Here is a 72,089-nt window from a genome sequence, read left to right on the forward strand (position 1 = left end):
TCAGGACCTGCCAGAATTTCCCCTCCATGCTGGGGACATAGCTGCAGAAACAGCTACAGATAGAACACTGAGTAGAGTGCTCTCATGGGTACACACAGGGTGGAGAACCTTGCAAGTCTGAAGGTACAAACATCCTGCCAGTACGTATAACTGCTTGATCCACTAGGACAGATCCTTCCTAAATTTCTTCCTCTGACCATTAATCCTCTCTTGCCTATTTCCTATATTTCCCCAAGGTCACCCACACATTCCATTATATGTTTAGGCCAAGGGCCACTGGATGAGTCTTCTGCTGGGGAAGAGAAATGACGAGTGTTATGTATTGGGCTCAAGTGTTACACCACGTGGTTAGCTGGAGCAGCTAACGGCTCTCCAGCAACCCAGACTCCAGGTCTCCAGTGCTGCTATTGGCTGCCCCTAGGCGGCAATGGGTTACTTTAAATCTATTGGCTGCCACCTAGGGGCCAGGCTATAAATTGCTGCAAGCTGCAGCCCAATTCTCAGTTCAGTTCCTGCAAGCAATAAACCATGAGCTTTGTTAAACTCAATCACCTCATCTTCTTTCCTGCGCGAAGAACTCACTACACAACAACGAGGCTGCCCAAATATGGGCCGGCACCCTGCTCAGTCAGGATCCCTCTCCATCTTTCTCTCGCTGCTTCTCTCTCTGCATTTTCTGGAGGCCCCTCAGCAAACTAAGGAGTCAGTAAAGATTGGGGAGAAGAAGGAGCCCACCCAACACTGGGTTTCCTTGCCAGGGCCTCATCAGCCATTAGAGAGCAATGAAAGTGGGTAAACTCCTCAAGTGGCTACTGGAAATCATTCAGATCTCTAAGGTACCTAAATGGTCCATCTGCCCTGCAGAGGTCACAGGCAGCAGTTGGCCTCATGCTTCTTCCACCACTTTTCCCTTATCCCAATTCTTTGCCAGAGGCATTGGAGCAGAAGCTGGGAAGTCTCACGGCTGGAAAGCTGAAGAATACTCTTGCATTAAGCAGCCACTGGGCTAGGCAACCACCCCCAACCTGGAGCTCTTGAGAGGATTTGGCACTACCATCCCCCTCACCCCTCCCTCCCCCTCCCCTGATCCATGAGGAATTCTAAGGATGAGAGGGACCATATTTGGGGATCACCACCTTGGAGTAAATCTGGTTTAATCACCTCCAGATCTCTTTCAGTGAGTTGATCCAAGGGGATGGCAAAACAAGAGCTATAAAAGATCAAAAGAGGCCCTAGTTAGAAACAATGACAATGGTTGCATTTTTGAGAGAGAAATAAGCTGAAAGTTCTTGGACTTCCTTCCAACCTCATGAGAAACAGATAATCTGAGGGGTGGAACCAACAAATGAGGCACAGGGCACTAAGTGGGCCATTTTGTAAACCCAGGGCAGGTGCAACCTGCAAAATCAGAATGAAGAAGCAGAATGTTACAAAATGTCACCTGTCTAAGATGGTATAGGTTTTCCTCCTTCAGGAGGGGGCTGGACTAGAAGACCTCCAAGGTCCCTTCCAGCTCTATTCTGTTCTAAAATCTGGGCAAGAGAAGGACACTAAGGGTCAACTGTGATGTTTGTGCATATATAGGTCCAGATTCTAAATCTATGCCTTTCCTAGGAGCTGACTGTCTTCCAAGTTAGGATTCTGTGGGTTTGCAATGATGTATCTTCCTTCCTCAGATCCATTCCATCTCCTTTGAGAGTGCTGAATTTGAGAGAAGGAATAATTTTGGAGCAACCCATTGGGTTGCTGGAGTCAAAAACTAAATCATCTAATCATTTATCTACCGGGACCCCGATGCATTTCCCTGGCATCACAACCTTGACCGTTTGCCCAGATTCATTCTGATTCCCTTGGCTATTGCCCCTTGGAAAGAGGGGTGGCCTCTTTTGTCAGAAGGAAAATGCAAAAAAAGTCAATTCTTTCCAGAGATGCCAACCTCTGCAGGACAGAAGAATAGATGAAGGAGCAGAAGGAGCCAAGGAAGCTTCGCTTGCCTTCATGAGGAGAGGCTGAAGGAGCAGGAAGCTACCAAAAGGAATGCACCAGGAATCCAAGAAGGAAGGAAGGCCAGTATGTGTGTGTGGGGGTGTGTGTGCGCGCGTGCACGCAAATAGAAGAACAGACCCCCATGGATGAAATGATATTTTCAGGAAGGGAGTCATAGCAACTGAACTACATAGTTCTAGCAAGAAATGGAGAAAGAATAGATCGCTTGGATCCTTTTGGCCATGGGGTGCTGAGCAGCACGTGGCTAATGAGAGACCTTCCCCCCCTTCAGTCCTCTCTTTCTGCTGTGGCAGCTGTAATGTATTGGGCCTTTCACTTGAACTGTTTTCACCTGTCTTTGAATGCTGCTTGAGATTGCTAATTAGGGTGTCTGTGTATGGTCGCTGGCTGCCCAGACATGCAGTCTCCAGAATGATCATTGGTCGGCTCTGGGGCGGGAATAGGTTCCTTTAAACCAGGCATGTCAAACTCGCGACGTCACATGACGTCACGCGACGTATCGGAGCTTTTTCCCCATTGCCGACAATGGGGTGGGCGCAGTTTTGTTGTGACACATCCGGCCCACGGGCCAGCAGTTTGACACCCCTGTTTTAAACCTATTGGCCGCCGGCTAGTGGCCAACTGTATAAGTAGCTGTGTAGAAGCCTCTGTTCTGAGTTCTGTTCCTGTTACTTCAATAAAGCAATGTTACTGTTTGAACCCTCTCGTCTCGCCTCCTGCTTCCAAAGAACTCACAACAGCAGCTTCTGGAAACCTTTGTTCTCCCTTTGCCTGTGGTGGGGAGGATAGGGGACAGAGACTGGGGGAGTTAGCTTTGCTGCATTTGAAGTCACAGCAGGCAGCCGATCCGCCCAGCCCTTCTGGACTTGCCAAAGACAAGGGAAGGGGCCATCCTTATGGAAGGAAGGGGAACGGGGGGGGGGGGGGAAATTGGGTGTGTGTTTTCACGTTGGCTCCCCATACCCAGGGACAGAGCTCTGCCCTTTATGCAGAGCTGGGAGACCAATCAGTTCGATGGTCCAGTTGCAGCAGATGTGGAAGAGATGTGCAAAATGACCCTGGCTTGGAGATGTTAAAGAAGAAATTGACAGTAAAAGTTCCCATCCCAGCACCCTTATACTGTTCCATGCTGCAATGGCTTCAGCAGACAATTACCTGGCCCAGGGTGAAGGCATCAGGCTGGGGACCAGGAGGCAGCTCTAGTCCCGCCTTAGGCGTGAAAGCCAACTGGGTGACTTTGGGCCAGTCCTTCTCTGAATTGTTGTTGTGGGGAAAATAGGAGGAGGAAGGAGCATTAGATATGGTCACTGCCTTGAATTATCTATACAAATAGTAAAGATAAGATAAAAACAAACAGAAAAAAATATTCTAGAACCAGCAAATTACCGAAAAACCAAATGATCAAGGGGCTGGAATTATTGTGAGGAAAGGCGAGAAAATTTGGAAAATTTTCCTTTCCAAAAAGGCGAGAAAGTGTATATGATAGGAAGAAATATAATGGGAATGTAAATAATACATGATAGAAAGTGGAGAAAAACTTTTTTCATAGTTGAGAGAAGCTGAATGATGGGAGATTCACGACAGATTGTTTTAATTAGTTGCTTTTAAAATGCTGATAAGTTGCTTTCCTGTGCTTTTGTGGTGCACGTTAGGATAATTTTTAATAGTCATTTATTCTTTGGGGAATAGGCAAAAACAAATATTTTAAAAGAAAAGAGAAAAAGAAAAGAGGCAGCATTTTCACATGCCATCTAGCTACATTTTACGCAATTGACTGTCATCGGGCAGTCTGAAAAGCACATTAGCCAAGATGGAGAGACGGGGCCCTTCCACCTCCTTGGGAACATTTGCTGGGCAGCAGAGGGGACACTGGCAACTTCTGACCCACCGTTGGCAGCTGGATGCCTCTCACCTTTGGGGTGATCCAGCAGGGCTCACCCCATATTTTCCTAGTCAGTAATATCAGCCATACAGTACATGCTTGAGAGAGAGTGGGCTCTGTCTGGTTTTTTTGTGCTGGTCAGAGCTGTTATTTAAAGGTGACACAAGTGGCCTATATAATTTGATCTAGGTGTATCAAACCAGATAAATCTTTGGATTTTGGCCTAATTCCTATTCAGAGGGAGATGTTTCTTGAATTGAGAGCAAGCCACAGATGAAGCCCTGGTTCCAGTCTGTATGACTCTGCCTGGGCTCCTGCCCCCAGGACCTGTCAGTCCAGCAAGGAAGTCCCCAGATCACATGACAAATTGTCCAGTGGGGGCATGCCCCTCCTGCTCCCCTTTGTGGACCCTATCTGCTTCTCTGTTGCATGTGCCCAGCCACTTGGGGTATTTGGGAAAGAAGCTCCTTACAAGAGGATGCCATATTTTATTACAGCTTTGCTGTACTTTTCAAGGCCACAGCATCTCCCTTATCATCAGAAGCTCCATAGTCAGGCTAGCTTCATACAGATATGGCCACGGAGACAGTTGAATCACCCCTCAGGTGGATCTGTTGGGAGGGAAGGAAATTGACAGTTCAGCATGGCAAGATTGAACTCATCAAGCCCTCAACATGTGGCTATTTGAGCCTGTTTGGCCCCATCTTCCTCCCTGTAACTCCTTGCATGTCTTCTTCTTGGGGTGCTTGATGAGCATAAACGGAAGAGGATGCTTTTAATTTCCGTACAGATTCCTCCAAATGCGAGCCGTTGCCCTCCTCTCCCTCTCCTGGTGCAAATTGGGAGAAACCTTGCAAGGGGATGTGCTGCTGAGTGGACCGGCTCTTTCTCTTGGAGGCTGCCATCTATCATACCGCTCACCCCCTTGGATTGATTCCTCCTTGCTCGAATTCCCGGGCTACCCACGGGCGCTGCTGTCCTTGGCACTGGCACGTCCCCCAAAGGGGGGTCCCGGAGGAAGGATGGGGGCAGAGTTCCCCTACTCGGCCGGGCTCCCTCCTTGCCCGCCTCGCTCTCCTTCCGCCTCCAATCAGCCAAGGCACACGCAGGGGAGCGTCTGCGGGGAGGGGAGGGCTCCGAGGCCCCGAGCGCTTCCTTCCTTGGCCTGCCAGGGGCCGTCGCCAGCCCGAAAGGCTCCCTGTCCCCTTCGCAGCCTGTCGCTCTCCGGCTCAGGATAACGAGGGAGGGGCCGACTGAAGACTCCCCCCCCTCCGTGCGTTCGACGCGCACATCTCCACGCCAGGCGAGGGCGGTGTGACTCGGCCGGGGATGGTGGGAGGAAGCCGGACTCAGCTTGGCGGGCAGGGCGGGGGCGCCGCGTTGTGGCCAGACTCCGGGGCTCCCCGCTTTACCCTCTCGCTCCGCTGAATGGAGCCGCCTGACTGATGGGCGAGGAGGCGGCACGTTTGCAGCTTGCAGAGACCCAGCGCCGCCGCCGACCTGCCGCCTCGCTCTAGATTTGCCTCGCCGGAGCCGAGCCGCCTCCCGCCGCTTCCCAGAAACTTTCCCCGGGCCCCGGGAGAAGCCCCCCGCCCGCTCCCCCCCGGCCTCCGGGGCCCCTCGCAGCTGCCGCCGCTCCTCGCCGGGAGCAGCCGGGGGAGCGAGGCGGCTGCTGCGGGAGCTCTCCGTGGTGCCGGAATGTCGGCGCGGGTTCTCGGCGGCTGGGCGGCCGGGGCGCGGGGCCGGCCGGCGTCGTTGTGATCGGCGGCGCCCCGGGCTCCCTCGGCTTCTCCCTCCCCATGCGGGGTCTGGACCTCCGGGGCTGAAGCGGCCCTCCTTTCCATGTGGCTGCACCATGGACTCGCGCCGGAGGAGGATGGCAGATCCGCTCCTCTACATCAACGCAGCCTTCCTGGCTTATTTCAGCTGTGCCAGCCTGTCCTGGGCAGATGCAGGTAAGAGGGCGCGGGTGGGGGAGCGGGTACCTGAGACCCCTGACAGGGAAGCGGGGTTGGCAATGGACAGCAGGTTTTGTTCTGTACTTGGTGCTTGAATTGCCCCGAACCTTCCTGACCTCTGGTGCTGCTCCACGTTTGAACATCAACTGCTTCGCTCGCTGGGGCACCATCTATCTGATAAGCTGAGTTGAGGAGAGTCAACAAAGAAGTATTTGTGGTAGTGGCATAGGACAACACGTTTCGTTTGTGGCACTCACTGCTGCATGTTTCTGGAACGACGAATAATACTCTATTGGGAGTGTACCATTTAGAGATGTTTTGTGAAAAGAAAACCCCATAAGAGTGCACAGATCCCAAGGAGACATTACTGACTGGCTGCTGATTGCTGTGAGATTTGGCCTCCTTACTGAATTCTATTTATTCAACTGGGCTTGAGAGAAAGGAGCCAATCAGTGGCCCGGGTGACTGTCCTTCAAGTCAGCCAAGTGATTCATTGAGAGATCATGTGATGCCGTCTCATGTGAAGACAATCAGCTAGCTCCCTTGCCTCTCTCAGGAAGGAATTGCCGCACACTGGACCTTAACTTGGCCCAGGGTGGTTCTTCTCATGTTGTCAGAAAGCCCCCAGTGCTGAACAGGATTCCTAAAATATGGGGAGAGATGTGTCCGATATCTGTTAACGGTGATTTCCTCAGAAGCAAACAACTTTGGACAGCAGGGTGGTCAAACCAGATATTAGTAGGCAAGTAGGCAACAGCAGCTGGAGTGAAATAAGTCCCTGGACAACATTAAGTGATTTTCCAGATTACTAGCAACACAGGTCTGTGGATGGAGATGCATCCCCCCTGCATCTTTCTCAATAATGTAGCTGTTTTAGGTGGGGAGGGGTTATGAAACCAATACAAACATGTAGGTCAGGGGTGTCAAACTCGCAACATCACATGACGTGTCACGATGTATGGCAGCTTTTTTGCCATTGCTGGCAATGGGGTGGGCACGGTTTTGCTATGATGGATCCGGCCCATGGGCTGGCAGTTTGACACCCCTGTTGTAGCTCTTCATAAGATAGGAGGGGCTCCAATTGTTTAAGGAAGTCCTGGGAAGATTGGAGGAGGGATAAAGACGAAAGAAAGAAAGAAAGAAAGAAAGAAAGAAAGAAAGAAAGAAAGAAAGAAGGAAGGAAGGAAGGAAGAAAGAAAGAAAGAAAGAAAGAAAGAAAGAAAGAAAGAAAGAAGAAAGGAGTTTTGACTCCTGGGCACACATTGTATGGGATGCTTCACAAGGTCACATTGGCCAAGGAGTCAGTGAAAATATGCAAAATGATCAAGCATAATGCTTATTCAAAAATCTGTTACAAGGAGTCACAGAATGTGCCAAGATATTTGTCAGGCTAAGAAAGTCTCTCAGAAAAATAGACTTTAAAAAACCATGAACACAGGGTCCCATTAAAATTATCAGGACCTCAGAACTCAGAAAGTAAATTAGTCCTCATTTTAAAAGCAGATCACTAAATATGAAGTTTAACAGACTGGAATTCCTAGAAAGAGAAATTAAAAATTGGGCGGGGGGGGGGAGGGAAACGAGGTGGATAGAAAAAAATCCAAGGAGGTTCTGATTTATCAGCACAGCCAGGAACAGACTTTCATTTGAGACACAGCGAAGCAGTCGGTGGCTCAGGCAGCAGATTCTGGAGTCATAGATAGAAATTTGTTAATTGTCAAACTTATTATACTATTCATTATTAAGATCTTTTGACAGTTATTGAAAAAAATATAGTCTTTAATCTAGTTTCAAAATAGAGCTACAAAATTAATGTGCTGATTTCAGTGGAATTTTTTAAAAGAACAACTGTCTGGATCCAATGTTTTGACACAACACACTCAATCCTAAACCTGAAAAGCCCAATTCTTTTCTCTATATAATCTCCAAACAAACAGTGAGATGACTTGCTTCATACAGTATGCTAATATTATGTTAGGCTTCCACAATAGGTCAAATCACAACCTGCCTAATCCCATGTTCAACTAGGCAGGGAGATGCAAAGTGTTTAGGGCCAGGCCTGCAGAGCAGGGCGGCATGAGAGAAGGTCATTCCTGAGGTCAACTGATTTCAAGCCAAGAAATTTCAACAAGGTAGAACCCTGAATGAAGCCTAGAAATAACAAAAATAATCTAGTTTCAGAGAAATCATTTGTTGCGTTGAAATGAAGAAAACACTGGGAAACACCTTACATCAGGGGTGTCAAACTGACGTGTCGTGACATATCATGACTTTTTTGCCATTGCAGACAATGGGGTGGGTGCGGTTTCGTCATGACGCATCCGGCCCACAGGCCAGCAGTCTGACACCCCTGCCTTACATCCTCAACATGCTTGGTCAATAATTCCTCACTAGCCAGATTCATCTCTTGAAAGATATGGACTGGATCCTGGTGGTCCTATCAAGTGAGCCCTATGGCTTCCTCTCCATTTCACTTAGATGTTGCTTTGCTTAAAGCCACAGCAAGATTGATTGTCTTCAAGTTGATTCTGCAGCCGTCATTTTGATTGCACATAAAAAGCTAATCCGTCTGTTCTGACAAGTAAGAGAGCCTCTCCTGCTCCCGAGTGTGTACGTGTTCGGACAATGCAAAGTGAGAATTCCAGGATTCTAGTCTAGCACAAGTCGAGAGCCTCAGGTTGGAGAAGGTTAGAGTCTGTCTTTTCAGTAGATACAAGAATGCCTATGTGTGGCAATAAACTGCAACCATGCCAGCTTCAGGTGACAGGGCTCAGGGCCAGAGACAAACAGTTGACCCTAGAGAGGCACCTAGAGAGGCACCTAGAGAGTTTCCAAACCTGGCCAAAGAGTCCAAAAATGTGACTTGCTCCGGCACTGACTGGAACTAGGATTCTAAGGTGAGCATGGGATTTGTAGGACTAGCTTTGTGAGGATGAGAGGAGAGACCCGAGCCTGCCCAGTACTCAAAAAAGACTGAGAAGGGTCCCCTGGCTCCTCAGAGGATCTGCTGCCTCTTTTCCAACTCTGAGAACCCTCAGTTAAGCCTTCTCTCTTCTTACAATTGGTACGAAGAATGCAGCCCACTTCCAGCTCAGCTGTCCTACAGACTCTCCTAGTGTGAACCTGCTGGTGCCTTTCCGTAGCCCTGAGCATGTTCACTCATGGAAGTTTTTCCCCAATGAAACCTGCTTCCATTTAGAGCAGGGCCATAAGCTGGCCTGGCTGCTTGTTTAACCTTTGTTCCATTTGCTCTGCAGTTAGCTCCTCTCCAGCAGTTTGGATGCAAAGCTCTCTCAGAGGCCCCTGGATCTCCAAGCCAATGGGGTTTCCTGCAAACTGGGGAAGTAGTGTCCACACATAACCATGAAACGTATTGAAGCTTTTGTTACTGCTGTGATTTCAGCCACAGAAATAGCATTCCAGAAAAGCTCTTCAGCAAAACGCTTCTTCCCGAAGACAGTTTAAATAGCTGGTGACTAACACGTATTTCAAGAGTTTGTTTCTTTTAAAGAATAGAATAGAATAGAATAGAATAGAATAGAATAGAATAGAATAGAATAGAATAGAATAGAATAGAATAGAATAGAATAGAATAGAATAGAATAGAATAGAATAGAATAGAATAGAATAGAATAGAGCTGGAAGGGACCTTGGAGGTCTTCTAGTCCAGCCCCCTGCTCAAGCAGGAGAACCTACACCATCTGAGACAAGTGACTGTCCAGTCTCTTCTTAAAACATCCAGTGATGGAGCGCCCAAGATTTCTGAAGGCAACTTCTGTTCCACTGGTTAACTGTCCTCACTGTTAGGAACTTTCTCCTTGCTTCTCTCTTTGATCAGTTTCCAACCATTGTTTCTTGTCCTGCCCTCTGGGGCTTTGGTGAATAACATGATCGCCTCTTCTTTGTGGCAGCCCCTCAGATACTGGAATAGTGCTATCATGTCATCCCTATTTCTTCTTTTCTTTAGACTAGCCAAACCCAAGTCCCGCAGCCGTTCTTTGTATGTTTTAGTCTCCAGGCCTTTGATCATCTTAGTTGCTCTTCTCTGAATTTTTTTTCCAAACTCTCAACATATTTTTTGTGATATGGTGACCAAAATTGGCTGCAGTAGTCCAGGTGTGGTCTCACTAGGGTTTTATAAAGCAGTACTAATACTTTGGCTGATCTTGATTCTATGCCTCTGTTTATACAACCCAGATTGTATTAGCTTTTTTGGCTGCTGCTGCACATTGGAGAGGGACTCCAAGGTCCCTCTCACAGTTACTGTTTTTAAACCAGGTCTTGCCTAATCTGTACTTCTACCTTTGGTTTTTCCTGCCTAAATGTAAAACTTTGCTTTTCTCCACATTGAAAATCGTTTTGTTGGATAGGGCCCATTGTTCAAGTCTGTCAAGATCTTTTGGGATCCTGAGTTTGTCTTCTGGGGTGTTGGTTACTCCTGCCAGTTTAGTGTCACTTCTAAGTCATTGATGAAGATATTGATGAGTCCTGGGCCTAAGACGAAGCCTTGTGGTACCCCGGTGCTTACTTCTCTCCATATGGATGTAGTGCCATTGAGGACTACTTGTTGAGTATGGTTTGTCAGCCCGCTACAGATCCATTTGGTGGTGACGGTGTCTGTCCCATCTTTTTCTACCTTACTAAGGAGTAAGTTATGGTCTACCTTATCAAATGCATTACTGAAGTCTAAGTATACTATGTCCACAGCTTTATCAGAGAATGAAATAAGATTGGTTTGGCATGTGTGAAGACTGATGCAAAGGATAAGTTAAGCAGGTTTGCTTTCTCCCTGTTGCCTGTTATTTCCTTGCCATCCTCTCTCTTTAGTGGACTTACAGTTTCCTTAAATTTTTTCTTGTTGTTAATATGTTGGAAGAAACTTTTTTATTATTATTATCCTTGAATTCTGTTGCAAGTCTTTGTTTGATCTGAGCCTTTGCTTTCCTGACTTCATCTTTGCACGTAATGGATGTCTGATGATAATCGGCCTAAGTTGTGTGTCCCTCTTTCCATTTTTTGTACTTGTCCTTTTTGTCTTTCAGTTTGTCTGAGAGATCTTTGTGCAGCCCTGCTGGTTTCTTCTTGACTTTCTTGTGCTTCTTTTTCAGTGGTATTGTGCTGAACTGGGTTTTTATGATAGCATTTTTCAGAGTTTCCCATGCTTCTTGAGTTGTTTTCCCCTTTAGGATTTTCATCCATGGAATCTTTCCTAGGTTCTCTCTGAGTTTGTTAAAATTGACTCTTTTGAAGTTTAAGACACTGATTGGATTGTTTACTATTGCTAGTGTTTGGATTATATTAAATTCCAGTATGACGTGGTCACTTTCCCCCAAGGTTCCAACAACTTCAACTCCCTCTATCACTTTTTCTCTATTAGTAAAAATTAGGTCCATTATAGCTTTACGTCTAGTTTCCTCCTCCACCTTTTGGATAACAAAGCTGTTGGCAAGGTTGGTTAGGAATCTGTTTGATCTGCTGCTCACTGCAGAGTTTGTCTCCCAGCTGATATCAGGATAGTTGAAGTCTCCCACTACTACTGTGGAATGCTTCCTGCATACATTTGTTAACTGGTTGGCAAAGAGTTCAGCTATTTCTTCTGGTTGGTTGGGTGTCACTTTTTTTTCTTTTATATTGACCCATATAGATTCTGGAGAGCTTTTATCTTTGATCATGTGCATTTCTGTAGATACGTAGTGTTCTCTTACATGTAATGCAACTCCCCCTCCTCTTTGTGTAGATCTGTTTCTTTTGAACAATTTGTATCCGTCCATCAGTCCATTTCATTCATAGGTTTCGTCCCATTGGGTTTCTGAAATGTCTACTATGTCATGCCCTCCCTCGTGTACTATTACTTCTAATTCACCCTGTTTGTTCCCCAAGCTTTGAGCATTAGTATATAAGCATTTAAGACTTTTATGTCTGTCCGTGGGTATGTTTCCTCCATCTCCTGATTGTTGTTTGAATTTTTTCTTTTTTCTCATCACTGCCTACCTCATTGTTTGATTTGTTTTGGGGGATTTATGATTGGTTTTGTGTTCTAGAGATTCTAAAGATTGGTCACCTTCCCCCTCAATTTTAGTTCAAAGCCCTCCTGATGAGTTGGGCCACTCTTTTCCCAAGTACATTTTTCATTCCATCCGTTACTTCTTGTCCTGCCTCCGGTGCTTTGGAGAATAATTTGACCCCCTCTTCTTTGTGGCAGCCTCTCAAATACTGGAATACTGCTATCATGTCTCCCCTGTTTCTTCTTTTCTTTACACTAGAAGTCCTGCAACCGTTCTTCATATGTTTTAGTCTCCAGGCATCGGATCATCTTAGTTGCTCTTCTCTGAGCTTTTTCCATTAGCATTGAATTAAATCCTGCTAAGAGAAAACATGACTGACTGCAGATTTCATTCATATTTTTAAAAGTTTCTAGACTTCATAGTCACACTGGAAATATCTGGATCAGGTTATGTTTTATAACTAAATATTTTGGTTAAGCAACATCACTGTAGGTAGAATTTGTTTTTCCAATCATATTCCAGATTTTTTCTGAAATAATAGGATTTGGGTTTTTTCAGTACAAGTGGGGATGGTCACAAAGAGATTTTAAATTGCATAGTTGCTGGGTTTTTTTTTAATTGCACAAATATTTTTATAGGAGAAGTATCTCCAAAGAGTTCTTTAGTAATGGAGATTAAACACACTGAAACATAGATTGGAGATAGTGAGCAAGAATTGGAAAAGGAGCCAGGCATACAAGCTCTCTAACACAGGAGTGTCAAGCTGCCGGCGGATGCGTCATGCCAAAACCGCACCCACCCCATTGCTGGCAATGGAAAAAAAGTCATGATACGTCACGACACGTCACGTGACGTTGCGAGTTTGACACCCCTGCTCTAATATATAGTTATCCGAATCAGAATATATTTGGTGGAGAAATGAGGACAGTACTCCAAAGACCATGGTCCCCTAAGTTGGGTAAACACTGTGCTCTTGGATGTGCTCCTTCCTCTACTAGATCTTCTCTCGGAAATTTGTTCTCAGCTATTCTTCTCTCTTAATATCCCAGTCAACATCCTTGTGTCTTAAACGTTTCTTTGACTTTGATAGTTTATGTTCCCAGGGAAAGGGAATTGGGAAAGGGAAACAGCAAGGGGGGGATTTTACTCACTGAAACTAACACAAACTATCAGCTTCATTTGTTGAGCTGATGGCTGTAGATAGGCAGCTAAAGCCTGGGGCTGCAGATGGGAAAGGTCTTGCTCTGTTTCTAGGGTCTGGCTGAAGTGACACCGAACTTTGCCACACAGTCCTTCACATGGGCCTTCTGAAAATAAAATAAGGCACATTATTATAACTAGCCGGTGCTCCTGCTAACTTAGCTTACATAATTCGCAATCCTGAGGTCTTGGATAGTCACATTACTACAAAGAAACAAGTAAACGCTCTATTGATAACAGAGGCAATGTGGTTTTCAGAAAAGGCAGACATCCCCCCTCCCCACCCACCCTAAGCTAAAAGCAGACCTCTTTCCCTGCTGATTGAGGCCCCCAGTTTAATGAGGCAACTTGTTCTGCCTCCCCAGGCACAGCCCATTTCTCTCCCATCTGCTCCATTTGTTCCTGCTTGCGTTAGGAGAGAAGTCAACAAACACACACACACACACACACACACACACACACACACACGGCACCATCACCAAGATTAAAGGTGCCCTTGCATTTCACACAACCGTCCTTGAGGATTCCGATGGTGGAACAATGTGGGACTCCGGAAGTGGCAGCGTCTGGGAGACACTGTGGAAGATTTATGAAGGTGCCTTTAATACACGCCAGCTCGAGGGAGGCAGAGGAGAGACAGGGTGCATGCTCATCTCACACACCAAAGGCGTTTCAGATCACCTGCCTGCCTTCTTTCCTGCTCTTTGTCTCCCCTTGTCCTCAGCTCACCCCGAATGCAGAAGAAATCATACAGAGAAGGAAGGGAGGGAGGGAGGGAGGAAGGAAGGAAGGGAGGGAGGGAGGGAGGGAGGAAGGAAGAAAGGAAGGAAGGAAGGAAGGGAGGGAGGGAGGGAGGGAGGGGAGGGTGGGTCTCTGCCTTGCCCTGGCTTTTTTTCTCCTCACATTCCTGGCCCCTTTTCCCCATGGGTTAGCCTTTCCTTTCTCCCCTTAGCCATCCTAGGTGTGAGAGATGGAAATGGAAATCCAGCCTCCTGGGGGAGGGCATCCTCTCGAGGGGGGGGTCATGAGCCTTATGGGATCAGGCCACACAAGAGAGTTCAGCAGCCAAAACGCAACACCTGGCAGGCATCTTCTCTGTGAAGTCCTTAGAAGGTTTACCTGCACAGACTTTTCCCAGCGCCACCCTCAGCCATGGCCCGGATCCTGCCTCCCTTCCCTACTCGGTAAGGCTCTTTCAAGATGCTCTGGGGGGGGGGAAAGAAAAGAGCTTCCACTTGGAAGAGGCAGAAAAGCTGCCACGGGATCCCCTGCCGGGAGTGAAAGCAGGAAGGCTCATGGAAGCTAGTCCCCTCCCTCTTCCCCTCTCAGGAGGTTCCCTTCCCACCCCATCTTGTAGTGAAGAGAAAGGCAAAAACAGGGCCGTCTCACCTCCCGCCGCAGCCTGGCGATTAAACGAATGGGCTGAGACAGGGAATTTGAGATGCTGTTTGCCAGCCTGCCTGCCCTGTTCTCACATGCATGAGAATAGCAGAAGAACAGAGTTGGAAGGGACCTGGGAGGCCTTCTAGTCCAGCCCCCTGCTCAAGCAGAAAGCCCTGTATCATTTCAGACAGATGGCTATCCAATCTCTTCGTGAAAACCTCCAGTGATGGAGCATCGACAACATCTGGAGGAAAGCTGTTCCACTGATTAATGGTTCTAACGGTTCAAGAAATTTCTCCTTATTTTGTACTCACAGGTAGAAAAGTGATGGGGTCTCCATCGCATGATGAGGGCTGCCATTTTTACTTTTTGGCCACTCCCCCTGGAAGCCTCGGCGGCACCCTCGGCTTTCCAAAGAAAGGGTAAAATGAATGTGGGGTCCCAAGAAAGACCAAAGGCCTCGACTGAGAGCACGAAAGGGGTCCCGCTAGGTTTCTTCTTTGGGGCCAGCTATAATTAGCTCCCCTGCGTTCTCTCAATAACCCTCATGAAAAGGGGGAGGTTGGAGACTGGATCAGGCCTCTCGAGGAAGGGAGGCATCCTGGCCTCTTTCAAGGCCTTAGGCACCCCCTCCTGGAACAAGGCACTGACCACCTCCCCGATCGGGCCAATCCCTGCCCCACAGAGAGAATAGGAGGAGCACAGATCTGGTTCCCAGAAGGCTGACCATGCCGAAGAACGCCCCTCAACTGGATCAGAGCAAAATGTCTCCCAGCGAATACAGAAAGTTGTAATTCCAATAACCACATTAGATCTGCCTGTAAGGAATCAAGTCTTTGGTAAATCTGTTGGCAAGATTCTGTGCCAAATGTTCACAGCAGCCAGGCATGGGTGGGACTTAGTTCTCACACTGTCAGTACAAGAATCCAAGAATTAGTGTGATAATTGCAAAAACAAAATGCAAATGGAAACTGGCCAGCCTTCTCCACTGTTTGGTGTGAGAAGGAAAAGGAAATGCAAGAGGCTTTGATGTTGTTCCTATAAATTGGGCTCCTTCTTGAACCGTTGCAGTGGCGAACACGCTTTTGGTTATGGCTGCCTCACATTTTCCATAAAGATCCCAAGTTCCCGAGTTTTCTTGTGAGCTCATTTTCAGTGACTCCCCTGCCACTCAGTGGGGTGAAGCCTGACAGTAAAGGACCTTTTTGCTCATTTCACCCCCGAAGGGAGTTTGGCTACTCTAAGCAAAGCGGCGACACGGGAAGGGGGGGGGTGAACTCCGAGCACTTGGCCTCTTTGGCTGCCACCCTTGGGGTCACATTTCATCTTCCACTCCAGATGTTGCTTCTGGATCTCAAGCAGCTGCCTTGGTTGGGTGGGTGAAAAGAGAGACGCTCCCCAGGAACAAGCACTTCAAAACCGAGATTATCCCCCCTTGCCAGGGTTAAGCAGACAATCAACAGAACTCAATGGGCCCCCCGTGAGAGTCCAGAGAATCCATACATCCTGGGTGGGCCATTTGTAGAGATCCTGGGTGGCTGTTCATCTCATCTGGACTAGAAAATGAACTGACCAATGGTAAAGGGCTACAAGAGATGCCTCCCATACCCAGATCACCACACAACTGCTCTGAAGTATAGATGAGCTCTAACCTGTGAAAACCACAGAGACCATTCTTTCACACCTGTCCCAACACATGACAACCTGGGCATGGGAACTGAAGTCACTCAGCTGGAAAACTGCCAGCTAGGCTGGAAGGAAAGATCAAGCTTGTGCCTCTTGCAACTGCACAAGGACTCTAAGCTAGGCCCTCTCTTGACCCCTCCTTCTAGCCTAGCTGGCGGTTTCCCAACAGCACCCTGAAGTAAGGGAACTCAGGCCTAGAACTCAGGCAGCTACTCCACCAGACAGCAGATCATCAAGTATGCAAACAGAAGGCCCACTTTGTCCCTACAGCTCAGCACTCAGCCACTCACACTTCCTCACCTGGAGAGCAGCCCATGTAGCCTGCACTCTCCTCCTAAGCAAAAGCACTTTGGAGACTTTCCATCTCACATCCAGAGAGCCAATCAATCCCACAAATTTTAGCTGACATGTCCTGAGCATAAATCCACTTGGAACCACCATGCATGATATCTTAAAGACCTGGGGAGGAGCATTTGTCGTCTGGGCTCCCCAGCAAAATGCGCAAGAGTCTGAAATCCTAATATACCTGCCCTCCCTCCTCCTGACTCCATCCCTGAATGTGCCTCTCCCTGGACCTCTTGGGACCAACCAAGGTAGAAAGGGAGCCAGAAGCCAGTGGTCACGTTAGTCCAAGGAAACCATTTCCTACCACCGCAGCTGCTCCTGACAACGACAAGCAATAAAAAGCTGATGAGGACTATATCTCCCACCTGCTAAACAAGGGATTTGCTTTAGGAGCTGGTGGAATCTCGACACCTTTCTTGGCTCCACTCCAGAAACCATTCTGTAGGGAAGCAAATTTAGGGTAGACCTCTGTGCTCTCTCCTGGGATACGTTGTTCGCTTTGGGCCTGCAGTACAGCAGTGTCTTGCTAATCACTTAAGCATCCTTCTGTCCTTCCTTCCCTTTATTCCTTCCTCAGCTTAGTGTTCTCCCTGTCTGATGGACTTCAGCTCTCTTAAGTTGGATTAAAACTTGTGGAACTGCAGGGCAACACATTTGTAGACCCCAGGCTGAAGAAGCCTGTAGCACAAGGATGCACTTTCCTTCCTGGATGGTTTCAACAATAAGGAATAATAAACAAGAGCACAGAAAAAGCAGCTCTCCACCCCACCCCGCCTTTCTCGGGGCTCATTTTGGTAAAGTGCAGTCAGCTAATTCGCTTTATTTACCTGCTTGAAAATGAAAGTAAAGGAGTGAAAGCAGCTCCTTTGGGTAGAGAGAAGAAGGAAGCAGGAAGGGAGGGGGGGTTTCATTGGGCAGCTGCTCCTCAGGCAATCAACGGGGGGGGGGCAATCAGTGCACTTGCAGGGATTGGGAAGGGAGTCCATTAGCAACTCCCTCCGCCATGCGCCACCTCTAATTTCCACTGCCACCTGCTCAAGGCAGTTGCCCACATCATCTTTTGGGCCTTTTCAGAGCCTGGAAATTGGATTTAGTTTTGCAGTGACACCAGCCCAAAGGCTTCAGTGACCACTCCCAGCCCTGTTCCCTGAGCTGCTATAGAGCTCTGATGGAATGGAGTGCATTACTCAAAGGTTAATAAAAGGGGAGAGTGAATTGTGCAGATTATTTTTAAAATTGCATGCTCTGGAGTCGCAAGGCACAAAATGGGACGCTGGGGTTCTGAGGGTGAGGATGTGGAAGAGCGACTTTCAAAGCCTCAGAGGTGGCCTCAGACCCCTTTCTCCCTGCTCTGGCCCCACCGAGGCTGAGAGAAGAGTCTTTACTGAAGTTGGGTCTTATGAGAGAGGCCTGAATTCCGGCTTGTTGTTTCCCACAGCCGAGCCGCGAAAGGGCCATTCAAGGGCTGCAGTGAAAGGGGCAGCCGCAGAAAGTTTCTCCTAAATTATTAGACTGTTTAAAAAATGGAATAATTCCCACACTATTAAACTGTTATTGAATATTTGGATAGAAAGGGAGCTCGTCAGATTTGCACATGATATGAAGCTGGGGGGAATAATCAACCCTCCAGAAGATAAACACGACATGCGGAAGGATCTGGACAGATCTGGCCTCTGTCCAAACAAATGCAATTCAGTGGCAAGGAAAGGAGGGTTTGCAGGAGGCCCGGTGGCACAGTGGTTGGAATGCAGAACTGCATCTGACTCTGTTCACTGTCAAGAGTTCGACTCAGCCTTCCATCTTTCTGAGGTCACTAAAACGAGGACTCAGATTGTTGGGGGCAACATGCTGACTCTGTAAACTGCTTAGAGGGCTGTAAAGCACTGTGAAGCAGAATATAAGTCTATTGGTATTTACACCTAGCTAGGCAAGAAAAACCAAACACACAGGTACAGAAGAGGAGGTGATACCTGGCTTAGCAGCAGTGAGCAGCAGATCCCTGTGAGACGGGTTCAGAGGTCACCAACTGGATGGAAAGGGAGGGGGAAGCACAGGGCCACAAGCATGCACGATGCAAGTGGGGCAGGGCTAGCGCTTGCCTGATACTTGCTAGTCCTGCCCTGTTCTCGTGCAGCATAGTGCCGTCTGCTTTTGCACCTGCAGCCTGGCGGCGGCATCCCATTTTCCTCTCGAGGTGCAGCGGCATCCTGTTTTCACACCCCATGATGCAGCGGCCCATTTTTGTGCCCCGCGGCATGGTGGCAGCCCATTTTCACGCAGCACAACCGCAGCGCTACTGTAAATGGGGGTGTGCACCCACATGTGCGCACACTGGCCAGCCTGTCCTGTGGCCAGCAGGCCATGGCCCACTACCGGGCTGTGGCCCACAGGTTGGGGACCCCTGTTCTAGTCGACAACCATTTAAGTATGAGCCAGCCGTGTCCTACAGCTGCCAGAAAAAGCCAATGCAGTCCTAGGCTGCATCAACTGAGGGACAGCATCAAGGCAATGAGAAGTGACAGTAACATTTTATAGCATGTTGGTGAGCCCACTCTTGGAATATAGTATCCAGTTCTGGTCACCTTGGTACAAAAAAGATGTTGAGACCCTGGAAAGTATGCAGAGAAGAGAATCAAAGATGATAAAGGATCTGGAGGCTAAATGGCATGACAAAGAGTGGAGAGAACTAGGTATGTCTAGCTTTTTAAAAAAGACTAGGGGTGACATAATAGCAGCATTCGAATATTTGAGGGGCTCCTGCAAAGACAAGGGGGCCAACCCATTTTCCAAAGCACTTGAAGGCAGGACAAGAAGCAACGGATGGAAACCAATCGAGACAAGCAACCTAGAACTAAGGAGAATTTTCCTGACAGTGAGAACAATTAATCAGTGGAACAACCTGCCTCCAGAAGCTGTGGGAGCTCCATCACTGGAAGTTTTTAAGAAGAGACTGGACAGCCATTTGTCTAGAATGGTATAGGGTCTCCTGCTTGGGCAGGGGGTTGGACTAGAAGACCTCCAAGGTCCCTTCCGAGTCTGTTATACTGTTACTGTTGCTAATTAATTAATCACTAAGGCATAAAAGCCAGCTGGGCAACTCTGGGCCCATCACCAGGAGGCAATGACTTCTACTCTCACCATAGGCCTGAAAATCGGGTGGTGACTCTGAGCCAATCACGAAGAGATGGTGAGTTCTAGTCCTGTCTGAAAATTGGCTGGGTGACTTTGGGCCAGTCATTCTCTCTCGGCCCAACTTACCTCACAGGGTTGTTGCAGGAAAAATAGGAGGATGAAGGGGGACGAAGCAAATGCTTCCATTGTTGAAAGCCTCACTGTTAGGAAGTTTCTCCTTAATTCCAGGTTGCTTCTCTCCTTGATGAGTTTCTATCTGTTACTTCGTGTTTTGCCTTCTGGTGCTTTGGAAAATAGGTTGGTAAATACTGTAGGTTGACCCCCACTCTTTGCAGCAGCCCCTCAGAATTGGAAGACTGCTATCATTATATATGATATGATGTGTTCAGGGGAGGAGAATTCAGATTCTGGCATGATGTCATGGTTCCGACTAACGAGACAGATCAAAGAACATTCCATGATTGTTTATTCTAAAAAGTCTATAATAATGAGAACGAAGCATCGGCACTCATGGATGGATGCCAGAATCTGAATTCTCCTCCCCTGAACACATCGTATCATACACAATTCCCTCCCTTAATTACACATCATGAATCACATTCTCCAATTAGTTTAACATTCAAAGTTTCACTTCCTTTCTATAGCAGCCATCCCTTATCTTATCAAAACATCCAGGTTAACATTCTCCCCCCCCCCTCCTTCAGTGATTCAAAGCAAAACGGTTTTAAGCAAAAGGCTGCCTCTTATATTGTCAGAGCAAAAACATCCAATGTTTGCAGATTTGCCCATTTGTGCTATAGCTAGAATTCTCCTAGCTGGAGAATTCTGTGACTTGAAGTCCACACATCTTAAAGTTGATCAAGTTGAGAAATCCTGCCTTAGATACACTTCAAAGGGGTTGTGTGCCCTCTCCCTGCCCCCCAAGGCTTGATATGATATACTGGATTCGACTGTCTTCCCAAGCCTAAACTACCTGCTCTGCTAAGGCTCAGTTCAAATATTTTTAGAAATCAAAGCTTCCCCATGACCTTCCTCCAAACAAAGCCAAAGCTGGTCCAATGCTAGTAGCTCCGAAGTGTCTTGTTGCTCAGTGATATGGGGTAGTCAGTGCATCGGAGTTATCTCCAGTTTACTAACCAACATTGAGGCTGAGTGAATGTGGCCTTAAGGACTTTAGTAAGGAGGTGGTTGAAACAACATGAGCTCCTTTAAAAAAAAACAACAGTGTTCCTCTCCAACCACAATATATTCAAAAATTAAATAAACACAATTATTTTGCATGTGGATAAAAAGTGGGCATGTGGCCATTTGTTTTCAGTTAGATAATAGAATACAGCATATAGAACAAGGGTGTCAAACTCAATTTCATTGAGGGCCGCATCAGCATTGTGGTTGCCCTCAAGGGGCCAGGTGGATATGGCCAGGGTGGGCGTGGCCTAGTGGGTGGGCGTGGCTAGAGTGCATATGGCCTACTGAGTAGGCGTGGCCAGCTCTCCATCGTTGGCATCAAGGGTGCCTATGGGGGGCTGGGCAGGAGTGGGACAGATCTGAGGGTCTCTGGCAGAAGGAGGGTCTCTGGGCCAGGGCCAAGGCAGTGGGGGCCGTTCCCTCACTGTTTCCAGGATGGCTTCGTGGGCCACATGAAACCACTTTGTGGGCTGAATCCGTCCCCTGGGCCTTGTGTTTGACATGTCTGATATAGAAAAACAGAATTGGAAGGGACCTTGGAGGTCTACAAGTCCAGCCCCTGCCTATGGCAAAAGACCTTATATCATTCTGGACAAATGGCTGTCCAATCTCTTCTTGAAAGCCTCCAGTGATGGAGCCCCCACAGTTCTGAAGGCAAGCTGGTCCACTGGTTTATTATTCTGCCAGGACATTTCTTCTTAGTTCTGGGTTGCTTCTCTCCTAGATTAGTTTCTATCCAGGGCTGCTTGCGAGCATGATGGGTCCTGCTCTGAGGTCTGTGCTTATGGAATAGGAAGAGCTTTCGGAGGGCAAAGGGGAGATGCAATGGGGTAGAAGCCATGGACTGCATGGCTACAGCTGGATCTGCTGTCACTAGCCAGGGTTGCCCTGACGTACATTAAATAACAAGGAAGACATTAGCTTCCCTGTCGCAAATGGCTTTTCTTTAAGCCATCTTAGTGAATGATCATCTTGGTTTCCTAGACAGCAGCAGGAAAAAATATACAGCATCAATGGGTGACCATCTCCATGGTGAATTGTTTCTCCAGTGACCAAAACAGGTAATCCTCAACTTACAGCCACAATCAGGACTAGCATTTCTGTTGCTAAGCAAAGCAGTTGTTACGTGAGTTGCACCACGTGTTACAACCTATTTCGCCATGGGTGTGATGCATATCACTGCAGTTGTTAAGTGAATCATATGGTTGCTAAGGGAATCTGGCTTCCCCCATTGTCTTGCTGGTCGTAAGCAAGCTGGGAAGGTTGCCCAGGGTGATCATCTGACCCCGGGGCCTCTGCGTCTGCTATAAGCCCAGGTCGGTTGCCGAGCGCCCAACCTCGATCCCATGACTGTGGGGAAGTGGCAAAGGTTGCCGGTGGACGGACCAGCCTGGAAGCGTTTTCCATGCGACTGTAACATGGAGTGGTTGCTAAAAGAATAGATGTAAGTCGAGGACCACCTGCGCCCTGACCTCCATTCTGCCTCCTTGCAGACAGCCCCTCCGCCCCGGTCAATGTCACAGTCAAGCTTCTGAAGGCCAACTCAGCGGTTGTGACCTGGGATGTTTTGGAAGAGGAAGTCGTCATCGGCTTCGCAATTTCGCAGCAGGTAAAATCTGGTTCAAAGGGCCATGTTGATTTTTAGGTTTTTATCTGTATCAAAGGAAGTCGGAAGTTATTTTGTTCTTTTTATCTGAACTCCTGGATTTTGCTTTTCCCCTACCATTCCATCATTCTTTTGAATTCTTCCTTGAACAGAACTAGGCTGAGGCAGTTCTTCTTGGGTCTGAAGAGCAATGCATGGACATTTGGGAGATCCTGGATGCTCTCTGAGCTTGGTTGTTTTCTTGAAGATGTTTCATTGCCCAACTAGGTAACAATTATAGACCACTGATTATGTTACCTAGTTAGTAATAAAAACATCTGCAAGGAAATAACCAGCCTCAGAGAGCAGTAAGGATTTGTTTCAGAGCCTCTCTCTCATCAAGTCAGGGCCTGGGGACAGATTTTGGGGTTACAACCTCTAAGGCAGTGTTTTTCAACCTTTAATTCCCCAGAATTCCCATGGGGAATTGAAGTCCACAAGTCTTAAAGTTGCCAAGGTCGAGAATCACTGCTCTAGGGAGAGGCAAGAGAGGAAACGGAGGAGGTCCTTGACTCAAAACCTCATCTTCTTCTCTCTGGCTCCTTACATAGGATTGGGAGAAGCCCAGTTCTCTCCAATGAGCATGTGTGTGCCTTTGCACAGATGTGGAGGCAACAGGCCATTGGTTGGAAACCATTCCCACCGTTTGCACGATCTGCTTTTCATCCTTCTCTCTGCAGAAGAAGGACGTACGAATGCTGCGTTTCATCCAGGAAGTGAACACCACCACGCGCTCGTGCTCCCTCTGGGACCTGGAGGAAGACACCGAGTACATCGTGCACGTCCAGTCTATCAGCATCCAAGGCCAGAGTCCAGCCAGCGAGCCAGTCCTCTTCAAGACCCCACGAGAAGCAGAGAAACTGGCTTCAAAGAACAAAGGCAAGTGGGAGGGGGCCGCAGAGAGGAGGAGGCTCAGGCAAGGCAGGCTTTGGAGAGGGGCAAGGTTGGCAAAGTCATGATCAACCAAGAGGAAGCCAGGATAAGCCTCAACTGTCCCGTTAAACCAGACCTGTAAAATGTTTTGGAAACCAGGGGTAACCTTGGTATTTGAGGTTTGGCACAGCTTGTTGTGATTCAGGGTCAGCCTGTGGGTTCGGCAGTTGGGTCGGACGACTCAGAGGAGGAGGAGGGGGGTGTTGAAGAGCTTGCTGAGGGGATTGGACAGCTTGATGAGAGCCCCCAGCAAGGCCCCTCTCATCTGGTCACGATGCAGACCCAGCTGTGTGAGCCTGACAGCGTGGATGAAGATGACCCACAGCTGTCCCTGTTCAAGGACGCCCGACGCAGGAGGCAGTCAGTCAGGAGTAAACAGAGGAAGGCAATGGGGCACCTCGGAAGGAGGCACAGAGAGGCCACGCCCTGAACTGTATTTAAGGGGAATGTGTGGGAGGCCTGGTTTGCTGAAGGCAACCGCTTGGATTGTTCCTGCTTCTTAGCTCGTCTTTTATGGTTGGTGTCTTGTCTTGCTCTGTTTTATGTGAATAAATTTGGCAGGCGTAATTCCAGCCTCTTGCCGTTTGTGAAGGGGTTGTAGCAGGCTGGTAGCAGGCTGGTACAGAACACAGCTGTCTCCACAACTGGCAAAACAAAGATGGAAGATAACTTTTTAAAATTTAATTTAGCTTAATTTTAGCGATTAAGGCAGCAGACTAGAAACTGGGGGACTGTAAATTGCACTCCTCCCTCAGGCTTAAAAACCAACTGGGTGGTTTTGGGCCAATCCTCTCTCTCAGCATAAGCCACTTCACATGGTTATTGTTGAGGAGAACATAGGAGAAGGAAGGAATATTAGATAAAAACACAACAGTAATAATAGTTTAATTTGCATTTCCATTTATCTATAGTTCAGTGTAGTAAACCCAATAATTTAACCCAGTTAAATCAAGTAAATCCACGGCATGTCTCATAATTGTATTCTTTATCACATTCAAAATTAGAATTTAACCCCTATTTTTGGAGAGATTTCCGGGAGATCTTAGATTCTGCCCCCAACTTTCAGTGGAGAAGGTTGTAGGTGGACAAATGAATTCCCACCTCCTTCAGGAAAAGAAAAGTACATTTTTCAGAGACCTTTAAATTCTGCTGGCCAGGAAAGACAAAGAGTTCAGCTGGAAATCAGGAACAGCCATAATTAACCCCACCAAAAACGAGTCTTTCTGGCGAATGCCCCGCCATTGGCCCTCCTTTCCAAACCTGCTGGCCCTTCGGAGATGGCTGGCCAGGGACTGCTGAGCCCTCCTGGTTGCCTTCCTTCATCAAGCACCTGTTGCAGATTAGCAAATGGCCTGTTGCATTTGGCCCAGGGGCTCTGCAGCCCCCTGACGGCCTGGCGCAGGCAAGGGCCAGGGGAGGAGGGAGATGGGGCAGAGGAGCTGGGAGAGGAGACCACTACTCGGGAATGCCCAAGGGGGCCCTTGGGTCAAGTGCGGAATTGGGCATGGGGCAAATGTGGTATGGGAAAACTTGCTGCTGCTGCTGCTAAAATCCCCCCTCCTCTGTCTCCATCTACTGAGAGAGAAAAGGTGAGGAATAAGTCATGGGCGGGTGAAGAAATTGGCAGCTCAGTGGCCGGTTCTCAGGACGACCAGAGCAAACTGCAAAAATCTCCTTTTGCTACCTTGCAGAAAAGATAAGGATGGTCAAGCCCAGAATTTCCAAAACCATATTTTTAAACCCGAGTTTAAGCTTGGTGGAAGGCCTTAGGCTAGAAAAAAGGAGACTTGAGTTCTAGACCTGCCTGAGGCAGGAAGCCAGTTGGCAACCTGAGACCAGTCCCTCTTTCTTGGCCCTAGGAAGCCCAAACTACCTCTGAAATCTTGCCAGGAAAACTGTAGGGGCTTGTCCAGGCAGTTATCAGGAGCCAAGTCTGACTTGAAGGCATAAAATAAATACATGTTTAGATGCAGAAGCAAAGCTGGCCTCAAATATTTTGCAGCTGAACTATGCCATTCTCATTTTGCCCAGATGCACACAAGGCACCATTTCCTAGAAGTTCACAGTCCTTTCTGATGCTTTGGGCCAGGAATTGCCCTATTACTGAATGCTTTAAAGCCAAAAGATACATGGTTTTCAAGCCCTCCACACTGTGGTCCTCTATTATAATTGTGAAATTCAGAGTATAGTATCTAAAAAGATCCTTTGTGTTCAACACATTGTTAAGGGGGGACTCCATGTTTGATTTGTAAAATGTTTAACAATGTAATAAAAGAGTCGCCTAATATAAAATATTTGGAAATCAGCTGGAAATAAGAATTCTGTTTGCCAAATAGGAGATAACAGATTACCAGAAAAAGAAGAGGTTTTAAAAATTAGACCTAAATGAAAAAAATGTATGTATATTACTGACTTATTAGTTAACCCAGACAATACATATAATGGTTTGGATTTATTAGAAGGGATACTGTATTATTAATTAAATGGTTTAATATGGTGGAAAATAGATAACTGTTAGAAAACAGAACAAGACTATATTCAAATAGATAAAATGTATATTTAGAATATTAGATTTTGTTACGAAAAGGGAAAAAGGAAGAAGTTAAAATAAGGGAAAGTTTGGTTACCTAAAGCTTGGAAATTATAAATATCAAATGTTAATTGGAATATTGATGGGAAATTAAAGCTTCGGGAAAAAAGCAAAAACAGGACATGGATTGTATATAAGGATTGAACGCAAACACAATTAAGATATATATAAGCTAAAAATTATTGATAAATGTAACAAAGATGGTTTTACTTAGTTGATAATAATAAGAACTGTATTAACCTAATATGAGATAGTAGATATTAAGGGAAAAAGAGAGGAAATATCTGATGTTGTAACTTGAGATTTATACTAAAGATTTATATGTATGTTATTGCACTATTGATTAACCCAGTCACCACATTGCTTTTTGAATACTTAATTGTAAAATTAGAAAACTGATAAAATATTATTTTTAAAAAAGAGAGTAGAAGACCGCGCAAGCTTTGTCTGTCGTTCTACATAGCTTCTCAGCAACAGTTATACCACATGTCCCTTCAAGGGGAACTTGCCTTCCCCAACTGAATGCTTTCGTGGTGGAAAGTGGTCTGACTTCCCAGCAGGGAGGGGCTACATTCCACAGGAGCAACAGACAGCAAAATTGAGATGGGTTGGTTAGGAGAAAGGAGAGCTAAGATGGCGCCTCCCTAGCAATCCTCAGAGTATATCTTACACACTTTAGTTCAGCAAAACTGATGTTTGGCCTCAAGAACCAAGAAAGACACATAAGGTTACCTCCAAGCAGTTTCCTTTATTGTGTCTCACCTATACACAGAAATCTTGCCAAACTAAAGTAACTACTATCTTGACCCTCTTTTTCCCAACCAACCTATCTAAACTTCACTGGGCCTTTGGAATGCAGCCCCTTCCTCCTGGGAATCCAGACTGTTCTTCACCACAGCTGTCCACATGTAGCCCTCATAATTCCCTGCCAAGCAAGTAATTATGGACGTTGTAGTCTTTTGCATGACCTGAATGGTTAATATGACTGGAGAATTCTGGGAGTTACAGTGCATACATGTTAAAATTGCCAAGGTTGGGAACCCCTGTAATACCAGGAGAACATCAAGCTCAGAGATGGAGTTAACATCTCTGAAGGGCCTCCCTCACTCCCTGGCTAGGTTGCCTCCACAAACCTACTATAACTACCATAGGAAGTTTTGAGGCCTACATTTATTTCTTGGCTCAGCCCTTGTTTAGGGGAGATGAGAGACACGGTGGCTTAGAGGTTTAAAGATGCTGGATTGGTTGGCCAGAGAAGGTTGGCTCTCCAGCAGTTCGAGTGCTACCATTGCATCCTGTCACTCACCTCAGCTCCTGCCCACCTAGCATGCAAATGTAAGTAGATAAATAGGTACCATTCTGGTGAGACTAATGGCAGAAGCAAGAAAACAGGCCAGATGCAAGGTGAAGAAAAAATCCCTGGATGACACTGACGCCCCCACAGAATACCCTTAGCTGCTCTGTGTGCGGAGCTAGTTCACTCCCTAGGTGCACCTTAGACAGTGTGCGAGCATGAACTGAACAAACTAAAAATCTTAGGCAAGCAAACCACTTCTCTGTAACAATGTTGTAGATTCCTGGCTTTCATGTACCAATGCCATATGCTAAATCAATCAACCAATCAATCAAGACAAAATCTCCATGGGTAGCTAACCTCCTCCCCTTTGCTCTGCTTCCTTCCTTCCATTCTCTGCAGATGAAGTAACGATGAAGGAAATGGGAGACAAAAATCAACAGCTGCGAGCCGGCGAAATCCTGATTATCGTGGTCGTCTTGTTCATGTGGGCAGGTTGGTGGGAGTCCCTGTGTGTGTGTGTGTGTGTGTGTGTGTGTGTGTGTGTGTGTGTGTGTAAAAGGCGAGGCAGAGGGACTCCGGGTCTCAGTTGGGGGCTGCTGGGCATGGTCTGGTCCTGGAGATAGTGGTGTGCAAATGTGTTGGCCATCAAAATGGGTTAGGAAGAGTTCTACAAGCAATTCAGTTCCAAAGGAAGCAGAGTAGAACATACCAGGGAGGTAGTGAGCTCATGCAAAGTATTTTTCACAAATGTGAAGCACTTATGAATACCAACAAAAAGTTTACTGCAGAAAATGGGCAGAGGGAGGGATTCAGCTCATGATAATGTGGCACTGGCAGCTGGATTTACCTTGCTAAACAGAAGCAGAGTACAATCTGGAGGTCTTGCTAGACTCACAATTCCCATCTTGAGGTGCAGGTGACAGTTGTGGCTAGAGGGGCCTCTCAACAGCTTCATGCGGTGTGCCAGTTGCCTCCCTTCCTGGACTGTGAGGCCACTCAGAGTCACCTCTGCTTTGGTCACCTCCAGCATGGACCGCTGTGACATGCTTTACGTGGGCTGCCCTTAAAGAGCAGCCAGAAGCATCAGCTGGCGCAGAATGCAGCAGTTATGTGTGCCCCTAGGAGGGTGGCACGTTACGCCTCTGTTCTGTGAGCTACATTGGCTGCCAGGTCACTTCTGGGTCAAGGTTGACAGTTTTCATCTTTGAAGCTCTACCTGGCATGGGACTAGACTGAGGAACCTCCTCTCCCCCGTGACAGCGACCTGTGCCACCAGTTCAAGTCAAAGGGGTATGCTGTGGGTCCCATTCCCAAAGGAACACCATGGTGGGATCCAGGCGGTGTGGCTCCTTCCCCCTGGGATATCATTGCTCCCCAAGGTGAGTTTAGCCCCACCTCAGTTGGTATTACAGAAGGCCCTTAAAGCCTTTTTTCATCAGCCATCTGGACCCCGTGGGGAGGCTACAAGGTGGCCAGATGAGGCTGTGAATGGTTTTCCTTCAATCTCAGGTTTTTAATATGTTTGTTATGTCTGACTGTTTTTAGGTGGTTGTGTAGCTTTTAAGTGTTGCTATTTGTGTTGCTACCCGGAGTCACATCTTTGTAATTTTTATTAAAGAAGTTTTTTTACAAGGTTTAAAGATAAATAGAAAAAAATATAGAAAAAATAAATATAAATGGATAAGTGTTGAAAACAATAGAAAGTGAAAAGAAAGAAAAAGAAAAAAGAAGCTACTTCTGATATTTTTCACAGCAGTAATAATAATAATAATAATAATAATAATAATAATAATAATAATAATAATAATAATAATAATAATAATAATAATAATTTGGAAGGTACCTTGGAGGTCATCTAGTCCAACCCCCTGCTCAGGCAGGAAACTCTATACCATTTCAGAGAAATGGCTGTCCAGTCTCTTCTTAAAAACCTCCAGTGTTGGAGCATTCACCACCTCTGGAGGCAGGTTGTTCCACTGGTTAATTGTTCTAACTGTCAGGAAGTTTCTCCTTAGTTCTAGGTTGCTTCTCTCCTTGACTAGTTTCAATCCGTTGCTTCTTGTCCTGCTTTCAGGTGCTTTGGAGAAGAGCTTGACTCCCTCTTCTTTGGGGCAGCCCCTGAGATACTGGAAGACTGCTATCATGTCACCCCTCACCCTTCTCTTCATTAGACTACACATACCCAATTCCAGCAACCGTTCCCTATATGTTTTAGCCTCCAGTCCCCCAATCATCTTTGTTGCTCTTCTCTGTACCCTTTCTAGAGTCTCGACATCTTTTTTACTTCGTGGTGACCAAAACTGGATGCAGTATTCCAGGTGTGGCCTTACCAAAGAATTGTAAAGTGGTATTAGTACTTCACTTGATCTTGATACTATCCCTCTGTTAATGCAGCCTAACACTGTGTTGGCTTTTTTGGCAGCTGCAGCACACTGCTGGCTCATATTAAAGTGATTGTCTACTAGGAGTCCGAGATCCCTCTCACAGTTACTACTATTGAGCAAGGTACCACCTATACTATACCTGTGCATTTGACTTTTCCTGCCTAAATGTAGAACCTTACTTTTTTGACCATTGAATTTCATTTTGTTAGATAGCGCCCAGTAATCGAGTGTCCAGATCCTCCTGTATTTTAAGCCTATCTTCTGGAGTATTGGCTATTCCTGCCAGCTTGGTGTCATCTGCAAATTTGATGAGTTCCCCATCTATCCCCTCATCCAAATCATTAATGAAGATATTGAAGAGCACTGGGCCCAGAACAGAGCCCTGGGGCACCCCACTACACACTTCCCTCCATGTAGATGCAGTTCCATTGAGGACCACACGCTGAGTACGGCCTGTCAGCCAGCTAGGAATCCATCTGGTGGTGATGCTATCTAACCCACATTTTTCTATCTTATCAAGTAGTAGGTTGTGATCTACTTTATCAAATGCCTTACTGAAGTCCAAGTAAATTATATCTACAGCATTCCTCTGGTCCACTAATTTTGTCACTTGGTCAAAGAATGTGATAAGATTTGTCTGGCATGATCTGTTTTTGACAAACCCATGTTGGCTTTTAGCAATGACTTTGTTCACATCTAGGTGTTTGCTGATTCGTTATTTGATTATCTTTTCCAGAAACTGCCCAGGTATTGAGGTCAGGCTGATAGGTCTGTAGTTTCCTGGATCTATTTTTTTCCCTTTTTTGAAGATGGGAACTACATCAGCTCTCTTCCAGTCCTCTGGTAGTTCCCCAGTGCTCCAGGATCTTTGAAAAATATAGTTCAGTGGCTCTGAGATCACGTCTGCCAGTTCCTTGAGAACCTTGGGGTGTAATCCATCTGGTCCTGGTGAACTCGTCTAGGCTGGACACTGTAATGGCAGAAAGTGAAGAGGAACTAAAGAGCCTCTTGTTGCGAGTGAAGAAGGAAAGTGCAAAAATTGGGTTGAAACTTAACATTAAGAAAACCAAGATCATGGCATCTGGCCCTCTCAATTCCTGGCAAATAGATGGGGAAGAAATGGAGGTAGTGACAGATTTTATTTTCCTGGGCTCCAAGATCACTGCAGATGGGGACTGTAGCCAAGAAATTAAAAGACGCTTGCTCCTGGGGAGGAAAGCCATGGCAAATCTAGACAGCACACTAAAAAGCAGAGACATCACCCTGTCAACAAAAGTGCGTATAGTCAAGGCTATGGTCTTCCCAGTTGCAATGTATGGCAGTGAAAGCTGGACCATAAGAAAGGCTGAGCGCCAAAGAATTGAAGCCTTTGAACTATGGTGCTGGAGAAGACTCCTGCAAGTCCCTTGGACTGCAAGGCGATCAAACCGGTCAGTCCTAGAGGAGATCAATCCTGACTGCTCTTTAGAAGGCCAGATCCTGAAGCTAAAACTCAAATACTTTGGCCACCTAATGAGAAGGAAGGACTCACTGGAGAAGAGCCTAATGCTGGGAAAGATTGAGGGCAATAGAAGAAGGGGACAACAGAGAATGAGGTGGCTGGATGGAGTCACTGAAGCAGTAGGTGTGAGCTTAAAGGGACTCCAGAAGATGGTAGAGGACAGGAAGGCCTGGAGGAACGTTGTCCATGGGGTCGCGATGGGTCAGACACGACTTCGCAACTAACAATAACAACAACAGGCTGGACAGGTGCTCACTTACCATTTTTTTGCCTATCTTAACTTGCGTTTCTATTCTGTTTTTTATGGCACTGGTTTTGGTAGGTTGGACTGTTTTTCCCTTTCTGTAAAGACAGATGCAAAAAAACGAGTTAAATAGTTCTGATTTCTCCCTGTTGCTTGTCACCTTCTTGCCACTTTCCCCCACTAATGGACCAATCATTTCCTTAACTTTTTTCTTGTTTTTTATATGTTGAAAGAAGCATTTTTTGTTATTTTTTACTTTGGTTGCAAGCCTCAGTTCATTTTGAGCCTTAGCTTTCCTCACTTCATCTTTGCAGGCTTGGGCTATTTGCTGATATTCTGACTTAGTTATGTGCCCCTCTTTCCAATTCTTATACTTGTCCTTTTTATCTTTCAATTTATCAGAAAGTTCTTTATGCAGCCATGCTGGTTTCTTTTGAGAGCTGTTATTTTTCTTCTTTGTTGGTATTGTACTAGACTGGGCCTTTATTATCTCACTTTTCAAAATTTCCCAAGCTTCTTGAGTTGTTTTCCCCTTTAGGATTCTCATCCATGGAATTCTTCCCATGGTTTCTCTAAGTTTATTGAAATTAGCTCTTTTATAGTCCAAGACTCTAGTTTGGCTGTGTCCTATTGCTTGTGCCTCCAGAATGTTGAATTCCAATATTGCATGATCACTCCCCCCCCAAGGTTCCTGTGGCTTCGACACCTTCTATCATTTCATCTTTGTTAGTGAGAATTAAATCCAATATGGCTAATCCCCTAGTTCCCTTCTCTACTTTTTGGGAGAGAAAGCTGTCTGCTAGGTTTGTCAGGAATCTGTTTGATCTTCCACTTGGTGCAGAGTTTGTCTCCCAGTTGATATCAGGGTAATTAAAGTCCCCCATTACTATTGTGATGTGCTTCTTACATACCTTAGTTAGCTGACTAGCAAAAAGTTCATCTATTTCCTCTGCTTGGTTGGGCGGCCTATAGTATACACCTATGGCAATGTCATTTTTTACCCCTTTTATATCGACCCAAATGCATTCAAGTTTACAGTTTTCATCATTGTTGTGCTCTATTTCTGTAGAGATAAAGTTATTTCTTTTTTTTTTATTGAAAAGTTTTAAAATACAGTTTTCCTTTAAAAAAAAACCCCTTCCCCCTCCCTGCTCCCCCCCTACCTCCCCCCAACCTCCCTCCCTCCCCCCCTCCCTCCCCCCCCTCCCCCCCCGACTTCCCAGAGCTAAATACAAGGTATATATATATAAAAAGGCAATCATAAACAACCATATACTAACAACTATAAATTCTAAAATCCATCACTCTCTAGCTTATATAGGATAAAACACACCTTAACAATATTAAATATATATAAAAAACTAGAATAAAAAAAAGAAAAAAAACGAAAGAAGACTTATTCGAATGCTACATAAAACTTCTTAACCCTATACTTGTTCTGGATAAACTCAATCCATTTTCTCCATTCCATAATATAACGTTCTTGCGAATGATCTTTCAAATAGGCCGAAATCTTCGCCATCTCTGCCAGGTCGGAAACCTTTAAAGTCCACTCTTCTATGGTCGGCAGTTCCTCTTTCTTCCAATATTGGCCTATCAAAAGTCTTGCCGCCGTAATTAAGTTCAACATCAGCTTGGTGTCCACAACTGTAGCGTCTGCAATTATTCCCAACAAAAAAAGTTGCGGACAAAACTTTATCCTCTGTTTAAAAATCTTCTGCATATTCCACCAGACTTTTATCCAAAAAGCCTTAACCTTCTTACATGTCCACCATATGTGAAAATATGTTGCATCTTCATCACCACACCTCCAACATTTAGGCTGATAATTCGGATACATACTTGCAAGCTTTTTAGGATCTAAATGCCATCTATAAAACATTTTGTAAAAGTTCTCTCTTAGATTTTGAGCTTGAGTAAATTTTACGTTCCTCACCCAAATCTTTTCCCACGTGTCCATTGTAATAACTTCCTGGATGTTTTGGGCCCATTTTATCATACAATCCTTAACAAGCTCTGTTTCCGAGTCAATCTCTATCAATGCAAGATATATCCGTTTAATATGTGCTGGTCCCTGATTTCTAATCTGCTTTATCAAATTTTCATCAGTCATTGTAAATCCATTTTTCTGGTCTTCTTTCCACCTGGCCTGTAATTGAATATATTGAAACCAAGTTTGAACAACCTTCTCTTCTCGCAAGAGGCTATATGATTTCAAACACCAAACATTCCTTTCCAGGCTTAAAATTTCCTTGTACGTAGTCACATCATGTTTGAAACCAGCATGTATATTTTCTATTGCGTGTTTTGGAATTGCCCACAATGGTATCTTGCTGCTTAGCTTATGTCTATACTTCTTCCAAACTCTCAGCAATGCCTGTCTTAAAATATGCATCCTAAACACAGTATCTACCTTCTTATCATACAACAAATATGCATGCCAGCCAAACAACAAATCATGGCCCTCAAGATTTAATAACCTCAATTGCGTCAAATTAATCCAATCGCTTATTCCTACTAATGCAGCAGCTTCATAATATAATTTAAAATTAGGCAATTTAAGGCCACCTCTCTCACGAGTATCCTGCATAATCTTAAGTTTAACTCGTGGCTTTTTCCCTGCCCACACAAATTTATTGATACCACGCTGCCATTCCTCCAAGTTAGAATCTTTCTTAAGAATCGGTATCATTTGAAACAAAAATAAAAATTTGGGCAGGACATTCATTTTCACTACTGCAATCCGTCCCAACAAAGACAATTGCAATTTTTGCCAACTCTCCAATTCTTTTTGAATTTTCCCCCATAGTTTTTCATAATTATTTTTATATAGCTTTGTATTAGAGGGCGACAAAATCACCCCCAGATATTTAACCCTTTTAACAATCTCAAATCCAGTTAATCCTTCTAAGAGAGCCTTCTGTGAAACTGTCATATTTCTAGCCAAAATTTTAGTTTTCTGTATATTTACTTTAAATCCAGAAACCTTCCCATATTGTGTTATTATCTCCATCAGGTCCACAACAGAATTCTCTGGCTGGGTCACTGTAACAACCAGATCATCTGCAAATGCTCTCAATCTATAGTCCTGATCTCCAACTTGTATCCCCTTAATTTTTTCCGAGTTCCAAATCTTAACCAATAGTATCTCTAATGTTAACACAAATAACAAGGGCGATAACGGACACCCTTGCCTTGTGCCCTTCTCAATATTACATGCTGCTGTCAGGCTATTGTTAACTATGATTCGGGCAGTTTGTTTTTGATATAATGCCCTAATCGGCTGTAAAAAATTTTCCCCAAAATCCATTTTATCTAAAACTTTCAACAAAAATTGCCAATTCAATTGATCAAAGGCCTTTTCAGCATCTAAAAAGATTAGCGCTGCAGAGATCTGGTTGTGCCTTTCCAAAAACTCTAACACATCAACTATATGTCTCACATTATTTTTCATTTGCCTACCACTAATAAACCCCGTTTGATCCCCATGAATCACCTGTTGCAGAACCCTCATCAGTCTATTAGCCAAAACCTTAGCAAATATCTTATAATCTGTATTTAAAAGCGATATCGGTCTGTAATTTTTAACTTGAGTAGCATCCTGGTCTTCCTTCGGAATCAAAGAGATAAAAGCTGTTCTCCAAGACGGTGGCACCTTTCCCCCCCTCTGAATTGTCTGAAACAGTTCCTTTAACGGCTTTATCATCTCAGATTGTAAATTTTTATAATAGGCCGCAGTCAAGCCATCCGTGCCTGGCGCTTTATCCACCTTCAGTTCCTTAATTGCTGTAAGAATTTCTTCTTCTGTAATCAGTTGATTAATCCCCTCTTTTTGTACTTGCGTAAGAACCGGGATGCTAGCATTCTCCAAGTATATATCAATATCTTTTACATTAACTTCCTCTTTAGTATATAATTTCGAATAAAAATCCACAAAAGCATCCTTAATAAGATTCTGTTGAAACACAACCCTTCCTTTATACTCAATCTTATCTATATTAGAGGCCCTTTGTTTTTTCCTCAGTCTATAAGCTAACCATCTGCCTGGTTTATTAGCGTTGCAAAAAGTATTGTGCCTAGCAAACCGCAGATTGGTTGCCACTTGATCTGCCATTAATTTATCAAATTGTCCTCTTAGCAGTCTAATAGCCTCCTTGATCTTCATATCCTCTGGATTCAAAATCAAAGCCTTTTCTTTTTCCTTTATTTCATTCTCCAGTTCTATCCTTCTAGTTTCCACTGCACGTCTATGTCTATTATTCATATATATCAACACCCCTCTCATATAGGCCTTGCTAGCATCCCAAACCATGTCCATAGAGGTACCCTTATTCATATTAATCTCAAAAAAATCCTTCATCCGCTGTTTGCATTCTTCCACATTTCTCTGATTTCTAAACAAATTCTCATTTACGCGCCACGAGCGCCTGTCTCTTTTCTCCTTATCAATCTCCAACCAAACTGGACTGTGGTCAGAAATAGTTCTTGCACAAATCTTCACCTTTTTAGTTCTCAAAAAAAAATCATTAGTCAACAAAATAAAATCAATCCTCGAAAAAGATTGGTGTCTGTCAGAATAAAAAGTATAATCCTTCTCCTGCAAGTGTCTCTCACGCCAAATATCTCGTAATTCCAGGTCATCCTTCATTTCAAAAAAAGATTTAGGCAGTCTAGCATGACTTGGAATGCGCTTAAAAGCTCCAGCCTTGTCCAACTGTACATCCAAAACACCATTCCAGTCTCCCATAAAAATAAAAGATTTATAATCCAACTGGGTAAGCTTTGTGTGGAGTAAGCTAAAAAAATCAGCTTGTTGTTGGTTAGGTGCATATAATCCAACTAGAAGCGTCTTTTTACCTTCTAACAACAGCTCAATCATAACATATCTTCCATGCTTATCTGCTTCAATTAAATCTGCTGTTAGGGCACTTTTAACATAAACAACCACTCCATTTTTCTTATTCTCTGCAGAGGCAGCAAATTGCGTACCCAGTCTCGAGTTCAATAAATGCTTTTGATCCAAAACTCTAATATGCGTTTCTTGCAAACATATAACATCTATCTTAAATTGTTTTAAATATTGAAAAACTTTCTTCCTCTTCTGCGGTGAATTTAGTCCATTAACATTCCAGGTTAAAAATTTAGTTGCCATGCATATCCTCCCAAAGCTCTTGGAGCACAGCTTTGATAGGACTAACTTCTTTAGGCCATGCTCCTCCCACAGCTTGACTATATGTGAAGAATCTGAAGACTTTTGCTGATCTTGTTCTTTTATTTTCTTTGCTCGTTTTAAAGCAGCACGCGTTACTCTTTGCTCTCTAGGATCATCCAAAGAAGTTGTAGCTTGATCTCCTCCAGCACCACTTTCCTCTGATTCATCCTCTTGATGTTCTCCTTCTCCAGATCCCTTTCCAGCTTCCAGAAGTGTTAATGGGGTTGCTTTTAAGACATTGTTGTAGAAATCACGCGCTTGCTTCACAGTAATCAGCCGATACCTTTTACCTTCATGCATCACCATCAGCCCATCTGGAATCTCCCATCTGAAGATAAAGTTATTTCTTATATAGAGAGCAACTCCACCTCCTCTTTTGTTTAGTCTGTTTCTTTTAAATAGTTTAAATCCCTCTAGCTGTGTGTTCCATTTGTAGGTTTTGTCCCACCATGTTTCCATAATGGCAACAATATCATATCCGCCCTCATTTACCTGAATTTCTAGTTCACCTTGCTTACTGTTCATACTCTGTGCATTAGTGTATAGACATTTGAGTCCTTTATGACTGACCCTGTGTTTACTTGCTGCATAACATCATCATCATCATCATCATCATCATCATCATCATCATCATCATCATCATCATCATATAAAGTTGGAAGGGACATTGGAGGTCATCTAGTCCAACCCACTGCTCAGGCAGGAAACCCTATACCATTTCAGGCAAATGGCTGTCCAGTCTCTTCTTAAAAACCTCCAGTGTTGGAGCATTCACCACCTCTGGAGGCAGGTTGTTCCACTGGTTAATTGTTCTAACTGTCAGGAAGTTTCTCCTTAGTTCTAGGTTGCTTCTCTCCTTGACTAGTTTCCATCCGTTGCTTCTTGTCCTGCTTTCAGGTGCTTTGGAGAATAGCTTGACTCCCTCTTCTTTGTGGTAGCTCCTGAGATATTGGAACACTGCTATCATGTCACCCCCTCACCCTTCTCTTCATTAAACTACACATACCCAATTCCAGCAACCGTTCCCTATATGTTTTAGCCTCCAGCCCCCTAATCATCTTGGTTGCTCTTCTCTGTACCCTTTCTAGAGTCTCGACATCTTTTTACATCGTGGTGACCAAAACTGGATGCAGTATTCCAGGTGTGGCCTTACCAAAGCATTGTAAAGTGGTATTAGTACTTCACTTGATCTTGATACTATCCCTCTGTTAATGCAGCCTAGCACTGTGTTGGCTTTTTTGGCAGCTGCAGCACACTGCTGGCTCATATTGAAGTGATTGTCTACTAAGACTCCGAGATCCCTCTCACAGTTACTACTATTGAGCAAGGTACCACCTATACTATACCTCTGCATTTGATTTTTCCTGCCTAAATGTAGAACCTTACTTTTTTCACCATTGAATTTCATTTTGTTAGATAGTGCCCAGTGTTCGAGTCTGTCCAGATCCTTCTGTATCTTAAGCCTATCTTCTGGAGTATTGGCTATTCCTGCCAGCTTGGTGTCGTCTGCAAATTTGATGAGTTCCCCATCTATCCCCTCATCCAAATCATTAATGAAGATATTGAAGAGCACTGGGCCCAGAACAGAGCCCTGGGGCACCCCACTACACACTTCCTTCCATGTAGATGCGGTTCCATTGAGGACCACATGCTGAGTACGGCCTGTCAGCCAGCTACGAATCCATCTGGTGGTAATGCTATCTAACCCACATTTTTCTATCTTATCAAGTAGTAGGTTGTGATCTACTTTATCAAATGCCTTACTGAAGTCCAAGTAAATTATATCTACAGCGTTCCTCTGGTCCACTAATTTTGTCACTTGGTCAAAGAATGTAATAAGATTTGTCTGGCATGATCTGTTTTTGGCAAACCCATGTTGGCTTTTAGCAATGACTTTGTTCGCATCTAGGTGTTTGCTGATTCGTTATTTGATTATCTTTTCCAGAAACTGCCCAGGTATTGAGGTCAGGCTGATAGGTCTGTAGTTTCCTGGATCTATTTTTTTCCCTTTTTTGAAGATGGGAACTACATCAGCTCTCTTCCAGTCCTCTGGTAGTTCCCCAGTGCTCCAGGATCTTTGAAAAATATAGTTCAGTGGTTCTGAGATCACGTCTGCCAGTTGCTTGAGAACTTTGGGTGTAATCCACCTGGTCCTGGTGATTTGAACTCGTCTAGGCTGGACAGGTGCTCACTTACCATTTTCTTGCCTATCTTAACTTGCGTTTCTATTCTGTTTTTTATGGCACTGGTTTGGGTAGGTTGGACTGTTTTTTCCCTTTGTGTAAAGAAAGATGCAAAAAAACGAATTAAATAGTTCTGCTTTCTCCCTGTTGCTTGTCACCTTCTTGCCACCTTCCCCCACTAATGGACCAATCATTTCCTTAACTTTTTTCTTGTTTTTTATATGTTGAAAGAAGCTTTTTTATTATTTTTGACTTTGGTCGCAAGCCTTAGTTCATTTTGAGCCTTAGCTTTCCTCACTTCATCTTTGCAGGCTTGGGCTATTTGCTGATATTCTGACTTAGTTATGTGCCCCTCTTTCCAATTCTTATACTTGTCCTTTTTATCTTTCAATTTATCAGAGAGTTCTTTATGCAGCCATGCTGGTTTCTTTTGAGAGCTGTTATTTTTCTTCTTTGTTGGTATTGTACTAGACTGGGCCTTTATTATCTCACTTTTCAAAATTTTCCAAGCTTCTTGAGTTGTTTTCCCCTTTAGGATTCTCATCCATGGAATTCTTCCCATGGTCTCTCTAAGTTTATTGAAATTAGCTCTTTTAAAGTCCAAGACTCTAGTTTGGCTGTGTTCTATTGCTTGTGCCTCCAGAATGTTGAATTCCAATATTGCACGATCACTTCCCCCCAAGGTTCCTGTGGCTTCGACACCTTCTATCATTTCATCTTTGTTACTGAGAATTAAATCCAATATGGCTAATCCCCTAGTTCCCTTCTCTACTTTTTGGGAGAGAAAGTTGTCTGCTAGGTTTGACAGGAATCTGTTTGATCTTCCACTTGGTGCAGAGTTTGTCTCCCAGTTGATATCAGGGTAATTAAAGTCCCCCATTACTATTGTGATGTGCTTCTTACATACCTTAGTTAGCTGACTAGCAAAAAGTTCATCTATTTCCTCTGCTTGGTTGTGTGGTGCCTGGTTTCCCCTATTTTTTTAGATTGCCGGGGACAGTGATGTTCTGTATCAATTAACTCACTATCCCCATTGTTTAGTTTAAATGTTCCTCCAGAAAAGCTGTGATTTTATTGCCAGGTAACTCAGTCCCTTTCTTGGATGGATGCAGACCATCTCTTTTATTTATTTTATTTATTTTTTATTTTAATTCCATTTATATCCCGCCCTTCTCCGAAGACTCAGGGCGGCTTACAAGCTTAGCAGTAGCCTTCATTCTATGTATATGCCTGCTTATTAGGGCTTTCACATACACCCCAAGCGGCATTATTACAAAGTCAGCTTAATTGCCCCCAACAATCTGGGTCCTCATTTTACCTACCTCGGAAGGATGGAAGGCTGAGTCAACCTTGAGCCTGGTGGGATGCGAACCTGCACTAATTACAGGCAGCTGGTGTTACTTAAGGAGGCATTAGCCCACTGCTCCACCAAGGCTCTAGTACATTTTATACATTTTTATACATTTTTTCATCGGACCAGCTACAGACATCGTGACTAATATAACCAAAGCCTTCTCCTTTACACCACTCCTTTGGCCACATATTGAATTGTGCTATATGCTGGCCTTTTCCATTTTGCTCCTTATACACTGGTAAAAGCTCTGAAAAAGTAAGCCTACAGCCTATTGTGCTAAGTTCCTGCCCCAAGCTCTGGAAATCATTCTGCACAGAGAGTACATCTTTTTAGGACAGATCGTTAGTGCCAAGATGTACAATAGCCTCCACATCACATTCTTGATTATTATTATTATTATTTATTAAATTTTTATACCGCCCTTCTCTCGAAGGACTCAGGGCAATAAATATCAAAATATAAATACAAAAGTTAAAAAAGAAGTTAAAAAGGATTAAATAATTATGCCCAATATAATACAATAATAAAACTGTGTTAAAACTAAATCCAACCCCTAACCCATCAGACCAGGCCAGATTGTTCAAATAAATAAGTTTTTAAATCGCGCCGGAAGGAGCAAAGGTCGGGGGCCATCCGGAGCTCAACCGGCAAGCGGTTCCATAGGTCTGGCATGCCCTCCCCCTGGGGGCCACCAATTGACATTCTCTGATCGGAGGCACCCTGAGGAGGCCCACTCTGTGGGAGCGCACTGGACGGAGGGAAGTTGATGCCGGCAGCAGGTGCTGCCATAGGTAATCCGGACCCATGCCATGTAGGGCTTTATAGGTCATTACCAGCACCTTGAATCTCACCCGGAGGGCAACTGGCAGCCAATGCAGCTCGCGGAGCAGAGGTGTAACATGGGAGTATCGGGAAACTCCCAGTACAACTCGCGCGGCTGCATTCTGCACCAGTTGGAGCCTCCGAGTGGTCTTCAAGGGCAGCCCCATGTAGAGAGCATTGCAGTAGTCTAAATGAGAGGTCATGAGCGCATGAGTGACTGTACGCAAGGCATCCCGGTCTAGATAGGGCCGCAACTGGCGCACCAGGCGAACCTGGGCGAAGGCCCCCCTCGTCACAGCTCCTATATGATCTTCTAAGGAGAGCTGTGAATCTAGAAGGACCCCCAAGTTGCGAGCCCGATGTACGGGGGGTAATAACTCACCCCCCATATTATGAGATGGAAAATTCTGTGTTTCCCAGGATGCCAACATGCACAGCCACTCAGTCTTGTCAGGGTTGAGCTGAAGCCTGTTCCTCCCCATCCAGACCCGGACTGCCTCCAGGCAACGGGACATCACGTCGAGGGCATCACTGGGGTGGTTTGGGGTTGAAATAAAAAGCTGGGTATCATCAGCGTACTGATGATAACCAACTCCAAAACCACGAATGATCTCACCCAGAGGCTTCATGTAGATGTTGAACAGGAGAGGCGAGAGGACCCATCCCTGAGGAACTCCACAAACAAGGGGCCTCAAGGTCGACCTCTGCCCTCCTGCCAAAACCGACTGCGAACACCCCAGAAGGTAGGAGGAGAACCACTGAAGAACTGTGCCTCCCACTCCCAACCCCCTGAGGCGCCGCAGCAGGATACCATGGTCGATGGTATCGAAAGCCGCTGAGAGGTCTAATAGGACTAGGACAGAGGAACAACCCCTATCCCGAGCCCGCCAGAGATTTTAAAAATACGCTTCTTGTCCCTACTAACAGTAGCACCTGGAAGACACCTGACCTCTTTCAAAACCTCTGTGTCCTTTCCTAAATTTACATCCCTTATAATTGAATCACCAACCAGGCATACCTGAAACAGTTTCCTCCCTTATAAATTACATAGCATTGTAACTTCTCCCCATATTAAACTGGCACAGTGGTTAAAGTGCGGTACTGTAGGCTGACTCCACTGCCCACTGCCAGCAGTTCAATCCTGACCAGCTCAAAGTTGACTCAGCTTCCCCTCTTTTTCAGGTCAGTAAAATGATGACCCAGATTGTTGGAGTCAATAGGCTGACCCTGTAAACTGCCTAGACAGGGCTGGAGAACGGTATATATATATATATCTAAGTGCTATTGCTATTAATTGGTAAATCCAGAAATCCAGGTCATTTTTATCATTTTCAGCAAAAAGTAGTTGTTTACCATCTCAGAGTCACATGCTTGCAAGATGGGCAGATATATAAATATGCTAAATAAATAAATAAAACATTTAGTTTTCTATTGGCATCACTTTCTGCCACTGTTAAAATAATAAAAAATGTGGAAGACTAAACAGGATGAAGTATATGGGCATAAATAATTGGGATCCTAAGAACCACTAGGACCATACATTCTGCGTAGAAAAGGTTGGACCATATGGCTGGATTAATCCTCCTTGACCTGCTCACTCCCAGTGCATTAGGCCACCACTTTTAATAGGAAAAAATGCCCTCTGGTAATCAGTGTACATGAAAACACCACATAGGATATGCAACTTGTTAAAATGAGAGAAATTTTGCTCCCACCTGTGTGGAAGGTGGCTCAGGTTTCCAAAGACAAACAAACTCACTTGGGATTCCAGGAACAAAGTTTTATTGAAATAAAGCTTTTGCAATGTGCTAGGCACATTGATTTGTGCTTCTTAGATTGTAAGCCGCCCTGAGTCTTCGGAGAAGGGCGGGATATAAATGGGATTAAAAAAAATGAAGGAGAAAAGGCCACACTCATAATTTTTAAAAGCACATATTTATATCCTCACACGAAGCTGGTTCCTCCCCACACCTATCACACTCAACAGCCCACCTGGTCATCTCGATCAGCTAATCCAAAGCACCTAAACAGAATATATTCCCGTTCATCTCCTCCCAGGAAAAAGCCCTTACGTTTGATGTACCTGCTAACCATGACCTTTTGCTGGCATAAGCTCTATCCTAATTTTTATATTTCCTCCTGCTTGCAGTTACAGCTAGCTTCCTACGGACTACCTACATGTCTGAGATCTAAGCAACAATCTTGCACTTCTAAAAACTTAAGCAACTCCATTTTAATCACACTGCTTAAGTTTCAGCTATGCAATCAGGATTAATTTTCTTCATAAGATCATTAAACAATTTCTGATCTTATTATCCCTTACACACCCAGGGGCAGGGGAAAGTATGTAAAACTTCGCACAGAGGGGCACAATGTAACACAGCATGCGTACTTCTCTGCTCAGATTCCTTAAGGCAGGGGTCCCCAGCCCCCAGGCCATGGCACATTACCAGGCCGTGTCCCATTTAGAGCTGGGCCATGGAAGTAGCAGGCAAGCTGATGTGTGCGCTGCTCCACTTCTGCGTGCACATGTGTCTTCACCTGCTGCTCTTGTGGAAATATCCCCTAATTAATATTTGAATGTGACCTCTCTAGACAAACGTGGAGCTATAAACTTAAATTGTGAATCCTAAACTTTCCAAGAAATTGGATCCAGTAAATTGTTTATCACTCTCTTTATGTGGCTTGAGTTTCAAGCTGCTCCTTCCCATTCTTACCCTTAAAGTGTCCAGACACCAGCTGAGCTCAACCAAGTGCACCACCTACAACCTTTCCTGTCCATTGTCAGGAAAATAAAGAACACAATTATGCAGACAACATGTGTGAAGCTTCTTTTTGAGCAAAATTGCTGTGTGATGTTGAATGATCAGACAAAAAGAAAAAAAGGAGTGACCAAATCATAGGGAAAAATTCTGCTTTTCTGCTGGCTGGGGAATTCTGGAAGTTGAAGTGTGAGTATCTTAAAGTTGCTGAAGTTGAGAAACTCTGATAGGGATGGATGAAAATCGAAGCTTCATCATTGCAAAACTCACTGCCAAGACCAGGCACACATTTCCTGGTTCCTGTACCTAACCAAGCCTACTGGAACTTGCTTGGGCAAAATTGGGAAGCATTGCCAGCATTCTCTTCACACAAAGATTTCTGAGCCTCCTGCCACATTCCCTGTAAATCCAGATATAAATATTGCTTCTATCTCCACCATGATCAAAGAGTCTGTTGCTTTGTAGGTACCCAGAGATTCTCCTGTCTAGATAACATCCTTTCCCATATTGTAGGTCATTTTTCACAAGATGGGGCCTTTCACTGGAGGGTCATGGTGGAATACAATAAATTTACTTTATGGATGTCGCAGATGAGAGCGTTTGACCTATTGTCCAAAACACCTGAGGGCAGAAGTATGTGACGGAAGCTTCTCAAAGAGAGAAGGGGAAACTGCTGAGAGTGAGAACAATCAGTTGGTGGAAGGGCTTCCCTCCATAAGTTGTGGGTGCTCCATCACTGGAGGTTTTTAGGTACGTACTGGACAACCATTTGTCCGGAACGGTGCAGGGTCTCCTGTTTGAGCATCACAGAGGCAATAATTTAAAAAGCACCACTCCTCCTCCGGAGGCAGTTGACAAGCAAGTGTCTGCAATACCTGCAGTGCTTCAGATGCAAACAGAAGACACAAATCTCCTTTCTGTGGGAGAAAGTGCAGGATTTTGGAAACCAATCATGGTTCAACTTCAGTTGTGTCTTCCTATTTGTAGTTTTTTTTAATCTACCAATGTGTACAGTACTGAAATATTAACCCTGTGCATTAGCATTGGTTTTTGTTTAAAGTAAAGCAAATATTTCTGTTCTTCCAGCCCTTGGAGAAGAAGCTCTCTTCCTCTTTTCCAGCCTATCTCACTTTACCAATTCTATAATTTATTTATTTTTTATTTATTTATTTTAATTCCATTTATATCCCGCCCTTCTCCGAAGACTCAGGGCGGCTTACAAGCTTAGCAGTAGCCTTCATTCTATGTATATGCCTGCTTATTAGGGCTTTCACACAAACCCCAAGCGGCATTATTACAAAGTCAGCTTAATTGCCCCCAACAATCTGGGTCCTCATGAATTGCAATCCAACACTGACAACCAGCAAAGGCAATCTATAGCAGCATTTCTCAACTTTGGCAACTTTAAGACACGCTGGCTGGGAAATTCTGGGAGTTGAAGTCCATATGTCTTAAAGTTGTCAAGGTTGAGAAATACTGATCTACAAGCCTCTGTCAAAACCTCTCTGCTTGGTTTTATCGGCAGCATTCAACTTTCTTTAGCAGAATCCCACTGATTGTGCTCAACCAGGTATAGAAGCCGTGAATGCTGAACTGATCCATCATAAAAGCAGGAAGGGGAACCATTTTTAAGGAAAAACTGTGTCGGGAAGACCAATTGGCATTTGCTTTATGTGTTCTGTGAACAAAGCCATTTCAGACAAGTCGTAAAGGAGGTCTGTGCAGATCTGCCCCGGTAACAAAAGGTTGGTGTAGCTGCTTTCACAAGGAATAATGATAAGTCAAAGCTACATATCATTTGAACCACAGTATAATAATCATTAGTCATTTTCTGAATCCCAGAGAAAATCTATCTTTATGGCTGCTAAGAGTTCACACCAGCTTTATGGCACATAATCAATTAATTATGGAATTATTATGAATAAAAATAATTTGAATTCTCCAAGAGGTTATAGAGATGCTATTCACAATAATATACACAGTTCTTCAGCTCAGTCCTTCTGATCTGGCCACTTATTTTTCTTCCCACTTTGCCGAGGCTGGGAAAGAGAGCTCGGCCAAGGCCAAAAGAAATGCTGCCAGACTGGCCCCAGTTGGCTCCCTAGGAAAGAAGGACCTGGACTCGGTGGGTGTTAGAGAAAAGGTACTTGTCCTAGAGATGCCGAGGGCAGCACGAGCAAGCCCGGCTCTGAAGGAAAAGCCGTGTGGACACCGTAGGTGGAAAGCAATCCCCAGAGTCCCAAGCCCTCCCCCTGGCCAGAGCAGCCCAGTCCAGGCTGTAAATCCCTTTCCCGGGGAGTTTGTCCTTGAGGGCAGGCAGACGGCCCAGTTTGGCTCCTCTGGTTCCTGTTAGTGTCCATCCTCCCCAAATTCCCACTGCATTCTTTCACACCTCCAGCACTCTTCCCCTCCCAAATGCCCCCCTCCCCAGCTATGGCAGTTGCTAGCCAGCTTCAGAGAAAGCGAAGACAGGCAGCTGGCAAATGCGTTCAGGGCAGGGAGGAGATCAAACCTTTGGCCTCCGATGGCAAAATGCTTTCCCTTAACAGAATTATCCCTTTACCTCTCTCTGGCTTTTTATCAAGTTCTGAGGGCTGAAACTCTAGTACAGTGTTTCTCATTCTTGGCCACTTAAAGAGATGTGGACTTCAACTCCCAGAATTCCCCAGCCAGCATGGAGTCTGGGAACCAAAGTCCACACCTCTTCATGTGGCCAAGATTTAAAAACACTGTTCTAAGCTTTTTCTTCCAGCCCATTTGGATCTGCCAAATATCATTTAGTGGACAATAAAGCTGTACCTTGTTTGCTTTCTTTACTTAGCATCAGCCAACGCCCCCAGCTCTGTTTGACAACTGCTTTTGTCTCCAATATATAATATTTGTGAAAGGAAAATACTCTGAGAGGTTAGCAATTAATTGCTTAGGTGTAATAAACACACCGAAAAACAGTGTAATTGACATCCTGCTAAGATGGGAGAGGATCACTCCAGTCTTCTTTCTTTCCTTTCTCCAGCTGAAAAGCATTTTGTTTTATTTTTCTGCCATATACACAGACTTAATTTATATGAATGTGAGAAAAACCATCTTGGTGAATAGACTTTCAATTGAGATGAGAAACTAGATACAACCTTCTGCAAAACAAAAGCTGGAATAGCCAACCATATGTAGATCTTAAAACCGCTTATTGCTTTAAATGTTGATTGTCCTCTGAGACTTAGCAGAAGCAGTGCATCCATGATTTATTCAGCCACCTGACACAAACAGATCACTAGAAATGGTAATTTGCTGGGCAAACCATTTTCTGTTCGGACATGTGCTCTGCCTAAACTAGCTATCCAAAGTATCTTTCCACAAAGGCACTACTCCCTTTCAGATGTTATAAGGATTTACAGTGACTACACATACATTCCACTACATGTAGTCAATCAGAATAGAAGCTGGAAGTGACCTTGGAGGTCTTTTAGTCCAACCCCCTGCTCAAGCAGGAGATCCTATACCATTTCAGACAAGTGACTGTCCTGTCTCTTCTTAAAAACCTCCAGTGATGAAGTGCCCACAACTTCTGGAAGCAACCTGTCCCACGGTTAATTGTCCTCCCTGTTAGGAAGTTTCTCCTTAATTCCAGGTTGCTTCTCTCCTTGATTAGTTTCCATCCATTGTTTCCTGACCTGCCCTCTGGTGCTTTGGAAAATAGGTTGACCCCCTCCTCTTTGTGGCACACTCTCAAAATACTGGAATACTGCTATGTCACCTATAGTCCTTCTTTTCTCTAGAGCAGCCAAACCCAAATCCTGCAGCCATTCTTCATATGTTTTTGTCTCCAGACCTTTAATCATCTGAGTTGCTCTTTGCACTTTTTCCAAAGTCTCAACATCTTTTTTGTAATGTGGTGACCAAAATGTGATACAATATTCCAGGTGTGGCCTTACTGAGGCTTTATAAAAGTGGTACTGATACTTTACATGATTTTGATTCTATGCCTCTGTTTATACAACCAAGGATTGTATTAGCTTTTTTGGCTGCTGCCTCACACAGCTGGCTAAGATTAAGTGATCGTCCACTAGGACTCCAAGCTCCCTCTTGCAGTTACTGCTTTTGAGCCAGATTTTACCCAATCTGTTCTTGTAGCTTTGTTTTTTCCTGCTTTATAGAATCCTGCTTTTCTCCACATTGAAACTCATTTTGTTGGATAGGGCCCATTGTTCAAGTCTGTCAAGATCTTTTTGGATCCTGAGTTTGTCTTCTGGGGTGTTGGCTATTCCCGCCAGGTTAGTGTCACCTGCACATTTGATAAGTTCCCCTTCTATACCCTCATCTAAGTCATTGATGAAGATGTTGAAGAGTCCTGGGCCTAAGACAGAGCCTTTTGGTACCCCACTGCTTTCTTCCCTCCATGTAGACGTAGTACCATTAAGGAGTGCAGGTTACAAATCCATCTGGTGGTGATGGATGAGACAACTAACCTAGAGCTGAGAAGCAATTTCCTGAGAGTGACAACAATCAGTCAGTGGAAGGGTTTGCCTTGAGATGTTGTGGGTGGGCCATCAAAGAAGAGATTGGACAGCCATTTCTCCGGAAGGATCTTGGGTCTCCTGCTCGAGCAGAGGGTTGGACTAGAAGACCTCCAAGGTCCTTCCCAACTCTGTTAAGTGAGCGCCACAATAGTTAAGCAAACTCATTGTCTGCAATGGGCATTTTTTGCCAGAAACTGTCAAAAAACGTATGTCGTGGAAAATGTGGCCCTCCCCACGGGGGGAGGAGCAGCTATCAAAGCTTCAAATCTGGGTCTTACGTAGCCCCGGGGAGGTCTGTCAAGACTTCAGTTGCTAAGTAACCAGCTGTAAGTCAAGGACTTCCTGTAGCCTAAAACATTTGCTTAAATAAGATTTACAAATAAATCCCAACGTTGGGTCCACAGAACATCCTACCATGGTGAAGTGCAGCTTAGAAGTGGAATATTTGGACTAATAACTAGTTGGATTCACATGAAAAATATGGTAATTTGCATAGTCTCTGACGGTGAGGCGCTCCGACCCTCTGCTTCTTCCCCGAGGCTCCGGGAGCGAGGATGTGCAGCCTCCTGAGCTCTGGCTGGTGTACCTGAATGCCAGGTCCGTGGTTAACAAAGCTCCCCTCGTTAGGGATTTAGTTGAGGGCGAGCACGCGGACCTGGCTTGCATCACGGAGACTTGGTTGGGCCCAGAGGGTGGGGTCCCTTTGGTTGACCTCTGCCCACCAGGCTTCCGGGTGCTACATCGGCCACGAGCTCATGGTAGGGGTGGGGGTGTGGCGGTGACTATTAGGGAGACCTTATGTCCGCGGGAGACCACCGTTCCTCAGATAGTCGGGTGTGAGTCTCTCTTTGTGAGATTTGGTTCTGGGGCGCAGTTGGGCTTGCTGCTGGTGTACATTTCGCCTAGTCGCGCAGCAGCAGCCCTGCCCGAGCTGCTCGATATCCTCTCGGGGTTGGTGGTTGAGTTTCCCAATCTTATAGTTTTGGGAGACTTCAATCTACCATCCCTGGGAGGTTCATCTGAGCTAGCTCGGGAGTTCATGGCTTCCATGACGGCCATGGACCTGACGCAAGTAATTTCTGAACCAACTCATGAGGGAGGCCACACCCTTGACCTGATTTTTTTATCTGGACGGTGGTTGGATGATTTTGGTGGGGGCTCTCCATTTATTATGCCCCTGTCATGGACCGATCATCACCTCCTGCGGATGGTCTTCCGTTTTGCCACCCCCAGCCGTGGGGGTACGGAGCCAATCAGATGGTTCCGCCCCAGACGCTTAATGGATCCTGATAGATTCCAAGCAGCGCTGGGGTCCCCACCTGCCTCCATTGCTCACAACTCGGCGGATGCCTTAGTGGAAGCCTGGGAAAGGGCAGCCACTGAGGCACTTGACCGGGTTGTACCCTTGCGGCCCCTGACCCGGTGCAGATCCCAGCGAGCTCCATGGTTCTCCGCGGAGCTCCGGGAGATGAAGCGTCGGAAACGGGGCCTAGAGAGCTGCTGGAGGTCTAGCCGATCTGAATCCGACCGGTTGCGGTTAAGAACCCATATTAGGTCTTATCTCGCAGCGATGAGGGTGGCGAGGTGTAATTACTTCTCCACCCTCATCGCGTCCGCAGATAATCGCCCGGCCGGCCTGTTTAGGGTGACTCGCTCCCTTCTTAATCAGGAGGTGAGGGAGGATCCCTTGCAGGGTCGTGCCGAGGAATTTAGTCAACATCTGTCGGATAAAATCGCTCGGATTCGGACCGGTTTGGACTCCAGCTGGGCAGAGTCTGACGATCAGGACACGGGCGGTCTTGTCGATGTTATCTGGGAGGAGTTTGATTCTGTGACCCCTGATGAAGTGGACAGGATTATGGGGAAGCTGAGCTCCACCACATGTTTATTGGATCCGTGCCCTTCCTGGCTGGTTTATGCAGCTAGGGAGAGGACACGAGGCTGGCTCCAGGCGGTCATATCTGCTTCTTTGAGTGAGGGTTATTTCCCCACCGTCTTGAAGGAGGCGGTGGTGAGACCTCTCCTCAAGAAGCCTGCCTTGGACCCAGCTGTATTGAACAACTTTCGTCCAGTCTCCAACCTTCGCTTTCTTGCGAAGGTTGTTGAGAGTGTGTTGGCGCGTCAGCTCCCTCTGGTCCTGGAGGAAGCGGATTATCTGGACCCTTACCAATTGGGTTTCAGGCCCGGGTACAGCACGGAGACAGCATTGGTCGCTCTGGTGAATGATCTCTGGAGGGCTCGGGATAGGGGACATTCCTCTGTCCTAGTCCTATTAGACCTCTCAGCGGCTTTCGATACCATCGACCATGGTATCTTGCTGCAGCGTCTCAGGGGATTGGGAGTGGGAGGCACAGTTCTTCAGTGGTTCTCCTCCTATCTCCTGGGACGCTCGCAGTCGGTGTTAGCAGGGGGGCAGAGATCGGCCCCTAGGTCTCTCGTTTGTGGAGTTCCTCAGGGGTCGGTTCTCTCGCCTCTCCTGTTCAACATCTACATGAAACCGCTGGGTGAGATCATTCGTGGTTTTGGAGTTGGGTATCATCAATATGCTGATGATACCCAACTTTTTATTTCGACCCCAAACCACCCCAGTGATGCCCTCGCTGTGATGTCCCGTTGCCTGGAGGCGGTTCGGGTCTGGATGGGGAGGAACAGACTTCAACTCAACCCTGACAAGACTGAGTGGCTGTACATTCCGGCATCCCAGGACATTCAAAATGTTCCATCCCTTTCTATGGGGGGTGAGCTGTTACCCCCCGTGGATAGGGCTCGCAACTTGGGAGTCCTCCTAGATTCACGACTTACCCTGGAAGATCATGTAGTAGCCGTGACTAGGGGGGCTTTCGCCCAGGTTCGCCTGGTGCGCCAGTTGCGGCCCTATCTGGACCGGGATGCCCTGTGTACGGTCACTCATGCGCTCGTGACCTCTCGCCTAGACTACTGTAATGCTCTCTACATGGGGCTTCCCTTGAAGACCACTCGGAGGCTCCAACTGGTACAGAATGCGGCCGCGAGAGTTGTCTTGGGAGTTTCCCGGTACTCCCATGTTACACCTTTGCTCCGCGAGCTGCATTGGTTGCCAGTTGTCTTCCGGGTGAGGTTCAAGGTCTTGGTTATGATCTTTAAGTCCTTACATGGCATGGGTCCGGGATACCTCGAGGACCACCTGCTGCCGGCGTCAACTCCCCTCCGCCCTGTGCGTGCCCACAGAGAGGGCCTCCTCAGGGTGCCTCCAGTCAGGGAATGTCGACTGGTGGCCCCCAGGGGGAGGGCCTTCTCTGTGGGTGCCCCGGCACTATGGAACCAACTGCCGGTTGAGCTCCGGATGGCATCGGACCTCCGATCCTTCCGTCGCGGGTTGAAGACCCATTTGTTTGAGTTAGCTGGTCTGGCCTGAAGGGGTATTTGGGTTTTTAATTGGTTTTTATTTCACTATTGTTATATTTTAATTTGGGCATGGTTTAATTTTCTTTTAATTTTTGTATACTTATTTATATATGCCCTGTGAACCGCCCTGAGTCCCTTAGGGAGAAGGGCGGTATAGAAATTAAATAAAATAAATAAATAAATAAATAAATGTCTGCTTATTTTTAGAGCATCCCCACAGTTGCTTTAGTCCTGTGACGCGGTTAGCAGCTTTGTTGCCAGGATTGTGCAAAACCATTCCACCTATCTTGGGAACAGAGCTGTCAGGAAATCTTGCAGACCTCCTTCTGAAGGAAAAGAAAGTGCCAGCATCTCTCCTGGGTCCACAGCCAGAGGACTGGGAAGGGTCTTTTTGCTGCCATCTAAGGTGGCTCAGTGGGTTAGGACGCTGAGCTTGTTGATCAGAAGGTTGGCAGTTTGGCGGGTCGAATCCTGAGTGCCGCATAACAGAGTGAGCGCCTGTTACTCGTCCCAGCTTCTGCCAACCTACCAGTTCGAAAGGACGTGAAAATGCAAGTAGAAAAATAGGGACCACTACGGTGGGAAGGTAACAGCATTCCATGCGTCTTTGGCATCTATTCATGCCAGCCACATGGCCACGGAGACGTCCTCGGACAAGCGCTGGCTCTTTGGCTTTGAAACGGAGATGAGTACCGGCCCCTAGAGTCGGAAACGACTAGCACGCATGTGCGGGGGAACCTTTACCTTTGTAAGGATCATTCAGATTTTTGCAGCCCAGATACAGCAGCTCTAAGGAGGAAGTGAACTCCAGAACCCAAGAACTGAAGGACAGCACAGAGTAGAAGGAGGGGACTGGGAATCTTGATGGATTTACAACAGTAATCCAGTAACACTTCCTTTGGCATCAAGTGAGCTCCACACTCTGCCTGATTTTAATATTTTTTAGCACTCTACAAAACAAAAATAAGCTTCTCCCCCTAGAATACCTGCCCCCCCCAAGAACATTTATAGAAGAGAAAAAGTTCAATGCTTGACTTGGAGTCATACTCACCTATACAGAAAAAAGGAAAAAATAAAGGGAAACCAAGGTGAAATCTTATGTCTAAAGAAAGTGGCAAGCAGCAACTCACTGTTTTCCTTCTGGCTATGCACAAACATCCAGATGTTTTGTGAGTGTTTTTGTGACATTTTCCTAGATTCCAAATGGGCAGATGGGCCCAAAAGAAATTGTGGACCTCCAGTTTAAGAACTGCTGGAAGTTAAACCCTTTGGCTATATCTGCAATCCCAACCCTTGTGCAGATTAAACACGACAAAGAGTTTTCACAGTATTTAAGCTAAATCATACAGCACGCTCGACTAAAGCAGGCTTTGCTTTATGATCCAGTGTGTTGTGGAATTTGCCCATGTCTGTGAACAAAAGCGTCAACTTAAGCTGCAATATGGTTTATTTGTATGAGCACCAGATAGAACAGTTGTGTTGTTGCTAACCTGTATTTAGCATGTGGGGTGAATTCTGCCATAAGAACAGAAAGCTGCTAGCCACCTATAGTGGCTTAGCCTCAGGCTGGGGACATAATCTTTCTCAGCTGCTATGAGGATGAGGGGCAAATCAATAAGCCTTGTTGATGGGAGGGTGTTTTTTGGGGGGGGTGGGGTGGTCAGAAATACCTATTGTTCTCTTGAGTTTTATGAAACATTTCTGTGCGGTTTCTTGAGAGACCCTGTGGGGAAAGAAAAGAAAATCAATCTGGGGAGGCTTTTTGTTCCTCTGGAAAATTGACCAGAAGATATTATACAATAGAGGATATCTGGCTAAGACTGAAAATGACAAAAGGAAGAATCAGGGGGACAAAGAAAAGTGCCCTCACCCCACTCCAATTCTGCCTTTCTGCAAAGCACTGAAGAGCTAAAAAGAATGGTATCTTTTGTGAAGGAACGTTGCTTCCAACCTATTTGATTCCCAAACAGAAACCTGCAGTAAAGAACGAGCATTGCACTAACTGACACTGCAGAGCACAATCTGGGCCCTAAAAAGGATTCTCCGCAGCTGTGAGGCTGTGCCTTGTGTCCAAGTTTTAAATATGGCATAAGTAGAGATGCCTTCCAGAAGAAAAGGTAACTCCAAGTGCCCAAGTCCAAAAAGGAGATCCTGAGCGGAGTCCATCTGTGTCCCATGTGGGGAAAACAATGGCCACCTATGGCAGAGATGGCCCTGGGTGAGCTGAGGCTGGCTGTGGAATCAGGCAGGGCAACTGCAGCCAGCTTGATCAGACTATTGGAAGAGATGTTAAACAACTGGAGAGCAAATACCTACATGAACAATTCAGGCAGAAGGGGGACCCACAAGAATTTATTACAAGATACCTGCGCAACACGCAAGGGAGAGAAAGGAAGAAAGAAGGTATACGGCCACCTAAATGGTTCACCCTGCCATACCTTGAAAACTTTTCAGGAGCCATAGAACACAGTTTCTGAGATCTGCAAGTGGGCATCGCACACTTCCCAGAGGCTATCATCCGAGGACAAAACACGCATTGCAAATATCACTTGGAGGTGGGAGATACTTCCAATGTAATCTACCAGATCCCCTGCATGGATTGCCCCTGTGACTATGTAGGGCAGACACGGAGGAAGCTCACCACCAGACTGCAAGAGCATGAGTGAGTGGTCAGTCGAGGAGACCCCTAACTCATTGGTAGCCTCACATTGCAGTGAACAAGGTCATACATTCAATTCCACAGCTACTAAGTTTGTTGGCTGAGCAGGTACAAAGACAGACAGGGAAATGATTGAAGCCTGGGAAACGGGCCCCTTGTCAGTCAACAGGTACTTAGGAGCTGAGGACTCAGTTGCATAAAAAAACAACAGACAATGACATAACAGCCAGCCATTAAGACCCCAATCAACAAATAAAAAGCCACACACAACCAGGCACCACATAAATACTACCTATGCATAGAATAGCTCAAGGCTCACATTCTGTTAGAGATAAATACCTTGAGGATGAGCTCCACGGAAGTCCGAAAATGTTTTGGTCCTGGTGACAAACCCAGATTGGATCGTGTGATATTGCAAGTGTCTCAGTTAACTTAGCATGCTTGCAAGAATGCATCAGGTTTGAAACTCTGATTTGCAGAGAGATGCCGCCTTCCATTTTGCCTATAAAACATAGGCAAATTGCAGTTTTCAGTTTCAGGCAAACTCTAAACATCCATCTCAAAACATAAATTGTCCAGTTATGTGTGAATTTTAGTGGGCACACTACCACCCAATCATTCCTATATGCTAATGGGAGGGTTGGTTTTTCAGCACATTTTATACCGTTCATTCCTTGCCATCCTAAGTATATCAAAAGTGTTAAAAATGGACAAAGAAATTTAAAGAGAAGTTCGGGAAGCAAATTTATTTTTACAAAGTTATTACTGCTGATCTTGCCCTCACGTATGTAAAAATACTGTTAGCTGTCATTACAGGTAGTCCTCAACTTACAACCATTCATTTAGTGACTGTTCAAAGTTAACATATCACTAAAAAAGTGACCCATGACTGTTTTTCACACCACCATTGCAGCAACCACGGGGTCACATGATCAAAATTTGGATGCTGGGCAACTGGCATGTACTTAGGGCAAGAAAACTCATAAAATGGGGCAAAACTTACTTAGCGATTGTCTTGCTTAGCAATGGAAATTTTGGGCTCAGTTGTGATTGTAGATCGTGTGTATTGTGTATGGTGTATCATATCTAATAATAATAATAATCTAATGCTCCAGAACAGCGTTTCTCAACCCTGACGACTTATAAATGTGTGACCTTTGACTCCCAGCATGGCTGGCTGGGGAGTCCTGGGAGTTGACGTCCACACATCTTCAGTTGCCAAGGCTCACCTTATCCCGGGCAGTTTCTTTCTTTTATCCCCAGAGCACCAACCGCTCACAGGGTCGATGGGGCTGAGCGTGAGGGAAGGGCTCACGGTCACCCAGGGAAGCTCCACGACTGAAGGTGGGGTTCTGCCTGCCTCTTCCGTTGGAACCATGTTATTCCCATTGGCCCTCCTCTCGGCCAATTCTCCAGATTTTGACACTGAAGGAGAAGACAACGCATCCTGTTTAAACGTGTGAGTGGACCTGGTCCTTTTTCAGTTGCTTTTGTGGCCCTGCAGAACTTGAGCCGTTTAGAGGGCCCAAAGCAGCACTGCGGAGAAGTCGCCCAGGGCAGTTCCCCTCCCTCCCTCCCTCTCGGCAGGAGGATGGTTGGAGGTGCTTGTGGGAGCCTCAGGAAATGCTGATCTGTGACCTCTTTCCTTCCCTCAGGGGTGATTGCCCTCTTCTGCAGGCAGTATGACATCATCAAAGACAACGAACCAAACAACAATAAGGAGAAAGCCAAGAACACATCAGAAAACAGCACCCCAGAACATCAGAGTGGGGGCCTCCTGCGTAGTAAGGTGAGGAGGAGGGTGGGGAGGGGTGGGCAAGAGCAAGGTGGCTGGCATTTCCCAGTAGAGCCCCTGGAAACCTCGTGCTCTGTCATCATCCTCCCTAGAAAGAGGGGCGGAGCGATGCGTGGGCTACAGCCAGAGGTGGCAGGAGTTCCAAAGCACCCCGAGGCTTTCCCCACTGGCATCCTCAGCAGAACCCAATATTTGCTGTGGCCGTACGAAGAACTTCCAGCATATCAAAGAGATCTTCTCTTTCCTTTTTCAATTCTTCTCCGTGGCTTGTTTTGCATGCGAGAAAGGTTGCATAAATCATAAAGTGAGGCTAGGCCAATTCCATGGGGGCCCTAGATAAAAATGAGATTGCCAGCCTACTGGAGACATGTGTGAGTCACTAATTTCTGCTGTATCATACACCCAATGAAACCCTCTTTATACCAAGTTAACATTTTAATAAATGCAAAGTGTCCAAATGCAGGTTAGTTGCTCCTAACCATTGCAGTTATCCAAGAATACAGAACAACAAACATATCACCTTAAGAACCTAGCTAACTGTTCTAGAAGTCGTCTCTTAGCCTCTTGTTTAACTATCCCAGGGAAAACCTGTTCCCATAATTCCCATCTCTAAAGTCCAGATATACAGTGGGACTTGTATTGCCTCCCACTCTGCCCTGTGCACCAGCTTTCCCTGCTCCACTCCAGCCACAAAAGGCTGCACAAGAAGGACTGATGTGCCCACTACTGCTGGGTTCCCACGTGGCAGTCCCTGCCCAGGCCCTGGTAGGAGACTCAGGCTCTGCAATGCTAAGAGAAGGGAAGGGGGCTCTGGCTTGAGCAAGCCGCAGTAGAGGTTCAACAGGCCTGGCTGGGCACTGGTGGAGCTGCAAGTAGCCACTGGTCCAGAGCATTCATTAAAAGGAGGATAGGACAAGGAATTACATTTTTACAACTAAATTCATCTACAATGTGACAATAAATAAGAGCATGTTAGGTGTGCATTCATCAAGATAGGCATTATCTACCAGCTGCAGCCTGGAGTCATGCAGATGCCCTGCGTCTTTCTGTGTAGGCAACACTCTCAATAAAAGCAATCAGGTGCACCAAAAGCTCTTCAGTTTGGCAGATAAAAAAATCAAATGAATAAAATGTCAGCCATTCCAAGATTTACTACAAAGTTTAATATGGAAGAGGGGGAGCTGATTCGTTTTGATTCCTTCTTTTCATGGGGAACTGGAGTTTCCCAAAGCAGGAAGGCCAATTATGTCAACAATGCAGCACTGAGCCAAGTCAATCAAACTTTCATTAAGTGATGCGGGTGAGGGTGGGGGGTAGAGAGACCGGATTCAGGAAGCTGCATTCTGTATTGGCAGAGGCCGTCTACTTCATCCCAGGATAGCCTACAATTTCTGATCCAACCATACTTTGTTGAACATCCAGACTCAAGTCAGGGACACCTCTGTGAGCGTTCTTTTTGCACCTACCTAAGAGTGTGGCTTTAAGGTATATTCAAGTACCTGGATACAGCCCTTAGAGTCTTAGACTAAGTCCTCCCATCAATATATCTTGGAAACCCTGAGCAATGAGAGTTAGACTTCTTTATAGCCACGCATCCAGCTGACTTAACACTTTTGGTACACATATTCTAGTTGAGGGGTGTCCAACTTTAAGACCTGGACTTCAATTCCCAGAATTCCCCAGCAAGTCTTAAAGTTGCCAGTGTTGGACACCCCTGATCTAGACTGTCCTAAGGCACAATGTCTTGACATTCATCATTGTCTTCCTTTTCTCTCTTCCAGTTTCCAAAAAACAAGCCCTCGGTGAACATCATTGAAGCATGACAGCGGATGGAAAGGGCTGCAACTCTTTCCACCTTCCTCTCTTCATTTTCCTCTCCAAGATCTGGCAGCCAAGAGGTGAAACACGATTAGACTTCCTGCTCAACTGGCTCAGCTAAAACCTCCCCATTTTTGCCATGGGAAGAAGAAAGTCTGGCAAAACTTTTGCAAAATGAAGAGAATAACTCTGCAAGGAAGACAACCTAATGGGAACTTTTCCACGAAACTGTCCAAAGTACTGGGGCCGGTCTTCAATAACATTACTAGCTTAGCTTTCCCCAATTCCATACCTTTCAGATGTACTAAGTGATAACTCTCTTAATCCCCAGCTGGTATGACCTTTGTGGCTGGGGATTACGGGAGATGAAATCCACACATTTGAAGAGGGCCTGAATAGGGAAAACTGAACTACATTTGCTGCCGGAGATAATAAGATGTTATGTGTCTCTTTTGTATCTTACATCCGGCTCCTGGAAAATAGTTCATCTTGTTGCTGTTTTGCTTTTGGGCTACCATGGTTAAATTTTTAAGGAGGACATGCTATCCTGTATTTCAGGCATCACTGCCTCAGTCTCTCCTTTTGGTGGTAATATTGGAGACACTTTTCCTTGGACTAACCAAAACGTTTGGCTTCACAATGAGTTCCATTGCAGGCATCTTGTTCTTTGTGCATTAAGCACCTATAACTGTTGAGAGGCATTCAATGTTCTTCCTTTAAAACACAAACAAATCAGAAGCACATGGCACTTCCCACCTGGATTCTCAGGGCTCCATTAGCTGCTGTTGCTTTCCAATTATTTTGAGCAGTTGTGTAAGTCATCTTATTCACACAATTTGTGGGATAATCAACACAGAATGCAAAAAAAAAGGAAAATTGTTCCAGTTTTACCGAATAACGAAGCTTGATAGCATTGATAGCTTGATAGCATCACTGAACACATGCTGTTCTTTCCTCTTAAATAGGGAGAGGATAATACCCCACCCTTCTCTCTAATATCTTCACTTCTTCAAAAAAAGTCCTGGAAATTATAGTTTAGTGTAGTGCTGAAAATTACACAATCAGATGATCCAGGTTAAAGAAAGGGTCTTACTTACTGTCTTGTTTCCTAGGAGAATAGCCAGAGGGGTGTTTTGTAGGAACCCATAAGCACTTCTTCTTTGGCCCCAACAATTAATCCTCTATTTTGCACGCTCAGAGAATCAGTTATCAGTTTTATGAAACAATGCAAGGTAAGGGCAGTGTCTGCCATTAAATGTTTTAGTCCCCTTTTGTGGGGTGGTCACAATCACAATTCATGCCCTGTTAATTGTCCTTTTGCAAAAAAGGGTTTGCGTTTACCTGTTTTAAACTTACTGTTTGGCTGGTTTTAGGGCAAACTAAAAAAAAGGTAATCAATTACTTTGTCAGAAAACCGGAACGGAGGCCTTACCTAACCAGTTCCCTGGTTCCTCAGACAGATCTCACCCTAACCCTAATATTCCTTTTCAATGGGGTCTGAAGTAATGCATCCATAATTGTGTGCCAAGCAATTGCAATCTGGTCCATGAAAAGTGTTAGTCCTTGCAGTGTCTCCAATTTAATATTAAGAGCATAGCAGCTGAGTAGCTGGCACTAATAAGAGTTCTGGCGTTCCTGAAATCATTCCCCATCTGTGTTTGAGTGCTCAGTTGGGGGAAGAAAAGATCCCAGATTAATGCAGGGGGGAAAGGAGACCTTATAAGTGGAATATCATTTTTTAACTTTCCTGCAAGCACTCAAGAAAAGCAAATTCTTGGAATGTTAATGGATGTTGTTTGAGGGAGGGGATTCACCGAACTGGATCTGAAGTGGACTTACAAAATTGTGACTTTTTTTTAGTGCTGCCTTCGCCTGTCTTATTAGCAAGACTTTTTATTTTTTTAATTAGTTAAACTTTACTGCTGTAAGATCAAAATATGGGGGGAATTCATGTATTAATTCATGTATTTATGCCCTGCCTTTCTTTTCTCAGCGCAGCCTTGTAATCTGCCAGACCTGTGAAGGAGGATCCCAGGCTGGGTCTTGCGCCTGTCCTAGGACAGGAACCCATTTCCTACATTCAAAGTCCACTGTGCTGGTTACTCCATGACAGAAACCCACAAACTGAGCCATATCGGGGTATAGTGGATGAAGGAGCAAACTCAAGCTGCCTCCTTCCAGGTCTTAATTATATAGCACTTGCTATATATGCAATTGCAGATTAAGTCTTTAAAACATATTTCTTTTCATTGTTTCAAAATCACTACAGCTTTGCTCCAAAACACAGACAACCTCCACCTTCCAGGCCTACAGTCTTTGTAGATAGCAATTCCCATCATCCCCTGTAACCCATCTTATTTGGAAGATGCCAAGTCTGTCTGATGACTGGTGGAGTGTCTTCATCAAAATGTCTAGATAATCTTCTAAGCCTTCTATACAGTGGTGCTTGAACCATTTAGAATTTTCAATATTTCTGCATAAATATGATCTAATACATGATCTTTTCTCTGCCCGCCTAAAACTAGATAGAGTCCACACCACCAATGATCAAAAATTGTATTTGTCCATGCATTTATTGAGGAAAATGATCTGAAGCTACATATTTGTGTGTTGCAAAAGTAGGCAAATCTTTGCTTTCAGTAACAGATGTGTCCGCCTTAGGTAGCAGTAACTACAACTAAACGTTCCGTGTTTTAGGTCACTTGTATGCAGAAATGTTGAAAATTCAAGGGAGTTTGCAACTTTTCCACACCACTGCAGCCCAAAACAGATCCCTGCACGAAGAACAGGCAGCCCAGTAAGAAGGAAATTGCCCTCCCTCACCAGGTGTTTGCACGCTGCTCCCAGAAGTCATTCCATCGTAGGGGGGGGGCAATTGGATTTTCTTCTGTTCCTTCCCAAAGGATGGTGTGAGGCAAGCTTGAAACCTTCTCTGTAAATCTTGGTGGGTAAAAATTAACCAGGCCCTCTTTTTAAAGGAGGCTGGGAGACCCAGTGCTGCTCACTAATTGCGGAGCTCACGTTGTGTTCTTGAGGACATACGCACAAGCGAATTGCTTTTTCCACATTATTTAAAGCGTCCATGCTGCTCCAAACAGCTGGCTTCTTCCATTCCATACTAACAGAGCTCTGGGTTTCTGTTCCTTGCTAAAAGCACAAGTGGCAGAGACTATGAAATGCTAAGATGGTTGAGATCTCTGGCTAAATTTTATTTCAGACTCGGTGCTCGCTTTATACGTTCCCTCGAGCCATAATGTTCTTTGTTAAGTTTTGACATATTGTAATGAGAACTCCAGCAGTACGGTTTCACACAACATATGACTCTGGCAATTTTACTTAAGATGCTCTCCTGTCCTAGGCACCTCAGTGGGAAGGTGAAGTTTGATATACTGGGCGCCAATGGCCAGGGAGGAATGGTTGAAGAAATAATTCCTTCAGGAACAGGGGACTGACCAGTGCTGGAAAAGCGCTCTTTTTTAAAATAGTAATTTTATTAAAGGTTGCAATTACAAAGGTAAGCTACTACAAACTAAAAAAGAAGAAATGGAAGGTGCAGAAAAGAAAAAATGTAGAAATAGAAAAGAGAAAAAAGAACATGGTAAAAAAGCATATATATATATATATATATATATATGTATATATATATATATATATATATATATATATATATATATATATATATATATATATATATATGTTTAAGTATTTGTCAAGGCTATATATATATATGTATATGTATATGTATATATGTATATGTATATATATATGACTTCTCCCTTTATCACAAATATAAACAAATTTAGTAACTTATCACCTCCTCTTAGAAGACAACAAATGATCTCTTCTTTCCATATTCCATCTCTTTAAAAAAAATAGGCAAAGCTTTCCCTGTCTAGTCACATCCGACTCTCGGGGGCAGGGGTCTTCTCTGTGTCCCAGTTGAGGGAGCCAGCGTTGTCCGAAGATGCTTCCATGGCCATGTGGCCGCCTGAGGCACATGGGACGCCCTTAGCTTCCCACTGAAGGAGTGCCTGTTTATCTACTCACATTTACATGCTTTCAAACTGCTAGGTGGGCAGCGGCTGGGGCAAGAACAGATGCTCAACCACCATTCAGTATTTGGGTCTCAAACTGCCAACCTCCTGGCTGGCAAAGCCCACATCTCCACCACTTAGGCCACTGTGGCCCACATATCCCATCTCTAAACTCTAAACAAATCCACAAAGCCCCATCATTTCAGTCCTGCCAGCAAAAGCTGATTAAAGATTACCAGACATAATGGCACATCTACTTTAACCTTGATCAAATAAACCAGCTTTGTATTCCTTCCTTTTACTTCTAACTTCTTAATCTTTATTCCATCAAATAATGTTGTAGAGTTTGATTTCTTTTTCTTTTTTCTTTTCCCTTCCTAAAAGATTCTTCAAAATTTTAACAAATCTCTTTTGTAAATCTAAGATAGGAAAATAATCCAGTAAGTTTTCCAATAAACTCTTTGGTGTATTGTTTATACGTGCCTTTTAATTATTAAAAGATCAGCCAGTTTCTTTTGTATGTTCAGTGAATCTTATTCCATATCATTCTTGTAGCCTGTCATTTATTTGTTACATCATCTTTCAACTCAGTCTTGATCTTGTCAGGTAAAACTTCTTCGATAACATCTTTTAGATGTCTTCCCACACAGGCAGGTGTCACTGTTGACACTATTAATTTCTGAATCCATTCTTCCAAAATATCCTTCATTGTGTCTAATGTTAGCATATGTTGCCCCAGTCTGTAATTATTAGTTGAGTTTGTGTTCTTTAATTGCAATCTTTAGTTCCCTCTAATATCCAATTTTTAAAATATTTTTATACATTTTTAAAATATGTGTGTGTGTGCGTGTATTTAAAAATCAAAACAAAAGCACTTTCCCATAAGTATTCCTTATAAATAATTCCAAAATCTTAATTCAAATTTATCTGGACCCTTAGTCTAATCACCCATTTGCTGTTTATCCCCCCCCCCTCCATACGTTCTTAAATTTGTACTTAAAAATCTCTTTTGCTAAGAATTTATTTATTATCATTTATTAAATGTCTACACAGCCCATTTCACCTAAGTGACTTTGGGGAGTTTATAACAAGGCTTGGAGGGAAGCTTAGCACTTGCTGTCAGTACAAAGGTTCTTAATAGCTGAAAAGCAGGTGAACTTAGCAACCTTTCTAAGGCGCCGACCATGACTTGAGCAAGTTGGCTCATCTCCCAGAGCTCCAGGGAAGAGGCTGCTATCTTGTGATCCCCTCACAGGCATTTATGGGCAATCCCAAGTCCAGAGAGTTCTTGTCTAGAGAGGTTCAAAGAGTGGCCTACTCAGGGACTCTCCGTTCCTCACCGTGGTCGTGTCAACACCCTGTTTGGTGGCACTCTCTTTGCCTGCCCTTTCTTTCTCCAGGTGTCCCAACGTGGCTCTTTTTAGGCTTCTCTAACCTTCCCTTTACGTTTCTTATATGGATATCCCCAACTAAATTGCTTTGACACACCCCAAGGAAGAGGCTCCAGTGCTAGATAGTATCAAGAGATGACTTCACGATACCATGTCAAATATCTTCATAATGAAGCTCTCATGACAGCACTTCTGCTTCCAAACACCCAATCTCTGTCTTGGCTAGCTTTCGGCCACGGGAGTTACACCCAGAGGGTCCTAATGAGCCTCTTCAAAGCAGCATCACTTTTGTAGGTAACTAAAGTAGTGAGTCATGCTTGAGACACAGAGTTTCCCTCATGCTCCTACGCCGGCCATGTCAAAGGGCCCTTCTGAGCTTCAATTCCAAGAAGCCTGGAGAGCAGCAGAAGGCTATTGTTAAGTCCCCTTTGAAATGAGGTCCTGCATCAAATTCCACACAAGGCACCAGCAGCGATGGGGCAACTCATCACGGCCATTTGCAAGAGAAGGTCCGACTCCACACTTTGCTCTGTCCAGCACTCACCAAAAAGGAGGCTCAGAACAAGTTGTTTGGCTTGGGACATAGTTGTTACCTGTGATAACAATTTAAGCAATAAACCGTATTTTTAAAAATACATTGAAAGGAAGATCTCATTTGAATGGCAATATGTATCAGTTATTATCCCCAAGCTGTCCTTAGGAAAGCATGCTACAGCAGGGTTTAAATACAGGAACTATAGGGGAAGGAATTATTCTTAACAAAACTTCTAAAACCTATGCCTGAATTAATAGAATGTGTCAAAGTGCTACTGTTGAGCCCTTTTTCACATGTGGCGTGTATGATGGAGTTCTTGGGATTGTACCATTTCAGCTGGCAGATCAGGTGGGGAAGGAAATTAATGTCAATGAGGAACATGTAAACCCATCTACAGGGTTAGCTGCATGTCAAAGGGGGCATTTCCTTGGAAGCTTGGAATTGTTTCTGTTAGGCTACAACAATATCTTCTCTCTCACACCTCAACTATGGACAAGCAACAACCAAGAGACCCAAGAGGGCAGATTCAGATTGCACTTAGCTGGCTTCGTTTAGTTTTGGAAGGATAGAAAATGTAGAATAGAATAAGGAACAGAAAAGAGGAGAGGAGAGGAGAACAGAATAGAACAGAATACTTAATTGGCCATGTGTGATTGAACACACACACAATTTGTCTTGGGTGCCTAAGCTCTCAGTGTAGAGAATCCTCAACTTACGACCACAATTGAGCTCAAAATTTATGTTGCTGAGTGAAACATTTGTTCTGAATTTTGCCACATTTTAAGACTTTTCTTGACAGTTGTTAAATGAATCACTGCAATTGTTAAGGACTACCTGTACATACAAACAACAATGTATTATAATCCAATAGTAGAAGATAGTAGGAAAGATGAGAAGATAACAGTAATACAGCCCTAATACTTGGGTAAAATATCTTTAGACTGTGAGAATTAGGTGTTCAGCAGAATGATGACATGGAGGGAGGGGGGGGGGGACTGCCTTTATGCCTGGTTGTTTTGGCATGCAATGCTCTATGGTGGAGTCCCAAGGAAAGGAGTTGAAAGAGCTTATGTCCAGGAGGTGAGGGGTCTGCACATATTTTCTCAGCCCTCTTTTTGACCACTGCATGAAAGAATGTGCCACTCGGCTATTTCCAGGAACAACAACCTAGAGCCAAGCATTTAGGGGAGGGAGGGAGGGAGGGAGGGAGGGAGGGAGAGAGAGAGAGAGAGAGAGAGAGAGAGAGAGAGAGAGAGAGAGAGAGAGAGAGAGAGAGAGAGAGAGAGAGAGAGAGAGAGAGAGAGACCTTATGTTGAGCATCAATGGAAGGCAGGCTTAGTGCATCAGTTGTGGTTTCTATACCCATTCATGACTTAGTTCAGCCATGAACATAACTAATGAGTAGCACTAAATTAATGCTCAATATAAGCCCATTTTGGCCCTAAATGCTTGGCTCTAGGTTGTTCCTGGAAATAGCCGAGTGGTACATTCTTTCATTGTCAAGTCCTGAGTAGCAAGAACCTGGGCATTTGGTCCTAATTAATTTCTTCAGTGTGATTCAGTGGCCCTTACCTTTAAAGGAAGAGGCCTTTGTTGGGATAACTAAGACTGAGGATTTCTGGGAGGTGAAACCCACACGTCTTAAAGTGGCTGAGATTGAGAAACACTGATCTAAATATTTCCCCAAGCTTTCCCAATATTTCTTCTTGGCTCAGAGTTCCTCCATCCATTTCCCATTTTTATCTTAGCCTAGTCCTTAAACATGCTCTCTTGATTAAATACTGAGGAAATAAAAGCTATTTTTAAATTTCATTGCTGCAAGGGAAACAATTTTCAGAAGTAGCCACTAATAAAGAGGGAACAATGATTTCATAATGTTGTTCATAATCACTCCCTCCCCAGACCATCTCTATTCTTAAGAAATCATTCGTCTTCTTTAATTGCAAATATTCAGCATCTGCTAGGCCTGGAAGTGGTCTCATCCAGCCAACTGTGCAGCCATTTTGCATTTGGGTTGGGTTCCTCAAAGTTAGAAGCAAGCCGCAAACAGAGGTATGGAAGAACAGCTGGATATGTATATAGTCCTTGTGATTTTCTTGGCATGGTTTTTCAGAAGTGGCTTGCCATTACCTTCTTCCTGAAGCTGAGAAAGAATGGCTGGCTCAAAGTCATCCAGCTGAGTTTGTAGTTAAGAGAGAAGTAAAACTTAGAATCTCTTGGTTTCTAACGTGGGTCTTTAACCACTGCACCAAACTGCTTCTCAGATGTATCTTTACTTTTAAGAAACTGGAATAACAGCCCTGCAAAAGCCCATCCAGGATTAGTTAAAATGTGGAGAGGTCTGGAGGCAGAATATTCATTTAACACCTTCACATACCTTCTTGTTGCATCAATTTGATTATTTTAATCTATTTTGTTTTCTATTGAAGTAAGCGGCCAGGTTAAATAGCAATTTGGGTGAAAACCCAAACACTGAATTAAATTAGGATTCATATTAAACCAGATTAGAATTACTTCCTTAAGAGACAACATGCAAAAAGTGCAAAGAGGAGCAACTAAGATGATTAAAGGCCTGGAGACAAAAACATTTGAAGAACGATTGCAGAAATTGGGTATGGCTAGTTTAGAGAAAAGAAGGACTAGGGGTGACATGATAGCAGAATTCCAGTATTTGAGTGGCCACCGCAAAGAAGAGGGAGTCAAGTTATTCTCCAAAGCACCGGAAGGCAGAACAGGAAACAACGGATGGAAACTAAACAAGGAGAAAAGCAATCTGGAATTAAGGAGAAACTTCCTAACAGTGATTAACAATTACAATTAACCAATGGAACGGCTTGCCTGCAGACGTTGTGGGTGCTTCATCACTGGAGGTTTTTAAGAAAAGACTGGACAGCCACTTGTCTGGAATGGTCTGGGGTCTCCTGCTTGAACAGTGGGCTGGACTAGAAGACCTCCAAGGTCCCTTCCAGCTCTATTCTGATTGACTGAATCCCCTTCATTCGGCCATTTCAGGTTTGAAACCTTACCACAAATTAGGGTTCTATATTTGATTCTATTCTCTCCAAAGATTGAGCCCCCTCTAAGAAGGACCCCAGTCAAAAGGGACCCTCTGTCAATTGTTCTCCCCCCACGAAGAGGAGCGGGGTTTCCAGGGACTCGTGCAGCCCACGCAGAGGCGTAGAGGAAGAACCGAAAGGAGTTTGCAAAACCTCTGCCCACCCTTAGCAGCAGGCCCCGCCTGGTGCGGCTTTTCCCTCAGTCCTTGGGAGAGAAAACGAGAAGGCAAAGGCTTTGTAGCTCGCCCAGCCTTCTTCACAAAGGCCTCCTGCTGGCATCCAAGGGAAAGAAGCCGGTGCTGCATTTTATGTCTTTTGCTCCGGTAATTGCACGTTTCAAGAATGGAGCTGTACCAGGGATCAACAATGGTAGCCCAAAGCGTAGCTCTCCTACGCTTCAGAGGGGGACTTTCAAGCTCTGAAAACCAGCCCCCGGACCCAGTGGGGCAACCGATTTACAGACACAGGAATGCATTATGAGCACACAATGGTAAAGAAAGAGCTACGTATTACGCAAGTGGGAGGGAAGGTTTCAGAGGGACAGAGCAAAACACAAGAGGGATGCAGCCGGCCTCTGCATTATTTAAGAAAGCTCTGTGCCAAACCACACTAAATGAGTTTTTATAAGGACAGCGGATAAGACATTTAGCTCACAACAAAAATACTGCCAAAACGTCCAAGAAAAAGTTGATACACAAAACTGGTAAAATGATTTCACAAGCAAGAAATCAAATATTTCAGCCCTGATGATTTTCCAATTAAGCATAATATAAACAAAATCCCACATTAAAATTGTTCTGCTTCTTGTACCTTATGTAAATATAAAACAAGAATGGTGCTTGAATAAACAGAACAGAATAACAAAGTTGGAAGGGACCTTGGAGGTCTTCTAGTCCAACCCCCTGCCCAAGCAGGAGACCTTACACCAGAGGTCTCCAACCTTTCTCGGTTGGCGGACTGGAGGGAATGGGAGGGGGAAGCATTTTATGCACACGCACGCACAAACGTACAAACGGGGCCGCAAGCATGTGTGACACAAATTGGGAGGTGCTAGCGTCCCCGCGTGACACTTGCGCTGCCATTTTTGCCACATGGGCGCTAGCATCGCCCCATTTTTGCCACGCGGTGCCCCATTTGCGTAGCGACAGCAGCGCTGGCGTGAGTGGGAGTGAGTGTGCGCATTGCCCAGCCTGTTCTGCGGCCTAGTGGCCAGCAGGCCATGGCCCAGTAGTGGACTGCTGCCCACAGGTTGGGGACCCCTGCCTATACCATTCCGGGCAAATGGCTGCCCAGTCTCTTCTTTAAAACCTCCAGTGACAGAGCACCCACAACTTCTGGAGGCAAGCGGTTCCAATGGGCTAACTGTTCTGTTAATTGTTCGAAAGGGCAGATCCACAGGTTCTTGATGGCCAAACTGTACTTAGAACGACCACGGAGAGAACACGAATACAACATGCTGCACCATAATGATGTTGCCTGGTTTACAAATTATAAATTTGTGTAAAGCCAGACAATTCTAATTTATTTATGTCAGTGTGATATGTAAACCCAGTCATTATGTGATTCTGTTTTGGCATTCAAACATCAAACCCTAACTGTGCTTAACATATAATTAGAACACTTATTATTTCCCATAGTTGATGCCACCTTGATTGTAGTACACTGTTTCATACATTTTTTTCAAGTTGATGCTTACCCACAAAGGATTAAAACATCCACTATTTGAACAGGAGAGGAGAAATCTGTGGGAAATGATGTATGTAACTGGTCAAACAACAGCATTTGTTTACAAAGAGTTCCAACATTAGCAAAACAATAATAAAAACAATTAAAAGCATGCCATCCTTTAATAAAATCAACTACTAGAATTTTCTTACTCATCTGCAATCTCCAATTGGTTTGTACTTCTCTTTTATCTTATGTTTTAAGAAGCTACATGTTAAGTTTTAGTATCTGAAATGGGAAAGCCCTGTTCTCTTGCAGTTCAGTTGTATCTACCAGCAAATTCTTTTAGTAAGTCCAGTAGCAAAGAAAGGCTCTTTTCTATGAGAGGGACAATGTTCAATGGAAAGTTCCATGGAAATGTCCATCTCTCCAACTGAAGCTATGAATATGAACCTTCAGTGGATGTTGCATATTCAGGGACTGAATGAAAAGTAATGCCATCAAAAGTTGCCAACAGGTGACAGCATTGATGCATTAGACTAGAAATCTGAATGTTCTGTAGCAAGGGTGACAAACTCGCAACATCATGTGACGTGTTGAGACGTATCGTGACTTTTTTGCCATTGCCGGCAATGGGGTGGGAGCGGTTTCACTACGATGCATCCGGCCTGCAGGCCGGCAGTTTGACACCCCTGTTCTATAGCAACTGTTTTTTCATTTCACCTCACAGGAAGTTGCTGTGAGAAAAGATTGTGTTGTTGTTGTTTGTAAAATAGAAGTTTGTAGTGAGCACTTCTCAGTGCACTTTCAGTAACACACGACTTAATTTTTGATTGACAAAAAAGTCCCTACCTGTGAACTTCAACAGTGAATGCAGCTTATGGTACTGACATGAGTAGTACACATCCCTGGAGTAAAAATATAACAATGGTGAATCGGGAACATTGGATTTGTGCTTGTCCATTGTTTGCAAATGTGTAGCAAATGGAGGTAATTAAGTGGACAAGTAAATACAGGTGACAAAAGAGCTCAGTTCAAGGATTATTTCCTGCTTTATTTATCAAAATATTCCTATTTAAACTAAAGTTCTGAAGGTAAAGGCATTACATTTCATTCAGCTGTTGTGTTTTGTATCCTCAAGCCCTTTTGGTAATAAAAGCTGGTCTCTCCCTGAGGTATTTTATCCCTAGTAAGATTCTGTGACATAATGGCGGCAGCAGATGTTTTGATTCGTTGACATCTGGATCATGGCCAGATGATAGAAGGTATTGAAGCCACAGGAACCTTGTGGGGGGGAGTGATCATGCAATATTGGAATTCAACATTATGCAAACACAAGCAATAGAACAAAATCAAACTAGTCTTAGATTTTAAGAGAACTAATTTCAATAAACCTAGAGCTTGGGAAGGATTCCATGGATGAGAATCCTCAAGTGGAAAACAACCCAAGAAGCTTGGGAAACTTTGAAAAGTGAGATCATAAAAGCCCAGTCTAGCACAATACCAATGAAAAAGAAAAATAACAGCTCTCAAAAGAAACCAGCATGGCTGCATAAAGAACTCTCTGATAAATTGAAAGATAAAAAGGACAAGTATAGAAAGTGGAAAGAGGGGCACATAACTAAGGCAGAATATCAGCCAATAGCCAGAGCCTGCAAAGATGAAGTGAGAAAAGCTAAGGCTCAAAATGAACTAAGGCTTGAGACAAAAGTCAAAAATAACAAGAAAAAAGTCAAGGAAATGATTGGTCCATTAATGGGGAAAAGTGGCAAGAAGGTGACAAGCAGCAGGGAGAAAGCAGAACTGCTTAACTCATTTTTGCATCTGTCTTTACACAAAAGGAAAAAAACCAGTCCAACCTATCAAAAACAGTACCGTAAAAAAACAGATTAGAAGCACAAGATAGGCAAGAAAATGGTAAGTGAGCACCTGTCTACTCTAGATAAGTTCAAATCACCAGGACCAGATGGATCACACCCCAGGATTTTGAAGGAACTGGCAGATGTGATCTCAGAACCACTGAACTATATCTTTCAAAGATCCTGGAGCACCAGGGAACTACCAGAGGCCTGGAAAAGAGCTGATGTAGTTCCCATCTTCAAAAAAGGGGGGGAAAATGGATCCAGGAAACTACAGACTTATCAGCCTGACCTCAATACCTGGGAAGATTCTGGAAAAGATAACCAAGCAATGAATTGGCGAACACCTAGAGGCAAACAAAGTCTTACCAAAAGCCAACATGGGTTTGTCAAAAACAGATCATGCCAGACAAATCTTATTGCATTCCTTGACAGGGTGACAAAATTAGTGGACCAGAGGAATGCTGTGGATATAATTTACTTGGACTTCAGTAAGGCATTTGATAAAGTAGACCACAATTTACTACTTGATAAGATAGAAAAATGTGTGTTAGACAGCATCACCAGACAGCAGATGAATTTGTAACTGGCTGACTAATCATACTCAACGTGTAGTCCTCAGTGGAACTGCATCTACATGAAGGGAAGTATGCAGTGGAGTACCTCAAGGGTCTGTTTTAGGCCCAGTACTCTTCAATATCTTCATCAATGATTTGGATGAGGGAACTCATTGAATTTGCAAATGACACCAATATGGCAGGAATAGCCAACACTCCAGAAGATAGGCTTAAGATACAGAAGAGTCTTGACAGACTTGAACATTGGGCACTAACACCTAACAAAATGAAATTCAATGAATTTCATTTTATTAGACAATAAAAACCAAATGCATAGGTATAGTGTAGGTGGTACCTGACTCAATAGTAGTCTTAGTAGACAATCACTTAAATATGAGCCAGCAGTATGCTACAGCTGCCAAAAAAGCCAACACAGTTCTAGGTTACATTAACAGAGGGATGGAATCAAGATGACATGAAGTGTTTTTTATACATATTTTTATTAATTTTTATAATCACAACTGCTTAATTTATCAGCAACATATTGTCTGGGTTCCAACATTTAACTTACTAATACATATTAAGTTCCTTTCTCTCTACCTCGTTTTTCTAGCCAATGATAAAAGGTATCACATGTTCTAAAATAAACTGAGTCTTCTTTCTCTTTCATTTTCAGTCTATCCATTTCTGCATTTAATTAACTCTTCCTCCGTTGGTAAATCTTCATTTTTCCAAAGTTGAGCAAATACAATTCTTGCTGCAGTTAATATATGTAAAATTAAATATATACACTTTTTCTCATAATTTCCTACAATTATGCCTAACAAAATAATTCTAGCTTATAATCTATATGTTTTTAATCATTTTCTCTAACCATGTATGTATTCTTAACCAGAATCTTTTGGCTTTAGAGCATGTCCACCAAAGATGGTAGTAAGTGCCTGGTTTCTGTTTACATTTCCAACAATTGCTTGATATATTTTTAAACATTTTTGCTAACCTCACCAGAGTTAAATGCCATCTATAAAACATTTTATATAAATTTTCTTTGTACGCTACTGCTTTTGTTATTTTAGAATTTCTTTCCCAAAGGCTTTGCCAGTTTTCTA

At 44.6% G+C, this 72,089-nt stretch overlaps 1 protein-coding gene across 1 annotated transcript; it reads left to right on the forward strand.

The window, feature by feature from the left end:
- Positions 1–5,744: 5,744 nt before the first annotated feature.
- FNDC5 (fibronectin type III domain containing 5) lies at positions 5,745–57,888 on the forward strand (the record flags this gene model as incomplete). Its single annotated transcript, XM_083369998.1, has 6 exons — positions 5,745–5,844; positions 22,280–22,395; positions 23,112–23,310; positions 27,651–27,743; positions 55,926–56,059; positions 57,847–57,888. The coding sequence occupies 6 exons, from the start codon at positions 5,745–5,747 to the stop codon at positions 57,886–57,888; spliced, it is 684 nt and encodes a 227-aa protein (XP_083226124.1).
- Positions 57,889–72,089: the final 14,201 nt, after the last annotated feature.

The sequence above is a fragment of the Vipera ursinii genome, assembly GCF_947247035.1.
Source record: "Vipera ursinii genome assembly, chromosome: 9".
Lineage (NCBI taxonomy): Eukaryota > Metazoa > Chordata > Lepidosauria > Squamata > Viperidae > Vipera > Vipera ursinii.